The following is a 72,089-nucleotide window of genomic DNA, read 5'->3' as shown; positions in this document are numbered from 1 at the left end:
AGCTCTCGGCTTTGGAAAGGAAAATTGATGGACAAGGAGATCTGAATGGACAATAAGAATAGCTGTGAAATTAGAAGGCAGCTGTTTGCCCAAAGACCAAACAATCTTATCTCTTTTCGGCTTCCCAAAACAACAGACAGCTTGGCAAGGTTGCTCTGGAATCTAACTCCCCGGATGAATGCTGCAGGGAGACGCTCTTTCTTCCCTCCCCCCTCAACAGACACCTTGTGATTGTCGAGCGTTTGGGTTCCGGCCAAGGTCGTTTCCATGGCAATTGCTATGTCGCACCACAAATCTGCGGACTGAGACAACTTGTTTGGAATGCCAGCACGGCGAATCTCTAGGCACACGAACTTACACATACACACACTCATACGCTCATACATACAGATATTCATTCACCTCCCATTACCCCCATCCAACGCCTTTGCCGCTTCTTCCCGTCAGTCTGATAACGGGTCTGTGTTAGCGCTGTAATGGCTGCAGACCGGATGGCTGTTCGTCTGAACTGGATTACTCTCACCCTACTGCAAGTTGTGTGTTCCTGTATTGATTGTGCTCTATGCTGAGGTTTTTGTCTGTTCTCACACTGTACTCCCGTTCAGGAGCATAGTGTGAGGATTATTTTTTTCTCCTTTCTTTCCTCATGTTGTGCTGTATTCTTCTTCTCGATTGCATTTCGTTGCCTTGTACCTACATGTGCAATGACAATAAATTGAATCCAATCCAATCCAAAGTTAGACGAGAATAAATGACTTAAATGAGAGTTTAATGAGCCGTTTTCACTCAAAACCAGTCTAGAGTTCGGCACAGTCAATGTGACTGATTGTTTTATTGATAATCACACTCTGCTAGATCTGATTACCTTTCATCTCTTATTTATTCAAGGCATTTATTCAATGCAGTGGCTAAATTAATGAAAAATAAAGCATCGACAGGTGTTGACATTTCCCAACAGCACAGCAGTAATGACTTTATGAACTACTTTACTTCCAAGATCGATACTATCAGAGATAAAATTTTAATCAGCCGTCAGCTACAGTACCGCATCAGATAGTGCACTATAGATCCCCTGAGGAACAATTCTACTCATTCTCTACTATAGGAGAGGAAGAATTGTATAAACTTGTTAAATCATCTAAACCAACAACATGTATGTTAGACCCTATTCCATCTAAAATACTAAAAGAGCTGCTTCCAGAAGTCATAGATCCTGTTTTGGCTATTATTAATTCATAATTGTTATTAGGATATGTCCCCAAAACCTTCAAATTGGCTGTAATTAAGCCTCTCAAAAAGCTGGTTTCTCCCAAGGTTTTTTCTCCATTCTGTCACTGATGGAGTTTTGGTTCCTGTCGCCTCTGGCTTGCTTAGTTGGGGACACTTCATTTCCAGCGATATCGTTGACCTGATTGCACAGATACTATTTAAACTGAACTGAGCTGGACGATGACATCTCTGAATTCAATGATGAACTGCCTTTAACTGAAAATTGAATGTTAACTGTTGTCCTTTTGCATTATTGACACTATTTTCCTGTTTAATACTGTAAAGCAGCTTTTACACAATCTGTATTGTTAAAAGTGCTCTATAAATAAAGGTGACTTGACGGTCACTGTGTGTGAACATCAGGACAGAATCCGTGTGTGTGTGTGTGTGTGTGTGTGTGTGATGATGAAGACCTTTCTCCGCTCCCGCCTCGTCCCGGCGCTCCACCAGCAGGAATCTCGGACTCTCGGGCAGAAACGGCAGGACACACAGCTGCAGCAGGGCAGGAAGTGCCAAGAAACCGAACAGGAAGTTCCATCTGCTTTCCTGCAAGAACACAGCAGACGTTCAGAGAGATGCACACAAGGTTCAGTCAGACACAGCTGATACGAGCAGAGGAAGAACCACGACCGGTTTGACCCATAACTCGAGTTTCAGGAGCCACATGTTCTTAAAAAATAAATAATAAAAAAAAAAAACTTACAGTAATGCATCCAAGGTTTACAAATGAGGATTTGTATGTTCTGTATATTTATATTTTATTATTTTTATTGATTTATATTTCAATTCACCACATGAAAGCAGAAATACACAATAAAGCCTGATGTTTCAAGAACTGCATGGTCTTTTTAACCAATATTGTTTATGACTTTTCCAGTCATTCCTGATCTACCTGATAAAGATTAGCATTTATATTTTTAACTCACATTTTCTAACCAATAAAATATTACTGAGCTTGGCATAACTAGACAAATGTATATTCAAGATAAAAGCGCCCATGGTGTTTTAAGGGTTTGTTAATTTACATGCGTTTTCCAATCAGTCCTGCTTTACTGGATAAGGAATAAAGGACTTTTACTCACAATTTCTAGCCAATAAAGAATTCTTGGCATCACTACATCAATGTATATTCATTATAAAATTGCCCATGGCGTTTTCAGATTTGATGAATTTTCATGACTTTTCCAAGTCTTTAAAAATGAGGCTGGTTTTTCAAGACTGTGAATCCTGATTGTTCAGAGATTCAGAGATGTTGAAATAAGACCGATGCTGATTGTGTAGCAGCTTTATCTGATGTGAAAGCTAGTGGAGGAGAAGGAGCTTCCCCTTTGATCCACAGCATCATCTGCAGGAGGAACGCTCGCGGCTTCTCTGCTGTCTGGGGCTCTGACACCAGCCTGCTTTACGATTAGGAACATCATCTAAATCAGGAACGTCTTTAAGATCACGACCCGACAGAACAGCTGTCTGATCTCACACACCAATCACAGAGCTCCAGACCCACTCCAGACAACCTCCAATCTGTCTTATTTCACTATCATTCAGATTCTACTATAGGTTTTGTTAATATTTACATTTTATTTTGATATTACCTGCTTATTTGATTGCTAATTTTAGATACAATTTTAATAATTATGTGTTTGTCTTTTTTTATGCAGTGGTCACCAAAATGATTAGAACACTAGTATTTTCAGCAGCTAAAGATGGTTTTAAGTCAGTTATTTCTATATTTTGCTGTAGTCATCATCCAGTCTGTCTGGAATGACATGAAGAAACAGAACAAACTGAGACTAAATCCAGAAGAACTGTGTCTCCAAGACGCTTCAAGAAACCTCCTGCAAAGCTACAGAACTGTTAAAAGTTTTAGACATTTGTGTAAAAATGCTGTAAAATGAGGATGCTGTCAAAAATAAAGTCATAAATAGATTTTCTTTATCAATTAACTTTTATTAACCCAATTAAATCAACATTTATTGAGCTGAAAAGAACGCACGTCACGCCTCTGTTCATCAATCTGCTCTGGCTACCAATAGCTGCTATCATTAAATTCAAGGCATTAATGTTTGCCTACAGAACCACCACTGGCTCTGCACCCCTTTACCTAAATTCATTAATTCAGACTTATGTGCCTCTAGAAGCTTGCGTTCTTCAAGTGAACGACGCATTATTGTTCATCCCAAAGACACACAAAAACACTTTCACTGACTTTTTCATGAACTGTTCCCATCTGGTGGAATGACCTGCCCAACTCGATCCGAGCAGCCGAATCCTTACCATCTTCAAGAAACGGCTAAAAACTCATCTGTTCCATCTTTACTTGACCCTCTAACTCTAGCACTCTCTATTCTAATTTTATTTTATCTATATGTCTTTTTATTTAAAAAAAATGTAATAATAATAATAATAATAATAATAATAATAATATGCACGTTGTTGCTCTTTTGTTGGTTTTGATTGCTTCTTATGTCCTCATTTGTAAGTCGCTTTGGATAAAAGCGTCTGCTAAATGACTAAATAAATAAATAAAATAAAAAACATTTGGTGTGAGCATCCTTTGTATTTAAAGCAGCTTTTGTCCTCGGTGCAATGGTTTTAGTTTTAGTTAACTATAATAATTCTGCTTCAAACGATTTAAAATCAGACAAAACAAGCATCAAAATCAGCCGAAACTACTCAAAATCAAAATCTGTCTTATTTTAATTCATGTCTTTGAAGAAGCAGGATTCTCATGGTCTTGAAAAACCCAAATATATGAGGAATATAAAAATATAAAATATAAAAAAATATAAAAAGTGTAATTTCTAGACCTGGAAAAGCCTTACAAATAGCTAAAATCTTCAAAACTCCATAGGCATTTTTATAATGAATATGCATCTAATTATGCCAAGCTCTAAAATATTTTATCAGACTGAAACTGTGAGTAAAAAATATTTTTAAAAACCTTAATCTATAAAATCACAGATGACAGGAAAAATCATGTAGATTCAGTCTGGTTAAAAAGAGCAGGGACCCTGCAGATCATTCAGAGTGATCCGCTAAAAACATGCAAGTGTGAAGAGAAACACGGTTCAACTGATGGAGCTGCTGCTTTGACTGATACTTTTCAACACTGAATAAGATACAAATGTGTTTATGATTGGATGAATCTGTGAAGAATCAGAACTTTTGACAGACAGATTTGAATATTTGTCAGATTTTTTTTTTTTCAAAATCTTTCGTACCCCAAACTTTTGAATGGTAGCATATCATGGTCTCCAGAAAAAATATTAGTGTTTTTCAGCTGCTTCCACACAAAATCTGTCCTCGTCACACAGTTTCTGAAAGCTGTCACTCAAACAGCAGAAGCACAAACCAGATCTACAAAACCAGACACTAATTCTCAGCCTTTGACTCAAGTTTTCAGTTTCATAAAACACTTTTTGTAAAACACAACACACAGTTCTCTACGAAACACACAAATCTAACAGGAATTAATATTATGGCAAAGGTGTTTGCAAATGTTTGCTTTTGAGATGTGTTTGTGATATTTTCAATACAGTGCTTCATTTTGCAAGAGATGTGAGACATTTTGTGTGTAATTCTTGGAATTGTTTTGGCAAAGTTTTGAAAATGTGTGTAAGCAGCTGAAAAAAACTGTAAGCTGCACAAATCAGCATATTTAAATGATTTCTGCAGATCATGTAACACTGAAGACTGGAGTAATGATGCTGAAAATACAGCTGCAGATCACAGAAATACATTACAATTAAACACATTCACATAGAAAACAGATATTTTACAGTATAATAATATTTCCCTATTTTTCTTGTATTTTTGATAAGGTTGCAAAGGGGTGGAAAATTTCTGGTAAATTTCAAGAAACTTTCCAAAAATCCACGGAAGATTCCCAAAAATCCTGGAAAGTTTCCAAAATTTTTGTAATGTTTCCGAAATTTACTGGAAAATTTCCACCTTTTTGCAATTGTATCAAATAAATGCAGCCTTGCGGAGCAGAAGAGACTCACCTGTCCAAAGATCTCAGGCAGTCCGAGCACCTGCCCGATGAAAACACCCAGACAGATGAAGATGGCGTGAAACTGACCGATGGAGCCGCGCACCTGCCGAGGAGAAATCTCCCCCAGATACATGGGCAGCACGCTCAGAGCCACACCTGACAGATTTGAGATAGAAAATAAGTGTTTTTATTCTTATGAAGGCTTTGTGAATCCAGTCTCCATTTGCTCTCACTGGCGTCTATGAGAAACGATTGAGATATTAATGTGTGATTGTTTTGTACTGTGAGCTAATGAGCTGTGATGGGCTGATTATCTTTTGCAGCCAATCAGGACTGACCTGAATCCATGCCGATGATAAACCGACCAATGATGAGCATCTCGAAAGATCCAGCCATCTCTCCCAGAGCCAATAGGAGCGCAGCGATCAGAGCCAAAACGTTGTTGGCCAGAAGAGTTCCTTTCCTACACACACACACACATTATTATTAATCGCATGTTTCCTCAAAAAAAAAAATCATAATTTACTAACAGTGACAATGAATATGAGCTGAATGTGAATAAATGCTGACAGCGATAGACTAGAACCACAGTCAGACCCCTGAAATCTCCTCATGAACACCAAAACAAGAATCTCCAAACCTGAGGAACATCAACTGACGTACTGTAATATCTGCTGAGCCACATCCACACACCTGAAGACCACTGAGACAGGACGAAACACCTAGGAACCATACAATACACCCCAGCAACAGCACACTACACCCTAGCAAGCACACATTAAACCCTAGCAAACACACACTACACCCTAGCAACCACACATTAGAACCCTAGCAAACACACACTATCACCTAACAACCACACAATACAACCTAGAAACCACACACTACATTCTAGCGACCACACACTTCACCCTAGCAACCGCACACTACAACCTAGCAACCACACAATACACCCTAGCAACCACACACCACACCCTAGCAACAACACAATCAGAATCAGAATGAGCTTTATTGGCCAGGTATATTTACACATACAAGGAATTTGTTGTAGTGACAGAAGCTCCACAGTGAAACAGAGAGACAGCAACAGGACAGGACACAGATAATAAAAGAATATTATACAAATATACAAATAGGCAATGTACAAAACAGCAAAAACACATATATAATATAGACAATTATGTGTGTAGAGTTATGATATGTGCAGATTTGAAATGAAAAAAATAAGTGTGGTGAATGGATAATGTATTAGTTGTGTGTTCCACGTTTATTATTGAGTGTTCATGAGATGGATTGCCTGAGGGAAGAAACTGTTCCTGTGTCTGGTCGTTCTGGTGCTCAGAGCTCTGTAGCGTCGACCAGACGGTAACAGTTCAAAGAGGGAGTGTGCTGGATGTGAGGGGTCAAGAGTGATTTTACCAGCCCTTTTGCTCACTCTGGATAAGTACAGTTCTTGGAGAGTGGGGAGGGTTGTACCAATGATTCGCTCAGCAGTCCGGACTACCCTCTGTAGTCTTCTGAGGTCAGATTTGGTAGCTGAGCTGAACCAGACAGTTATTGAAGTGCAGAGGATGGATTCGATGATGGCAGAGTAGAACTGTTTCAGTAAGTCCTGTGGCAGGTTGAACTTCCTCAGCTGGAGAAGAAAGTACAGCCTCTGCTGGGCCTTTTTAACAATGGACTCAATGTGATTGTACCACTTCAGGTCCTGGGAGATAGTGGTGTCCAGGAATCTGAATGACTCCACTGCAGTCACAGTGCTGTTCATGATGGTGAGTGGGGGGAGAGCAGGGGGGTTTCTCCTGAAGTCCACGATCATCTCCACAGTTTTGAGCGTTGTTAAGCTCCAGGTTGTTAAGACTACACCATACAGCCAGCTCCTTAACCTCCTGTCTGTAAGCAGACTCGTCACCGTCCTGGATGAGGCCGATCAGTGTGGTGTCGCCTGCAAACTTCAGGAGCTTGACAGAGGGGTCTTTAGATGTGCAGTCGTTGGTGTAGAGGGAGAAGAGCAGTGGGGAGAGAATGCAGCCCTGAGGAGCTCCAGTGCTGATGGTGCGGGTGCTGGATGAGAATTTTCCCAACCTCACTAGCTGCAGCCTGTCTGTCTGTCAGGAAGCTGGTGATCCACTGACAGACGGAGGTGGGTACAGAGAGCTGAGTTAGTTTATTCTGAAGGGTGTCCGTCACGATGGTGTTAAAAGCGGAGCTGAAGTCTACGAACAGGATCCTCACATAAGTCCCTGGTATGTCCAGATGCTGCAGGGTGAAGTGCAGTCCCATGTTGACAGCATCATCCACGGACCTGTTTGCTCTGTAGGCAAACTGCAGGGGGTCCAGTAAGGGTCCAGTGGTGTCCTTCAGATAAGCCAAAACCAGTCTTTCAAATGATTTCATGACCACAGATGTTAGAGCCACAGGTCTGTAGTCATTAAGTCCAGTCATTTTGGGTTTCTTTGGGACGGGGATGATGGTGGAGCGTTTGAAGTAGGAGGGGACTTCACACAGCTCCAGTGATCTGTTGAAGATCTGTGTGAAGATGGGGGTCAGCTGGTCAGCACAGGTTTTAAGGCAGGCTGGTGACACACCGTCTGGGGCTGGTGCCTTCCTTCTATTGTTCTTTTTGAAGACCTGGCGCACGTCATCTTCACTGATCTGAAGTGCATGTGTGGGGGGAGAGGGGGGTTGCTGGAGGTGTTAATGGTTGTGTGGAGAGGTGTTCAGGGCGGGTGTGGGGTGTCTTTTCAAACCTGCAGTAGAACTCATTCAGATCGTCTGCCAGTTGTTGATTCTCCACAGTGCGGGGGGATGGTGTCTTGCAGGGCTGGACTGGGACAAAAAAAATCGGCCCTGGCATTTTGGCCCAGACCGGCCCACTACATACGATCAAAATACCCTAACGAAGTATTATTACTTCGTTACAATACACCACTGTGTGTGTTTGTGTGTGTGTGAGAGAGAGAGAGAGAGAGAGCCCAAAAGGGGAGTTGTTTAAAGATGTGATTGGGTCAGCCCAATGTCGATTAAGAAAATAACCAATGGGCTGCTGATTAAATGTCTCATGGGCCGGTCTGTCTGGGGGGAAAAAAAATCCTAAACCGACTTTGACAAATACATTAAACAGCCGCAAAAACCACAGCGCTGTCAACTATTTAGGCAGAAAAACTATAGGCTGCTAAGAGTTTTATGGGCCGATCAGACAAATATGGTATGAGATGATGTATAGGCCCGGCCCAAAAAGTACGTCGGCCCAGCGGGAAAATGCCCGGTCTGCCAGATGGCCAGTCCGCCCCTGGTGTCTTGTAGCTGGTGATATCTTTCATACCTTTCCACACTGAAGCAGGATCACTGGAAGATATTTTTTTCCTTAGATTGTCAGAATAATTCTTCTTTGCCGCTCTGATCTCCTTTTCCAGTGTGTATTTGGCCTGTTTATACAAGACTCTGTCCCCATTCCTGTAAGCATCTTCTTTGGCCTGACGGAGCTGTCTGAGTTTTGCAGTGAACCATGGTTTGTCGTTGTTGTAAGTTAGTTGAGTCCTGGTAGGAATGTACATATCCTCACAGAAACTGATATAAGATGTTACAGTCTCTGTGAGCTCGTCCAGATCATTTGCAGCAGCTTCAAAAACAGTCCAGTCAGTGAGAGAGAAACAGGCTTGTAAATCCCGCTCTGTTTCATTAGTCCATCTTTTAACAGTTCTTAATGCAGGTTTAGCAGATTTGAGTTTCTGCCTGTAGGTTGGTATAAGATGAACCAAACAGTGATCAGAGAGTCCTAAAGCTGCTCGTGGAACCGAGTGATATGCGTCCTTTATCGCTGTGTAACAGTGATCCAATATATTACTGTCTCTGGTGGGACATGTGATGTGCTGTCTGTATTTTGGCAGTTCACGGGAGAGATTTGCTTTATTAAAGTCCCCAAGAATGATTAAAACCGAGTCCGGGTGTTGTTGCCCACTCTCTGTGATCAGATCAGTGAGTTTCTGTAAAGCTGAGCTCACACGTGCGTAGACACTCACGAGAATGAATGAACAAATCTCCCGCAGTGAATAGAATGTCTTGCAGTTAATGAAGAGTGTTTCTAGATCTGAACAGCACATCTTCTTTAACACAGTTACATCTGTACACCACCTCTCATTGATGTAAAAGCACGTCCTGCCGCTGCGCGATTTCCCCGTTGATTCTGCCTCGCGATCTGCTCTGATCAGCTGGAAGTTAGGCAGATATAGCACGCTGTCCGGTATGGTGTCGTTCAGCCAGGTTTCCGTGAAACACAGAGCAGCAGAGTTTGAAAAATCCCTGTTTGTCTGGGAGAACAGAAGGAGTTCGTCTGTTTTGTTGGGTAGAGAGCGGAGATACGCCAGATGGATGCTAGGCAACACCATACGAAATCTACACTGGCTCGCTTCCCTGTCTGCGTGTCCTGAAGCGTTTCAACAGAGTTACGGCTCCGCCAACAACAATGTCCAGCAAAACGTCCGAATAGTCAAAAACCGGTAAAAGATTTTGTGGTGTGTTCTGCCGAATGTTCAGCAGATCATCCCTGGTAAAACTGATCACGTTTGAGAAACAAAAAACAGGAAAAACAAACAAAAACAGTACAAACACTGAAGAGCAAAGCACAGTAGCTGCCATCTGCGGCACCATCTCAGATCAGATAGTCTAATACACCCTAACAACCACACAGTACACCCTAGCAACCACACAAGTCGTGGCCTAATGGTTAGAGAGTCGGACTCGTAATCCAAAGGTTGTGGGTTTGAGTCTCGGGCCGGCAGGGATTGTAGGTGGGGGAGTGAATGTCCAGCGCTCTCTCCACCCTCAATACCACGACTGAGGTGCCCTTGAGCAAGACACCGAACCCCCAACTGCTCCCCGGACGCCGCAGCATAAATGCTGCCCACTGCTCCGGGTGTGTGTTCACGGTGTGTGTGTGTTCACTGCTGTGTGTGTGTGTGTGTGTTCACTGCTGTGTGTGTGCACGTTGGATGGGTTAAATGCAGAGCACAAATTCCAAGTATGGGTCACCATACTTGGCCGTATGTCACTTCACTTTTCACTTTTCACTTTCACAATACACCCAAACAACCGCACACTACACCCTAACAAGCATGCACAGACACACAGACACATGCACACACACAGAGCAGTCAGTGGTTTTGACAGACTTTGTGCTGCTGTTGTTGTGAATTAGTCCGCCGCGCCGCACAGACACTGATGATCCCTGACAGCGACTGACCGCTCATCTGCTCTCAGCCGCCATCTCCATGACGACTGCGCTCCGCCACCACCTGTGCAGAGCTAATAATGATCACCGTAACCGTAAGCAATAATTAAAATAAACATGTCAGAATAAAACATGAAATATCTTACTAGTTCAGCTGCATTAAACAACATCAGAGAAACATCTGACTGTTGTTAAATTATTAAAATGTTAATTAAATCACAAAAATATAAAATTAAATTCTTAAAAGTCATTTTAAGAAAAAAACACTTGACAGAAAAACATGAAAAAAGTTGTGAAAAACATGCATTAAATTATTGAAATATTAAACTAATTAATATATTACAAATATTAAGGGAAAGGGAAGTGGTGTGTGGCCAAGTATGGTGACCCATACTGAGAATTTGTGCTCTGCATTTAACCCATCCAAGTGTACACTCAGTAGTGAACACACACCCGGAGCAGTGGGCAGCATTTATGCTGCGGCACCCGGGGAGCAGTTGGGGGTTTGGTGTCTTGCTCAAGGGTCTCACCTCAGTCGTGGTATTGAGGGTGGAGAGAGTGTTGGTTATTCACTCCCTCACCTACAATCCCTGCCGGACCTGAGACTCGAACCCACAACCTTCAGGTTACAAGTCCAGCTCTCTATCCACTAGGCCAGGACTGCCCCTTTACCCCTTTATAAATTAATATATATCAATAACCAACATCAGAGAATTCTGAACATGTGAATGAGCTGTTAAATGACTGAAATATTAATATTAAATCTCAGGGCGAGATTCAATATTTTTCAGTCAGTATTTGAGCAGGTAAAAGCGTTTAGGAACCTCTGCTCTGAAATGTAACAAATGGCCAGACGTTTGTTCTCTGGTTTTGTAGAATAAAAAGAGAGTTTAATGTGAACATACAGCAGGACTGATTGTGTTCATGTGAGTGTGTGTGTGTGTTTACATGAGTGAGTATGTGTGTGTGTGTGTGTGTGTGTTTGTGAGTGCGTGGTTATATGAGTGGGTGTGTGAGCACCAGTGTGAGTGAGTAAGTGTGTGTGTGTTTATATGAGTGAGTGTGTTTGTGTGTGTGTGTGTGTGTGCGCGTTTATATGAGTGTGTGTGTGAGCGTGAGTGTGTTTATATGAGTGTGTGTGTGTATATGAGTGTGTATATGAGTGTGTGTGTATGTGTGTGTGTTTATGAGTGAGAGTGTTTATGAGTGTGTATCGTTAAATGAGTGTGTGTGAGGATGTGTGTTTATATGAGTGAGTGTGAGTGTGTGTTTATAAGAGTGAGTGTGTTTATATGAGTGTGTGTTCAGTTGTTCTGTGGCTTCTCTCAGTAAATCTGCTCTGTGTCTGTGAGCTACAGTCGTGTCCGTCACCTGTCAGCAGATCCACTGATCCGCACGCTTGGGTTCAGCTGTGGCGTTCCCACTGTTAACTCTATAAGATCCAGAGTTTCTCACAGCTCTGGATTTAAACATGGACTACAAACATTCCGCAGGGATTTCAGTCCATGTCGACTAAATCACATGCTGCTATTTTGCACACATGCTGTTCCAGTCCGCTCCAAAGCTGATGTCATGTGTGTGTGTGTGTGTGCGAGAGAGGGAGTGAGAGAGTGTGTGTGTGTGTGTGTGTGTGTGTGTGTGCGAGAGAGGGAGTGAGAGAGTGTGTGTGTGTGTGTGTGTGTGTGTGTGAGAGAGGGAGTGAGAGAGTGTGTGTGTGTGAGAGAGAGTGAGTAAAGAGCCAGGCAGAAGATGAGGGCGCCACAACCTCAGATACCATCACTGACCCCAGCTCAAGAACACATGGGCACACCAGCACTCCTGCGTCTCCCAAGATAAAGGCTTCGAGAGATAACATCACTGAGCTGGAGCAGGACTTCTTCCAGTTTAAAGAGGAAACTAACAACAACCTTCATCAGCTCCTGAACGTGACCAGTGTGCAACAACTTCAACAACTCTGCTCTGCTGTAAGACACCTGGAGGAGGACAATCAAGAGCTGCGGCAGGAGCTGAGGAGGGTGAGAGAGGAACTGGCCACACACTGGAGAGACTGCTGGAGGAGACCAGAACACAGCTGCACACAATACAACAGCAGCAGTGTGTGAGCACACAACCCCACAGCAGCCCCACAACCACAACTCAACACCACACACAAACACCCAGCGCCTTCACAAACTCAGCTCAACAGCAGCGGTGTGTCAGCACACAATCTCAGAGCTCCTTCACTCCTGCAACCCGTCAGTCTCCTCAAGCCCATCAGAACCTCAAGAGGAAAGACAGCAGCAGCACTCAGATTCATCCACCGACTCCAACATCATCATCCACGAGCAATGGCAGAGAACAGAAGAGAAAAGACAACATCGTCATCCTCTGCGACTCCAACGGCCACCATCTTGACCCCAGACGACTGTTTCCGGGGAGATCCATGAAGTTCTGGTGTCCTACCTCACACTCTGCTTTAAGACTACTGCAAGAGGGTGTGTTAGGTGCCCCGTCACACATTATTATTCACAGCGGAACAAACGACCTCAGCATCAGAAAGGTGGACGTCACAAAATCTCTGTCCAACACGGTGAGAACAGCTAGCAGGAACTACCCCAGAGCCAAAGTCATCATCTCAAGCCTTCTACCTCACAGAGACGTACCACAAAGGATCATCATTGTGGAGATAGCTAACATCTGTGCTCCAATACCGAATGTTCACATAGCCAACCATCAGCAAGTCACACATCAGCATCTCTACGACCATATCCACATCCAGCGAGAGGGCATGAGACTGTTTGCAAAAACCAGAGGCATCAACCCTGAACAGCCCTCAGAAAACACATCTGGACCAGGAGGAGAGAGTTGAGCTTCCCAGCAGCCAGACGGACAGCTACACCTCTGTAGATCAGACTCCAGCGACCTTATCCAGATTAAACAACATGCTGAAACTTATATGTGATAATCTATTAGCTTAAGCACACAACGGGTCTATAGTCAAGAATGATCATTATTTCTTAATGACTTGTTTGTTTATTTATTAACTTATTTATTTTGCTTATTTATTTGTTTATTTTTTAAAATGTAACATTTGTAAAATGGATCCACTCACTGTATTTCTCTATATTCTCTATATTATCTTTTTAATTGATTAATCTATATATATTTACATGATTGTGTCATGAACTCGTACATTATTCTGGTAATTACAATAATACTCAATGCCATCGTTTAAATTAACATGTTATAACATTCAAGGGATGTTCTCTTCAGCTTTTGGGGAGAAAATGTCAAACTCTGATTTTGTTAATATTGTATATAGTTCAGATGTAATTATATTACTTGAGACATGTAGTCGTTCAGACTCAGAGAGCTACGTATAGCATCAATCAAACAGCCTAATGTTAAAAACAGAAGAGATTCAGGAGGAATCATCGTTTGGTTCAAAGACCACCTGTGGCAGTATATTCAGCCTGTGAAAAAGGGAAAAACACTTATTTGGATAAAACTTAAAGAGAGTTTGTGTTTAGATGAGGACCTGTACCTATGTGCCACATATATCCCCCCACATGAGTCGCCTTATTACAATGAAGACCTCTTCTCAAGCTTACAGTCAGAGATCATATACCTTCAGTCTCTATAGGCCCAGTTCTGTTAATGGGGATCTGAACGCTAGAACAGGGAGAGAAGCAGACTACATTAGTTCAGAGATAAATATATTAATAGTTCACATACGTACCAACAAAAACACTTTACTAAAGCACAACAGAATTATGACAACACCGTAAACAGACATGGAAAACAGGTCCTGCAGCTCTGCAAAAGCCTGGTCTATACATAGTTAACGGCAGAGTAAAGGCTGATTCTCTGTCGACTCACCTACTGCTCCTATCTGCAGCAGCACAGTGGATTACGCCATTACAGATCTAGACCAAAGTAAAATCAACTACTTCACAGTGATGCCACAGCTACTGTTATCAGACCACAGTCACATAGCCCTCAGTCTGAACAGGTCAGTGCATCTTCTGCCATCTTCAGAGCACCGTACCACCTCCGCTCCTAATTTATATGGAATAAAGACAGTCCTGCTCAATATGAAGCTGTGCTCCACAGCACTCATGTGGAGAACATGATAGACTCATTTCTACTGACTTCATTTGGTGAAGAGAAGAAAACAATCAATTTAGCAACAGAACAATTAATTATAAGTTTTTCTACAGTGATCAGAAAAGCCCTGAGAAAAAGAAAACATTACAGATGTAAAAAAGAAACTGCTAAAACTGGTTGGTTTGATAAAGAATGCCAAAAAATAAGAAAAGAATTTCGATCATTATCAAATAAAAAACACAGACACCCTGCAAACCAACAAACACGAGCCACATATCAACAAACCCTTAAAATATACAAGTCACTGCTAATACAGAAAAAAGCTGATCACATCAAAATAAAGCTTAACAAGATTGAGGAGGCAGTCGATCAAAATTTTTGGGAATTATGGAATAATTTAGATAAATTCAAAGCAGCTAAACACATTCCCATCCACGACCCAAACATCTGGACTGAACATTTCAGAAAACTCTATTCACAAAATGAACCAACCGCTACCCAAAAACATCTGACCTCCAGATCACATGACCTAGAATTCCCCACAAGAGAGCAGCTAAACCATTTAGACAAACCCATAGCATTACATGAACTAATAGGCCAAATTAAATCCCTGAAAAATAAAAAATCCTGTGGCTTGGATGGAATATCTAATGAGATGCTGAAACACTGCAGCTCCAAACTGAAAGATGCTATTCTGAAAATATTCAATCTCGTATAAAATCAGGACACTTTCCTGAAATTGGAAAGAAAATCTAATAACTCAAATTTTTAAACAAGATGAGAAATACGACCCCAACAATTCTCCTCGGAAAACTATTCAGCTCTATTATTAAAGACAGATTATTTCAGTTCATTCAAGAGCACAATTCTAAACAACTGTCAGATTGGATTTATGCCAAAACAGAGAACATCAGATCACATTTACACACTCATACACTCATACAGAAATACCTTCAGCAGACAAAACCAGGACAAATATTTGGCTGCTTCATTGATTTCCAAAAAGCCTTTGATTCGGTATGACACAATGGACTTTTCCTAAAACTTATCCAAAGTGGAATAGGAGGAAGGACATATGATATCATAAAGGACATATAGAACGGGAACAAATGCTGTCAAAATCAATGACAAACGAACTGATTATTTCAGTCAGACCAAAGGAGTCCTTCAAGGCTGCAGCCTCAGCCCGACTCTATTTAATATCTATATTCACGAACTGGCATCAGCACTTGATCAGTCCTCTTGTCCTGGTCTGACGAAAAACATGAATAATCCTGTCCTAATCTTGTTTGTGACCAGTTCAAGGTACGTGCTGCAATAATCATGCCTTCTGTTGATGGTATGTCAAGTTTGTATGTCTCAAAATGTGCATTTCTATCCACAAAACTTGCCAGAAGTCATGGTTTAAGGAGTTATTAAAAAAAAAAAAATCTTCCGGGGGTGCATGCCCTCGGACCCCCCGCGAGCGGCTTGGTAACAACCTCCGGCACGTAACAGCACCGCTGCTGGAAACATTTATAGGGGAAACACTGAGGAAGAATACATTCATGATTGGCAACAAAAAGTAACTCAAGTAAAGAAATTAACTTACTTCCACAGTATAAAAGCTGATTATAAATTAGCGCCATACCTGAGCAGTATTAAAGACCTTGTTCAGAGAAAGCTGCTGATGAAGTATCGTCTGAGTGAACACAGTCTGAGTGTGGAGACGGGCCGACACAAGCAGAGCTGGAGAGCCAGAGAGATCCGACTGTGTGTGTGTGTGTGTGTGTGTGTGTGTGAGAGAGAGAGACTGGGTTCTCACTGCACAGAGAGAGTGTGTGTGAGAGAGAGACTGTGTTCTCACTGCACAGAGAGAATGTGTGTGTGTGTGTGTGTGTGAGAGAGAGAGACTGTGTTCTCACTGCACAGAGAGAGTGTGTGTGTGTGTGTGTGTGTGTGTGAGAGAGACTGTGTTCTCACTGCACAGAGAGAGAGTGTGTGTGTGTGTGTGTGTGTGTGTGAGAGAGACTGTTCTCACTGCACAGAGAGAGTGTGTGTGTGTGTGTGTGTGTGTGAGAGAGACTGTGTTCTCACTGCACAGAGAGAGTGTGTGTGTGTGTGTGTGTGTGTGTGAGAGAGAGACTGTGTTCTCACTGCACAGAGAGTGTGTGTGTGTGTGTGTGTGTGTGTGTGAGAGAGAGAGACTGTGTTCTCACTGCACAGAGAGAGAGTGTGTGTGTGTGTGTGTGTGTGTGTGTGTGAGAGAGAGACTGTGTTCTCACTGCACAGAGAGAGAGTGTGTGTGTGTGTGTGTGTGTGTGTGTGAGAGAGAGAGACTGTGTTCTCACTGCACAGAGAGAGAGTGTGTGTGTGTGTGTGTGTGTGTGTGTGTGTGTGTGTGTGTGTGTGTGTGTGAGAGAGAGAGACTGTGTTCTCACTGCACAGACGGACTCAGAGGACGAGCTGCACTTCCTTACAGAGTGCAGCAAATATAAACACATCAGAGATGCCTATTTCAAACAAATAGCGCTAGTGTCACCTGAATTCCAGCAAACGAGCAACACAGAGAAACCCTGGTATATATTGGGAGAGAAGGAAAAGTGCATCCACCTGGCAGCGCAGTATGTGTCCTCCTGCCATCAAATCAGGGACAAAGGCTGAACCCTCTTTACCTTACAATAACTCTCTGTATTCTTTTAATCTATTTCTTTATTTATGTTTTCTTCGCTTTTCATTGTGATAAGTTGGACATGTATGTATGTTTATTTTCCCCCCCTTTTTTTTATTAATCTGTGTTTGTATAATATACTTATTGCTTTGGCAACATTGTGATATGTTACACAGTCATGCCAATAAAGCTCATTTGAATTAAATTGAATTGTGAGAGTGTGTGTGTGTGTGTGTGTGTGTGTGTGAGTGAGAGTGTGTGAGAGAGTGAGTGAGTGTGAGAACGAAAGTGTGTGTGTGATTTTGCTGTCTGTTTACTAGGGCATTACTATGCTGTTGCTAGGGTACTGTAGGTGGTTGCTAGGTAATTACTATTCTGTATGTACCTGTTTTCTTTGTCCAGCAGGTGAAAACAGTGTGTGTCTAATTACTGGAGTAGCAGCAAACTCTCCATGATCTGAGGAATCATTCATGTCTGAAGTACAAACACTGCAGGGTGACACACACACACACACACACAAACTAGGAAGCGTGTTAGTTAAAACACGATCACGTTCGTCTATAAATCAAATAAAGCCCAGAATCTCAGTGTCAGATGAGCTTCAGGTCGTGACTGACGGGTCAAAACACTCAATACACATTGATCAGATCCACTACAGACTCTCGCTCGCACACATTAAACATGCATGTGAAGCCTCATGTGTCATTTACGGGAGAATTTCCTCCTCCAGTGCGATGAGACGTTATATAGCGGTTCAGGGTGAGGGGGTGAGCCAGAGGTTACAGGTTCAAATCCTGCTATAGAGAATCAGAGGTGATTTTCTGAAACCCAGACTGATGTTCACTCCAGAGAGATTTATGAGTGATGAGGAGCTTCAGAATGATAATTATTCACTTTCACAAACAAACATGCTCTGTGGTTAAAGGTTCAGACCAAAATCAATTAAAAAAAGCTGCTGAACATCCACTCCTCTACGGAAGACAGACAGCCATACGGGAAACCACAGCAAATAACAAAAATATTTACAGGTAAAATCAGCTTCACTGGGGTTTTACTGCAGACAGACAGACAGACAGACAGACAGACAGGTATAATGCTGTGGATGTGGAGTGTGTGCACTGATCATCAGAACTAAACTGCACTCGTTTCTGCTGCAGCTGATCTTCTGTCCAGATGCAGATAAATATTTTCCCCTGGGAAATAATGTGTGTTGAAACGGCTCCATCCAGGAACAGCTTCCTGTTAAACGCCCTTCAGAGAGTGTGTGTGTGTGTGTGTGTGTGTCACCTCCTAATGCAGTGTGACCAGCGTTCTGATGAGCCCAGCACAACATACGTGTAACAAACACACAGCAGTCATAAACACCACGACACATCAACGCTGTCTCAATACACATACAGTCCAGCCACAATCACATGACCTGACAGATGTTCGAATGTTAACAAGAACCAAATCAGACCGACTGACTGTAAATTAACTCATGAAGATATCAATGTTCTGCCTGAACGAGAGCGGATCACCGCTGCTGACTGACTCGAATCTACCCATGTGATGCATGTGATTCTGCTCCAGTTAAGATGTCTTATAAGTACACCTAAGGTGGCAGGAAATGACTAACCATAACCTACCGACACAAGCTCAACATCACACACAACATGAAAATTACTCATTTCCTTATTTACATATCATTTGCATATATTTACGTAATAGTTCTGATCACACAGAAGAGGTCTGACCATCAGTGAAAACTAAACATGAATGAAGAGCAAAACCACGACGGAAGTAAAGCAGCTCCAGACCGGTCTGTCTGTGTTGAATTGTTTTGCTGTAATTATCTGGCTGAAGTATAATCTGTGCTGGAGTCTCACCTGCCCAAGGCTTTGATGAGGAAGGAGACCGTCAGCGCCCCCACCAGACCACCGATGGCAAAGATGGACACCGTGATGGACCAGAGCAGAGTGACCGTTCCTTCTCCAATGGGCTCATTATAGCGATCGATCCACGTCTTATTGAAGAATGTCTTTATGTACTGCAGAGAGAGAGACAGACGGTTCAACATGACCTCTGTGTACAAGACACTCACGTGACCTCTGACACGCTATACGCTACATGACACACGCTACATGCGTCACACCACACACTACACGGTTCACACTACACACTTCACGCTAAACACTACACACTACATGCGTCACACCACACACTACACGGTTCACACTACACACATCACACTACACACATCACACTACACACTACATGCGTCACACTACACACATCACACTACACACTACATGCGTCACACCACAAACTACACGGTTCACACTACACACTTCACGCTAAACACTACACACTACACACATCACACTACACACATCACACTACACACTACATGCGTCACACTACACACTACACGGTTCACACTACACACTTCACACTAAACACTACATGCGTCACACCACACACTACACGGTTCACACTACACACTTCACGCTAAACACTACACGCATCACACTACACGCATCACGCTATACACTTCACACGACACGCGTCACACTACACACTACATGCGTCACACTACACGGGTCACGCTACACACTTCACGCTAAACACTACACACGTCACACTACACGCATCACGCTATACACTACACGCGTCACACTACACACTACACGCGTCACACTACACACTACACGCTACACACTTCACGCTAAACACTACACACTACACGCATCACGCTATACACTACACGCATCACCCTACACACTACACAGTTCACGCTAAACACTACACGTGTCACGCTACACACTTCACGCTAAACACTACACACGTCACACTACACGCATCACGCTATACACTACACGCGTCACACTACACACTACACGCGTCACACTACACACTACACGCTACACACTTCACGCTAAACACTACACACTACACGCATCACGCTATACACTACACGCATCACCCTACACACTACACACTTCACGCTAAACACTATACACATCACACTACACACATCACACTACACGCATCACGCTATACACTTCACACGACACGCGTCACACTACACACTACATGCGTCACACTACACACTACACGGGTCACGCTACACACTTCACGCTAAACACTACACACGTCACACTACACGCATCACGCTATACACTACACGCGTCACACTACACACTACACGCGTCACACTACACACTACACGCTACACACTTCACGCTAAACACTACACACTACACGCATCACGCTATACACTACACGCATCACCCTACACACTACACAGTTCACGCTAAACACTACACGTGTCACACTACACACTACATGCGTCACACTACACACTTCACGCTAAACACTTCACACTACATGCGTCACACTACACACTACACGCATCACGCTATACACTACATGCATCACGCTGTACACTACACACTACACGCGTCACCCTACACACTACACGGTTCACACTACACACCACGCGTCACACTACACACTTCACGCGTCACACTACATGCATCACGCTATACACTACACGCGTCACACTACACACTACATGCATCACGCTATACACTACACGCGTCACACTACACACTACATGCATCACGCTATACACTACACGCGTCACACTACACACTACATGCATCACGCTATACACTACACGCGTCACCCTACACACTACACAGTTCACGCTAAACACTACACGCGTCACACTACACACTACATGCGTCACGCTATACACTACACACTTCACGCGTCACACTACATGCATCACGCTATACACTACACGCGTCACACTACACACTACATGCATCACGCTAAACACTACACGCGTCACCCTACACACTACACAGTTCACGCTAAACACTACACGCGTCACACTACACACTACATGCGTCACGCTACACACTACATGCGTCACACTAAACACTTCACGCTAAACACTTCACACTACACGTGTCACACTACACACTACATGCGTCACGCTTTACACTACACACTTCACACTAAACACTTCACACTACATGCGTCACACTACACGCGTCACACTACACACTACACACTACACGCGTCACACTACACACTACATGCGTCACGCTTTACACTACACACTTCACGCTAAACACTTCACACTACATGCATCACACTACACACTACATGCGTCACACTACACACTACACGCGACACACTACACACGTCACGCTATACACTACACGCATCACGCTATACACTACACACTTCACGCTAAACACTTCACACTACATGTGTCACACTACACGCGTCACACTACATGTGTCACGCTAAACACTTCACACGTCACACAACACGCATCACGTTACACACGTCACACACACACAACATGCTACATGCTTCATGCTACACAGGGCACTTGTGCGACTAACTTTCTCAGTTGGTAGCATGAGCACATCATTTGGTCGCAATGTTTTATTTATTTATTTATTAACACGACTAATCGATGCATGCAGATTAACCTTTATCATAGTTTATAGTTATATGGCAACAAAAGTGTTCAACATTCAACCAGTTCTTTTTCATCAGCATTATTTGTGATGTAAATTTTGTGAACAGGAATTCCTTTTTTTTGCTTTCACTTTCACTTTCAAATTCACGATCTTGGTGTCACGCTTTACAAGAAAAGATAATTGTCTGTTTTGGTTATATCTACACCTTTCACTTTTTAAGACTAAAACAAAAGATGGATTCATTGTTATTCTTAATTAAAAAGCACAACAATAAAACAGTATGTTACAAAGACAAACTAGCGTACATAACATTTATTAACAAAGAACGAACAAGACGGGGCATGACATAGGACACATCACATGCCGTATTATATACCGACTAATCAATTACAGAGTGTTTAGAAAACACTGAGGAATCAAATAATAATAATTAAAAAATTAAGGAAAGCCTCCATAGCGTAACGTGAGGTAAACAGCAAAGATAACAAGCTTTTCAAAACAAAATAGACAGACAGACAGACAGACAGACAGACAGACAGACAGACAGATAGACAGATAGATAGATAGATAGATAGATAGATAGATAGATAGATAGATAGATAGACAGATAGACAGACAGACAGACAGACAGACAGACAGACAGACAGACAGACAGATAGATAGATGGCGTAGTGGGTGGTGAGGTTTGATTGGTTTTAGAGGGTGGTGAGCTCTGATTGGCTGAGGATTGTTGACACTCACTGAGTTCAAAGCAAACGTGTGTCAGAGCAAACACAGCTGGAGCATCTCTGAACTCAAACATGCCACAGGGAGTCACTGCCAACAGGCAGCTTTACCTCAAGCACTGCATTACAATCATCTGTGTGTGTGTGTGTGTGTGTGTGAGAGAGAGTGTGAGTGTGTGTGTGTGAGAGAGAGAGTGTGAGTGTGTGTGTGTGTGAGAGAGAGTGTGAGTGTGTGTGTGTGTAAGTGTGTGATCTTTATTAGTTTCCATCACAGTGTCACTCAGAGCTGGACTTACGCTGGCCGGAGCATTGACCACAGACAGGTTATATCCGTACAGGAAGGACGATCCTATGGATCCGAAGAACGCGGCGCTGAACAGACAGACGGTCAGACGCTGATGGGAAGAGAAACACACGTTAGTCACACACACACACACACACACACACGGGGGTATATCGGTGGCTGATGTCACGCTGGTGTTTTTAGCGGTGTGTGGTCAGTGTGTCTGATCTCAGGATCTCCAGAGATCATGAGTGGATCATGCTGAGGAGCATGTGTCACATGATCACATGACCTGGACCTGTCTCACGTTCTCGTAATGCGGATCATCTCTCTCTCTCACACACACACACACACACACACACACAGTGGTGAACCTCCACGTCCATCTGGGACACGCAGGATTTAACGGATCCGCTGCTTCCGCATTAGTCTGGTTGAACGTTTTATGAATATTCATAACAGAGCTCCTCTGGATCACAGATTCAATCATTATGTCAAACCAGAACTGGTGATTAGTGACTAGTAAGCCGTCACGTGACGACCTTGTTGAAATGTGGCTGAAAAAAATGTTGCTTTAAGGTGCTTGCATACTGAGTGCAAAATATTTGTATGTTTTTTTTGTTCTTTTCGTATTCGTCGTCCTTTCCTATCAAAATGTTTGATAAGGATGTGAAAATGCAGAAAATTTAACCTGATCTGATTTTGTTATGACAGACAAAAGCAGGCAGTGTGTAACCGTGATGGACACAACGTGAGGTCGTATTTATTTTTAACGTGTGAAAATGTTCGACAGAATTTTGGACGCAGTGTGCGAAGACCTTTAATGTTAAAAAATGTTCAATGTGTATAAATAAATGCTGATGAAAAATCTATATGAAAATATGTTGTTGCAAAATTAATGTTGTTTTGACTTGCAAAATCAAAACATAATTCAGCAGTGTTGATTATTGTTGGATAGTTCGTCCAAAAATGAAAATTCTGTCATCATTTATTCACCCTGCATGAGTATCCATCTTCATCTTTTCCCATTCACTTCCATAACATTTTTTTCCACACTGTGGAAGTCAATGGCTACCGTCGACCGTTTGGTTACCAGCATTCTTCAAAATATCTTCTTTTGTGTTCAGCAGAAGAAAGAAAGTTTGGAAGGACGCAAGGGTTTGACAAAACTGACAGATTTTCATTTTGAGGTGAACTGTCCCTTTAACTAGCTGTAAACAAGCGACTGTCTGGAAGAATGATGACTTATATTCTTTAAAGAAAGATTCACCAGAGTAAAAATAGAATTTAATGGATGACGCCGAGAACATGAGGCCTTGGCCTGTGTGAGATCAATAACACGCATGATGATACTGCAGCACGTGTGTGTGTGTGTGTGTGTGTGTCTGTCTGTGTGTGTGTGTGTGTGTCTGTGTGTGTGTGTGTGTGTATGTGTGTCTGTGTCTGTGTGTGTCTGTGTCTGTGTGTGTGTCTGTGTCTGTGTGTGTCTGTGTGTGTGTCTGTGTGTGTGTCTGTGTGTGTGTCTGTGTGTGTGTGTGTGTGTGTGTGTGTGTGTGTCTGTGCACTTGTTTATGTTACACTGTAAGGACCAAATGTCTCCACAAGAAAAACCTGCAATTTTTGACACTGTGGGGACCGGCTTGCGGTTTCTGCTGAGCTGTGAGAGAACAGATGAGGGACGGATCATCTATATTACATATTTAGTGTTTCAGGAACAGAAGGAAAGTATGTCAAGGTTGTTGGAATGCAATCTAAATCAAACCACGCACACACACACTCACACACACACACACACACACACACACCTGTTTAGGTGGGGTTTTGAGGTCACTGCTGTCTTTGCGTGGCTTTTCCTCCGGTTTGGTCTTTTCCTCCATCTCACACAATCAGACCCCTGAAACACACACACAGTAAACATGAAGCACATTCTGTCCTGCAGAGTTTCACTCAAACCCATGATCTCTAGACGGTCACAGGTGAGTTCAACTCTGCAGGACTGGGGACACCTTGAGGAACGTAGCGTGTGATGCACTCTTTTACAGATTTCCACATTTTCTGTGCTGGTTTGGTTGTGAATGTGTGTAATTGTGCAGGATGAATTATATTCTGTGAGAGAATCATCTCACACACACACACACACACACACACCATGACAAACAGACGGACACACAGCGACTCCTGCTGGAGGACCACACACTACTTACAGTATACTTACACATTCTAACTTCTTTAAATTTACTGAACTGTTGTAGTGTATAATAGATTTTTATTGTTTCTAAATAAAGTCTCTTCTGTTCACCAAGGATGCATTTATTTGATCAGAAACACAGTAAAAACAGTGGAATATTATTATGATGTAAAATATCTGTTTTCTATGTGAATATGTGTTAAAGTGTAATGTATTTCTGTGATCTGCAGCTGTATTTCCAGCATCATTACTCCAGTCTTCAGTGTCACATGATCTTCAGAAATCATAATAATATACTGATTTACTGCTCAACAAACATTTCTGATTATTATCAATGTTGAACACAGTTGTGCTGCTCAATATTTTTGTGGACACCGTGATGCATTTTATTTCTCAGGATTCACAGATGAATGGAATGTTGGAAAATGGAATGGAATGGGAAAAAGTATTTAATTTAAACTTTTGTAACATTATTAATGTCTTTACTGTCACTTTTCATCAATTTAATGCATCCTTAATAAATAAAAGTATTAATTTCTTAAAAAACAAAAACAAAAAAACACTTTGAATTGTAGTGTATAGGCTATATACCATAAGATATTGAATGTGAACTGACAGAATGCCAGACTTCTGCATTTATCAGCTCAGATCAGATATTAAATGAAACTTTGACTCGTGATCTCAGAATCAGAAACCGATCACTAGCGGCACGTCTCTCATCTCTCTGACCAATCAGATCTCAAGAGCAAAGGTCAGCATGAGTCCGTCAGACGTATTTGTAAAGCACTTTTCACAAAAACACATGCTTTCAAAGCAGCTTTACAGAAAGTCATGCTGTTGATATAATAAATAATGCCTCTGTGCTTCAACACTGATCTGGGCAATTCATAACAACGATGGACGGGTTTAGAAGGAGCTGTATTGTTATAATGTATTTATTTTGGGCAGCAGATATATATGTGACCCTGGACCACAAAACCAGTCATAAGGGTCAATTGTACTGAAATTGAGATTTATGCATAATCTAAAACCTGAATAAATAATCTCTCCATTGATGTATGGTTTGTTATGATAGGACAATATTTGTCTGAGATACAACTATTTGAAAATCTGGAATCTGAGGGTGCAAAAAAATCTAAATATTGAGAAAATCTCCTTTAAAGTTGTTCAAATGAAGTTCTTAGCAATGCATATTACTAATCAAAAATGAAGTTTTTATATATTTACAGTAGGAAATTTACTAAATATCTTCATGGAACATGATCTTAATATCCTAATGATTTTTGTCATAAAAGAGAAATGTATAATTTTGATCCATACAATGTATTGTTGTCTATTGCTACAGATATACCTGATACCTTTTTATGGCAAAAAGGATATTAAGTAAAGATCGTGTTCCATGAAGATATTTAGTAAATTTCCTACCATAAATATATCAAAATTTAATTTTAATTATTGAGTAATATGTATTGCTAAGAACTTCATTTGAACAACTTTAAAGGAGATTTTTTGCTCCCTCAGATTCCAGATTTTCAAATATTGTCCGATCATAACAAACCATACATCAATGGAAAGATTATTTATTCTGCTTTCAGGTGACTCATTCATATATATACACTTATTTAAAATTACTTTTAAAATCTTTTTGCAATGTATGTATATTTGTTTTACTAATAAATACCTATATTTTCAGATAACTGTGATTAACTGAAGAAATAACTGAAAGAGTAACTGATCATCAAAACTTTGTTTTTAAAACATAATGAAACTTTGTATTACTAGCACTTTTCATGTTAATATATTCTTAAAATTAATCACAAAAGCATCTGCCAAATGAATAAATAAATGTAAATATATAAAGAAAATAATGTTGAATATTTATGGATAAAAGTGTATACTAAATTAATAAACAAATGTAAATATTTTACAAAAATACAGTTTTTTTTATTTATGGGTAAAAGCATATAATAAATGAATAAATAATAAATGTTAACATACTTTAAAAAAAATGTCCCTTTTTATTTATAGGTAAAAGCATCTACTATATAAATAAATGTGAATAATATGTTTTTTTAATTATGGATAAAAGTGTCTACAAAAGTAAATATAACCTGTTTTATTCATGGATAAATGTATTTGCTAAATGAAAATGTTATAAAAAAATGCTTTCTTCTTATTTATGGATAATGAATAACGAACTGCTATTTGAAGAAATGAATGTAAATATATAAAAGTATAATGTTTTCTGTTGGTTTCCGCTCTGCCTCCAAACCCAGAGTGCTGATAAAAACAGAGAAAACACAGCTTTCCAGCTCAATATAAACTACACCACTGGGCTCATTCTCATCCACACGCTTCATGTTCATCTTCATTCTGAAATATTATTATCAAAGGCAAAAACACACACACATGTGTCAATCAAACGTGAGTCAGCATGTGCTCCTTCAGGAATTGATTATTAATGTGTCCAGTGACTCTGAGACTCCAGTAACACCCGCTCTTTATAGAATATGAGGAAATATAATCAAAACAATCATATGCAAATATTCAATTCATTCCAGCTCTTGTGTGATTATTACTTTCAACATGACACAACTCCCTATAAAACACACACACTCTGGTCAGAAGTTATATTCTCTAATGCATTATACAGCATGATCCATTAAAACACATCCACACTTACAGTAACACTAATAATATTAATGCACTGAAGCTGAATAAATCACTGCATCAACACTGATATCCTGCGTGTGTCAAACATTCACTCAAATCAGCTCATAACACACTGATATACATGATTAGGACACACACACACACACACACTCGCTCTCTCTGAAACACACACACACACACACACACTCACTCTCTCTCTCTCTGAAACACACACACACACACACACACACACACACTCGCTCTCTCTCTCTCTGAAACACACACACACACTCGCTCTCTCTCTCTCTGAAACACACACACACACACACTCGCTCTCTCTCTCTCTCTCTCTGAAACACACACACACACACACACACTCGCTCTCTCTCTCTCTCTCTGAAACACACACACACACACACACACACACACTCGCTCTCTCTCTCTCTGAAACACACACACACACACTCGCTCTCTCTCTCTCTGAAACACACACACACACACACACACACACACACACACTCTCTCTCTCTCTCTCTGAAACACACACACACACACTCGCTCTCTCTCTCTCTGAAACACACACACACACACACACACACACACACACTCTCTCTCTCTCTCTCTGAAACACACACACACACACACTCGCTCTCTCTCTCTCTCTCTCTCTGAAACACACACACACACACACTCGCTCTCTCTCTCTCTGAAACACACACACACACACTCGCTCTCTCTCTCTCTCTCTCTCTGAAACACACACACACACACACACACTCGCTCTCTCTCTCTCTGAAACACACTCGCTCTCTCTCTCTCTCTCTCTGAAACACACACACACACACTCGCTCTCTCTCTCTCTGAAACACACACACACACACACACACTCGCTCTCTCTCTCTCTCTCTGAAACACACACACACACTCGCTCTCTCTCTCTCTCTCTCTCTGAAACACACACACACACACACTCGCTCTCTCTCTCTCTGAAACACACACACACACACACTCGCTCTCTCTCTCTCTGAAACACACACACACACACTCGCTCTCTCTCTCTCTCTCTCTCTGAAACACACACACACACACACTCGCTCTCTCTCTCTCTGAAACACACACACACACACTCGCTCTCTCTCTCTCTCTCTCTCTGAAACACACACACACACACACACACTCGCTCTCTCTCTCTCTGAAACACACTCGCTCTCTCTCTCTCTCTCTCTGAAACACACACACACACTCGCTCTCTCTCTCTCTGAAACACACACACACACACTCGCTCTCTCTCTCTCTGAAACACACACACACACACACACACTCTCTCTCTCTCTCTCTCTCTCTCTGAAACACACACACACCTGGTGTTTTTATCTCTCTGTAAACAGCAGAATCGATCAGAAGAAGCAGGAACTCACCACACGTCTGTCTCTCTCTCTCTCTCTCTCCGTCTGTGTGTGTGTGTGTGTGTGTGTGTGTGTGTGTGTGATTTGTAAATCTGCTGTCTGTCTCTCACATGAGTCTCGTTATGATAATGCACTTCATATTTGTCCTGAACTGCATTCAGCGCTCAGATATCCTCATCCTGCACACAGAGAACAGAACTCATCATCTTCAGTTTAAACTTTCAGGATTCTGTAAACACTCTAAACACTAATGAATTACAGATAATAATTGGCATTGATCATGTTCCACTCTTTGGAGCATCTCAAATCATCTCAGGTTTTCAGTTTGAGTTTTTATGAAGTTTTATTAGAGACTGAAGCAGTGTTTAATCTGATTAATCTACAGATTTCCATCTGTTCTGCTTCACATCGTCTCTTCCTTCAGTCTAGAGCTCAGAACACATCTAAGAGTTTATTCTATCACACTTGATCTCTTTCCTTCTGTAGAGTTCAATCTTTAAAGAGTTTTATTAACTAAAGTTTTATTCCTCTCTGTATTCTCAAGGTTTGTTCTTATATCATTCACACTGATTTATACCACATTTACTCCTAAAAACATGCTGAAAGTGTGTTTGTTTTCTGTCTGTTGACAGTATTTTCTGATTTATGGAGTGATACAAAGAAGAGAAATACAAACCTTTAACTCTAATATGACGACAAAATCAGACTAGAATTATGACCCTGACTTTATCCAGTGTTTAGAGTTATGTTCTAGAAATTAATGCAGACTTAATTAGTTAATATCTCATTTGCATATTTAAATAAGATTTCAGAAACAAAAGTGTGTTTGATGAAGGCAGTGTTCTTCTGTGGTGTCCTGGCGCCCTCTGCTGGTCAGCTTCACTTCCGGTCAAACACCAAACTCTCGCGCTGGAAGTAATTATTAATCAGTCTGTCGCTAATGAAGCGCGAGTAATCGAGTCTTACCGTCAACAATCCTCTCAGCTGCGTCATAATGTCCCGTTCAGCTCTTCTTCAGTTCTGAGTAAACATGTTTGCTTCTCAGAGACGTGTAACTTGTGTCAGAGAGCTGTTAATTATAATCAATACTCTTTCGTTTCGATCTTAATGATGCCGGACTGTTAGAGAAAGTTAATCAGTGTCTCCGCGCGACCTGTCGAGCGCACTTTTCGCGCGCTTTAGTTCCGCTGCAGGTGAATACGCGTCACGATGACGTCACCGAGGCCGCTCTGCACCAGCGCGTGGAACAGAGTTTAATTGTGTTGTGCTTAATGAGTTTACACTTTCAGATCAGAACTATGGCTCTTCATTAAAGGCACACTGTTTCTGTAAATGATCAAATAGTTTCGGTACATGCAGCATGACACCGGTGGGCGTGGCCACGCCTCCAAGCAGCACTGCGTCATGATAAAGGTAGAAAACAAGACTTTTATTTGTAAATTATAAGGTTGCTTACTAAATGTAAACAAATATTATGACAGTTGCAGTTTTATTCAATACTAACACCAACAGGGAATAAAATGTGAAGAATACTTTATTAAATTGTTAGTTTTCTTGCAAGGTGTTTAAATATTGCTGCTGGCCCACTTTGGCTGAATGCGTTAGATAAAGTGGGACAGAGGAATTCAGGTAAAGTGGGCCGACCTTTAACCTTTAGTACTTTATACCCAAATTCGTTAAATAAATTGATTTTCACTGGTAATCTTATTGTCGATGTTCATTTCTGAGACGGAGTCAGGCGTTCAATCAGAGAATAGAAGCACCGATCCTCGAGGCTATGCAAGACAGCGCTGAGAACATCGAGAAGAAACCCAAGACTTCTGCATCATGAAAAAGTGCTTCTGGAATTCATTCAGTCGTGTTTGACAATCACCAAACCATTGTAAGTTCCACACATTCGGCCCAAAGAAGGTTTCCGATGGTGGATGAAGGGTTCCTGCGTGTTCGGTCTTTCCAGTGTGCACAGTTCTTCAATTTAACTTAAACTCTAATCTGACTCCATTTTATCATTTAATCTGACTCCATTTTAGCTTGAAATACAAATTGATTGCTTGTCTATTTCTAATTAGTATTATTCTGATATTTGATTATTCTAGTTAACTCTTGACTTTATATTTACTCGTTCATTCGGTTGCTCATGTCTTTAACAAGGATGCAACGTAATCTACTAGAGTCAATAATTACAGAGTAAAACAGAATAAGGTCAAATGTAACAATTTATTCTCAGTCAGGTAAATACTGTATGTATTATCTCAATTCCACAGTAATTCAAAGAGATCAAATCATAGCAATACAAAACATCGAATTCTCAAAGATAAATCTGAGTAAAGAATGCATACCTGACTTTATAGAAATACATAGTGTGAGCATTGAGACCCACACTACGGGCTTCTGGCTACAGAGATCGCCCTGATCCTTTTGCCACATTCTCCTTAAGTACCTCAGACCAAGACCAACACCCCTGAAATGTAGGCAGGAACTCACAATTTGAATTTGCTTTGATCAAGCCGAGTTAGCACCTTTTTGGGACAGAAGGTAATTTGCATGAAAACCACTAGGTGCTGATCCGCCCTCTACAGTATGCAAAATATCTCTGAACTCTTAGGATCTGTATTCCCTTTTAGTTTACTTCTTATAAGAATGAGACCATTGTACCAGTCGCCCTGAGACAATTCAAATGATACCAAACATGACTGTAAATAACACTTGCATTAATGTAGAATATTACATTCTTCTATTGACCATTCTGAGTGAGCTGAAGGGAGAGATGGGTGATGGGAAGGAATGAAAAGGAGTTTATGCATATTTCAGAGAGGCGTTTTCCCGCATTCTCTCTCAGTGGGATGTGGAGACAGATGTCTGTATGTTAATGCACTGTGTGTGTGTTGTCCATCTCAGGAGTTCAAAGTGTCTGAGGTTCTGTAATCCTTACACCATGAAAACACACTTCATTCTTCTGCGATTCATTTATTTTCATTAAATTTTTAATTTTCTACTATAAAAAAAATAGATAAATAAATGGGTGCAAAAGTCTGGAAATGCAAATATTTTTCCATACTCTTGCCCTCTTTTTTCCACACTTTGCAGAAATCTTAAAGTTATGTTGCTTTTCAAGGATCTTGATTTAAGAGCTGTGCTGAAAAACAAGACCAAAGTACTCCTTGTTTGCAGTGTAGTGTATTTGCAGGTGAAACGGTGTGTTCTTCTCAGCTTCACCTGTGTTTGTGAATCGCAAACCAGACAGGAGAAGAAAGTGCATAAAAAGGGTTTTATTATCATTATTAATATAATTATGAATCAATGAAAAAAACGAATCAGACATCCAATCAAAAACATAGTAAATAAACATCATGAGAGGGTTAGAAGAGAGCAAAATACTGTCTCACACACACACACACACACACACACACAGGTTCTGTGATTGGTTTCTGACGATTATTGCTCCCTAAAGTCCCTCCTCAAGAAGGAAGAGTAGCTCATGGCCAATCAGGGCTCAGGAACACCCCGTGAACTCTGACCCCTGCGTCTGGAATGTCACATGACAGATTCTGGTCACATATGTGTGTGTGCGTGCGTGTGTGTGTGCGTGTGCGTGTGCGTGTGTGTGTGTGTGTGGAAGATCAAGTGCTTGATGCTACTCAGTTTCCAGCGGTGATCTAAGGACAGAGAACAGAGGAAGAGCGAGAGAAAGACAGCGAAGGTGATCCTGTTGGGTTCAGATCTTCAGAGTCCACTGTTTGATGCAGGCGTCGTGGGACGTGGTGACGAGTGTGTTTGCGTTGAGCCAGGCCAGACCGCTGACGTGATGCAGCCGGTGGGTGTCTGCACACACACACACACACACACACACACACACACAGAGTCAGAGATCAGGAGTGCTGCTCACCGAGGCACGCTGAGACGCTCGCGATCATTACCTGGTATTTTGATCCTCTTGTCGGGGTTGTTTACGGTCCACACGTACACCATCATGTCCATCCCACCGGTGGCGAAGTGCTCGTTATCAGGTGACCAGGACAGACAGACCACCTTCGCATGATGACCGTAGAACTCGCTCTTCTCCTGGAACACAACCACATGAGTCAAACTACAGCTTTCTGTCTAATATGTGTCCCTGCAGCACAAAAGCAGTCATGAGTAGCACAGGTATATCTGTAGCAATAGCCAACAATACATTGTATGGATCAAAATTATACATTTCTCTTTTATGACAAAAATCATTAGGATATTAAGATCATGTTCCATGAAGATATTTAGTAAATTTCCTACTGTAAATATATCAAAACTTCATTTTTGATTAGTAATATGCATTGCTAAGAACTTCATTTGAACAACTTTAAAGGAGATTTTCTCAATATTTAGATTTTTTTGCTCCCTCAGATTCCAGATTTTCAAATAGTTGTATCTCAGACAAATATTGTCCTATCATAACAAACCATACATCAATGGAGAGATTATTTATTCAGCTTCAGATGATGTATAAACCTCACAAAATGTACCCTTATGACTGGTTTTGTGCTCCAGGGTCACATATAGAAATCACAATTCTGAACTAAAAATGTGAGAAAATATTATTGCGGCAGTTTATTTAAAAGCGTTTAATTTGAATGAATTATTAAATATATATGTATTCAAAATATTATGCGTAGAGTACACAAATTTTTTTTATATTAAAATGATAAAAAAGTGGTTTGAAAGAATGTTTCAATGACAAATAGATTTTTTAATAGTCTTGTCGCCATCTACTGGAGAAACATTGCAATCACAAGCATCTGTGTTTATATCCAAACTATAAACTTTCATCCCAGTATTTCTGAGATGATATGAATGACTTCATTTTCATCTTTGAAGAACCAGGATTTGATTTTTAAATGATCCTCATCTATTAAATCAGGAATGACTGGAATAAGCATGTAAATTAAGAGAATCCTAAAACACAACATGCACTTTTGTAATGAATATATTTTCAGTTAAAAATCTTTATCCGTAAAAATAAAGGTGACTGGAAAAGCCATGTAAATAAATAAAATCTGAAAACTCCATAGACGTTTTTATAATTAATATATTTCTATAGTTAAGCCATGCTCTAAAATATTTTACCAAATAGAAATGGTAAAAATAAAATACATTTAAAAGTCTTTATCCATAAAATCATGTACGAGTATAAAAGTCATGGACTGGTTTAAGAGAACAGGAACCCTGGAGAACATTCAGCTCTTAGAAGTTCTAGAATCATAAAATGCATATATATATTTTTATTTGAATTATGATTATTTTAGTCAATAATTTAATTCTCTGGACATTCCTAGTTTATGCATATTAAGAAACGAAGCTGTGATAATATCAGAGGAAGCGGAGGAATGTGATTCTGAACAGTGAGGGGAGAAGTGCTGCAGGAGCGTGATGAAGATCTGAGAGGAAGAGGAGTTTACCGTGTATCCATCAGCCACCGTGAACACAGAGATGACCTTCTTCTCATCCGTCACGGCCAGAAACGCTCCGTCCTGAGAGTACGACATGTCCGTCACCGGCCCCTGCACCTCCAGCACCTTCCCATCATCCCTCAGAGTGTTCCCCTGAACCGAGTACAGACGCACCTTCCCATCCTGCACACACACACACACACACACACACAGAATCAGTCTGAGCTTCAGTGGTTATGCTAATAGCCAGGGTCTGATTGGTGACTTACAGCTCCGCCCACAGCCACAGCTCCGCCCCCAGGGTGAACTGCTGCGGACTCGGGTTCGTATCCCAGAGAGTCCAGCGTGAAGAGCTTCTTCTTGTCCTTCAGCAGCACCAGCTGCAAACAACAAACACTCAGCACTGCTGCTGCAACTCCATAATTATGATATATTAGTGCGGTCAAATGATTAATCGGGATTTATCACATTCATAATAAAGGTTTGTTTACATAATAAATACACACACATTGTGTATATATATATAAATACAAACACATGCATGTATACATTTAAGAAAATGTTATGTTTATATATTAAAAATATTTATATATAATATAAAATGTATATACACATGTAAATGTGTATTTATATATACACAAAAATAAACAGTACATATGTAAACAAAAACGTTTATTATGGATGAGCTTAATTGCTTGACAGCACCAATATAAATATGGTGTGAGAGACAGTATGTGTGTGTGAGAAAGAGTGACTGTGTGAGTGTGTGAGAGAGAGAGAGAGAATTATTTTCTATAAGCTTTACTAAATTTTCTATGTTGTTTTAATGCTTTGGCAATACAAAATGTATGTTTTTGTCATGCCAATAAAGCTTTCTGAATTGAATTGAATTGAGAGAGAGAGAGAGAGAGTTTCTGTACCTGTCCGATGCACACAGTGACAGCAAGACCTCCTGGACCCACACTGACACACTTGGGCTGCATGTCCATCTTCACTACATCAGACGCACTGACACACACACACACACACACACACACACACACACACACACACACAGAGCAGGTGAGCTTCAGCAGGTGTCTGGTCACAGGTGTGTGTGTGCGCGTGTGTGCGGCTCACCTGTACTCTCTCTTGCTCAGGTCGGTGTAGCGGACCGTGTCGTCCATGCTGCAGGTCACCAGACGCTCGGACTCGTCCACAGTCATCCTGGACACCAGGTTTGAGTGTCCTTTACCCAGGAACTCCTCGTTCTCGCCGCTCGCTGCGTCCCAGTAATGTGCAGCTCAGGTCAAGGACACACTCTCCACAAATCACATCTCTGACATACTCTAACAGTAATCAGACCATGTTTTATGTGTTTTTGAGCTGGTTTTGGCCTCTCGTGATCAGCTGATCAGTAAGTTTTCAGAAACTAACTTAAACACTACGTATGCCACCTGAACTGATTTCCAGGTGATTTTTTAGCAAAATAAGGACATTTGTAGATGTATATATTATCTTTTATATCAGTTTTCACAAATCACAAAAAAGACATGAAGAAACAGAACAAACTGAGACCGACTAAATTCAGAAGAACTCTGTCTGTGTTTCTTCATGTCATTCCAGACAGACTGAAGATGATCAGATCAGATCTCAAATCTCACTGGATTATTACAATTAATGGCTAAATGAATGTTTGGAAATGGAAACTGATATTTCCTTCTGACACTCTACAGCAAAAGATAGAAATAACTGAGTTCAAACCATCTTTAGCTGCTGATATACTAGTGTTCTTATTCTGGCCAGCGCTGTATAATAATAACAACTCATATTTTGGCTGCACGCTCAGCTCTAACTGCTCTCTCCTGTACTACATCAAGCGTTTTGTTTGTTTATTGCAGTGAGTGACATATTTAATAATGTCAGCGTCGTCATGACTGAAGGATATTAATGTGTCCGTCGTGGCTGGCCGAGTAGATGCTGGGCCGGCCGTCTGCCTTGTGGACCGTCAGACACTGGATGGATTTGGTGTGTCCCTGAGTAATAACACAGTAATAACAGCATTACTGAGCTGATCTCAGAGCAGCCGGCGCGAGCGGCAGGCGCGTCTCACCTTGATGGTGCGCAGCGGCCGGTCAGGGTTGTTCCTGTCCAGGAAGTTGATGTATCCAGACAGAGAGACGCTGAGCAGGTGGTTCTTCTGCCACAAGCAGCCCAGCTGCTGGTCCAGAACATCTGAGCCCAGGTTAAAGGTGCTGACCGCTGTCCCGCTGCCCACGTCCCACAGCCTGACCGTCTTATCCCCTGACGCCGAGATCAGCTGCGTGCTGTCAGGACTCCAGCTCACCTGAGGAAGAGGAGGAGTCAGCATCATCATCATCATCATCATCATGTGTCACTCTGATGAACACTCACAGCGTAGATGCCTCCATCATGAGCCTTCTCTCCTCCCAGAGATCCCAGCTTCTCTCCAGTTTTACCATCATACAGGAAAATCTGAACAGGAGACAGAAACAGGGGTGAACAATGCAAAATAAAACCTCAATTAATGTTTGAAAAAAAAAAAAAAAAAAAAAAGTAAATATCAATACTGAAAATTTACCTTTGTACTAAAATATATATATATATATATATATATATATATAGTACAAGTGACTTCAGAAGAAGTTCCTGTCAGATGAACAAACGTGAACGAATCCATTTAATGACGAGGATAATGCCTCACCTGTCCGTCGGCTCCGGCCGATGCGTAACGATTCCCGTCCGGAGAAAACCGCACACAGTTCACGAAGCGGCTGTGATCCTGCACACAAACATCTCATTCATTCTGGGCTTCACAGTAAGAGGCTAAAGATGTGAATAAAGAACTAATGTGAGCGCAGCGGATGCAGGGAGTGAGGACAGACAGATAGAGATCGCTCCGGATAGGAGCGGCCCGTCTCTATATAAACACATCTGATTACAGCAGCGCTCGGCTGGGTTGCTAGGGCACGGCTGTGTGGTTGCTAGGGTGATTTATGACTGTAATATGGTCTGTCTGATCAGACCTAATATCTGTAGCGGTCAAGTCGTTATGATCAGATCAGCACAAACACGTTCATTAACATCATCCCTGCAGGTGAGGAGAGGGAACCCCTGGCCTGAAGCATACTTCGGTTATGCATATGTTTTGTGTTTGTTTTTTAGCTGCTCCACAAGTTGCTCTCAGGCTGCTGCTGCAGTCGAAAGCATAACTAACTACTAGAGATGCAAGAACACACAGTTCATGAGCGTTCATGAGACATATTTAATCACTCATAACTTCTGGAGAGAAATAGCGCAGATGCCGGAGGAGGAGGAATCTTTCTCAAATGGAGGCTACTTCAACAACAGTCCATGCGTCCGGCTGAAGGAATACGCTAGTGCTTGCGTGAGAACGGCTGTGTATTGAGTGATGTATAGAACGCATGCGCTTACGCTAATGGTGCATTTGAACTTGAAGGGCGGCCCCTCCAGGAAGGTGGTGCAGTTGTCGTCGCTGCCGGTCACCAGACGATACGGCCGCGTCTGCTTGATGTCCACGCTGTTGATGATCTTACTGTGACCCACGATCTCTCCGACCGACGAGCCCGAGTCCCAGAGGAACACCGCACCAAACCTGCACACAAACACACATCAGCAGTGCTGGGGAAGCGCCTTTCAAAACTGATGCATTACAATAGAGTCAGCAGCAAAGACAATGAGTAATAGAATGGGACTAAATACATAAATGATATTTGTAACATATTAAAGCAGCCTGCGGCTGTCACTCACTTCTCTCGCCCCTCCCCCACCACGGCGATCCTCTTGCTGTCCTCGGTCCAGGAGATGTCCTTGATCTTTCCTCCGAAGGGCTGGTACTCGTACTTCAGCAGGTGCTCCTTCTGCGTCGTGTCCCAGATCCGGATCTTCCCGGACACATCTGCTCAGAGAGACACACACTCAAGAACGACACACACACACACACACACACACACAGAGCTCAGAGCCGGCACTCACCGCCCGACGCGATGTAGAAACCGCTGGGAGCGTATTTGGCCACGATAACCTGATGAGGATGCTCGGTGTAGACGTCTGCGATCGCTGGGTTCTGCAGGAGAGAGAGGGCTTAAATCTGAGAAAATACACCAAAGAAACAACAAGCTGTTGTGTGTGAAAACATGCTGGATGCCGTGTTTGTATACACAGTAATATGCTAATTTGCATGTACAAGACATGATAGTATTGTACAACTGCAATAGAATTTAACTATTAAATTTGCAGCACCTTGATAAATTGAATAAAAACACAGTAAAGCAAAGCCACAACTGATGTGTAGAAGTAGCGATAAACATTTAGCTCATGTAGAAATAGTTTGGTGCGTCTGTCATGTCAGTAAGATCATATGTACATGCTGTGTGTAGAATTAAGAATTACAGTGTCAGAATTATGAGTGAGAAGCTGAATTTTCTGTATTGATGGTAAAACCACAATGACTTAAACCCAAGTCGGAAATACGAAACATTTCTGTACAGAAGAATTACAGTAAGTGTTAAAACTACAACTATTTAATCAGTTTTGGTTCGGCATCTCACCTCGATGTTCCTGATTATCACGCTCTTGCCGTTGGTGTACAGGAAGTGGTTTCCTTTGGGGTCTCCGCCCAGCACCTTGGCCACGCCCCTCTCCATATTAGGAAGGCTGGCGAACACGCTCTCTGCGGGACGAGAAAGAGTTCATTCTAGGGTTCAGAAGAAAAGTACTGAAGTAGCTGCCTGAACATTTTTCAGTAGAGCTAACAAATAACGTACAATTCAAACAAATCTAAGCGATAATTTAAACTTCAGTTTGTTTGTTTAATAGGAAGAAACTTGTAATTATTTTCCCAATGATAAAGCATCAGATGTGTTCATTTAACAACATTAATCAAGTATTTAGTTAACTTGACAAAGGAAAATGACAAGAAACAAAAGTTTTGTAATGCTTAATATTTTAAACATCCCAATTAATTCATGTTTGTTCCTCTTTTGTAAGTTGCTTTGCTTAAAAGCCTCTGCTAAATGCATAAATGTAAATTAAACATTACCTTTAGGGATTTAAGAGAGTTTATTTTTTCAGAACACAAAATATTAAGAAAAAAAAGATACGAATGTCATTAGGTATCCATACATACACAAGCATGTCAACTTATTCTATTAACCCTAAACCTACCCTACTGAGAGTCAGTAGACCCACAAAATCATATTAATCATTTAGAAAATACTCATTTAATTTCTCAAACACACGCATGTCTGCCATTGGTCAGCTAACAGATAGTCCCGCCCCCAACGCACGCCATTGGCTGAATCAGTGTCAGACTGATAATGAGCTGAAACTCACTGTTTGGATCACAATCACAGTTTCACACAAAAACTGATTTTAAAGACTTTTGACAGATTTAGTCACTATTGCGCACATACTATTATAAAAAACACACACTTTAAGCATTCACAAATACCTCCCGCTTCTGGACAGGAATAATGGTATTACCATGGTATCTGTTTAAGTACCATGATGTGCTTCAGTAAATGATCCGAGCAGAGTGAACCAACCAGGCCATTAACACACACACACACACACACACACACACACACACACACACACACACACAACCAGGCCATTAACACACACACACACACACACACACACACACACACACACACAACCAGGCCATTAACACACACACACACACAGCGAGCAAGTAAACACACACTGCTGCTGCTGCTGTCATCACAATGAAAATCAACCAGCTCGAACCACTATAGCGACACACACACACACACACACACACACACACACTGAACACAGTTACTGCGCGTGTATACAGTAACACACACACACACACACACTGAACACAGTTACTGCGCGTGTGTATACAGTAACACACACAGGCCCGTGACTTACTGAGCTCGTAGGACATGTCGGCTGGTGAGTGAATGAGCGTTTGTGAGCAACGGATCCGGTTCTGGTCGCTTCTGTCACCGGCGGATCGCGGAGCGCTGAACGCGGAAGAGGCGGCGGCTTGAGGACGGCTCGGCTTTGCCCATATATAGTCAAGACCGTTCGCGCTCGATCAGACCTGCGCGCACACGCCCGGCCGGAAGTGACGTGGCCCGGGAGAACACGAGCGATGATGGTGTTTATGATTAGGCTTGTTTGAGATGCGCCTTGCCTGTAATTTAGTGGAGAGTAGCGGCTGCAGTGAGGGGAGGAGTGAAATAAGTGCAGGCAAGCCGGACACTTCCTGAATCTCGTTGTGTTGTTGGACTGCAAACGTCAGCAATGGAAGAGATCGCGTTCTTTATCGCACTTTGTGGATGCCTTTTATAATCAAAGCCATAATGAGAAATGTGGAGCACACAGATGCTGCACTAAATTTACACTGTTATCCCTAATTATGGGTTAAACATTTCAGAGTGGGATATGGCACAGCTGATTAACCTAATCATGTGTATCCTACTTAAGGGACAGTTTACCCAAAAAAAAGAAAATCTTTGGGTGAACTATCCCTTTTTTACATGAAACACATTCCATATAAATATATTACACAATTGTTTGTCACCTTAATGTAAATTTGAATTTCATGTTTAATGATTAGGAAAAGTGTGTACAGCAAATTATTATTCAAAATTAATATGAAACAAAAACACATTTTAAATGAAGAAACTAGCATGCATGTGTGGCTTTGTTTCCTGCACTCCTGAAATAAGACCTACCCAGATAAAGATCTCAGATAAAACACACAAACATGAGGCCTAATTGCAAAACCGTCACATTAGATGTAGCTATGCATGCATGTATTGATGGATTGACTCATTTATTTAATGGAATAATGTTGTACAAAAATGTAAATGTACAAAATTAACACCAGCATACAATACATAAAGAGAAAATTACAACAAACAGGACTTCAAACCAAGAAAATAAAAATAAAAGGGTAAATAAATAAAGCACATGTCCTATACTAATAAATTACTATAGAAAAAGTAAATAGTATTAGGCTATAGGTAATGGACTTACTTTACTTACTTACTTTTTACTTTTGTCATTTAGCAGACGCTTTTGTCCAAAGCGACTTACAAATAAGAAAAAGTAACTAAAACTAAAAAGTTACAACTCTATAAATACTATCTACCCACATATTTAAGAAAATAAAGAAATTAAATAAAATTGACACATGCATATAACAACAACATTTCAATAATAAACATATCAATGAAAAAAATTAAATAAAAAGCTACTACTATCCCTTGCCGGTGTCCCTGCCCGGTGGAGTCGCACGGTAGAGTCGATGGTCTTTACACTCTTTGGTCTTCACACTAAGAGGGCTTCACACTTCTTAGGATTAAGGGGAAGAAATATCAGATGGCATTCGCAGCCAATGAGCATTAAGCTGTGTCGTCAGCCAGTCGTTTCCCATGATGCTTTTGATCAGTCGCTGGAGAGCAACTGCGCTCGGCTGCAGAATATATATATATTTACTTTGTAAAATGTACAAATTACAAAACATAAAATGTACTTTTTACTTTTATTAAGTATATTTATTAATTTGTTTATTTTAAAAATATTTTTGTTTATTGCATTTATATATATATCACCTTTGTGTGTTTTTTGCATTAAGAAATATATATCTGATTATATATCTGATTGTGTTTACTGTACTGCTGTAAAGTGTAGTTTGTAGGATGCAGTGCAAGTAGCTTTTATTTTATTACTGTCATTAATACTAATAAATATGATTAAAACTACAGAAAGTATTGGAATGAGTATTATTGGTAATATATTTAATTTTATTAAGTATATTCATTGATTATTTTAAAGCTAGTTTTGATTCCAGCAGTGGTTTTGTGTTGTAACTCAGCATCATGTGTATCTGGATACTAGACTCTGAATAAACAATCACAGCATTCAGAAAACTCATATTTCAGAATCATATCTCATGGCAACTCTGTCCTGCTGTGCTTGTGTCTCTTCAGCTTCTATCAGTAACTTAATACAAATCAGTATCTCATGGTCCATGGTTTGATGTGTTTGGTTCTGGCAGCCATAAGTGACATATAATGTACATTCAGATGATCATTATTGTAAAATAACCCATCTGGGGGATATAAGAGTCCTGGACCCAGTGTTGGGGGTCACACATTACAAGTAACACAAGTTATATCATCAGATTACTTTTTTAAAGTAACTAGTAAAGTAACGCATTACTTTTTTAATTTCCAAGAAAATATCTGAGATACTTTTTCAAAAGAGTAACGCCAGTTCCTGTGTTTTGCGCTGCGTGAACATGTTACTGTAGCTCTAGACTAAATATGAATGTGCATTAATTCATCTCACTCACAAAAAACTGATTTAGTATTCATCAAAATGAATTAAAACAGTGAAATGCAAACTCAGAATATGATGCAAACCTGCAATAATTAAACATGTTAAACAACACAAATGTATCTAATCCTATTTTATTAACCAATATCTTTGCTGCTGACCTTTGATGACCAGTTCAACCATACTAATAAGCAAAAATGACTTTAGATAAACTAACAATTGTGCTTCATTGTGTTGTTTTATTGCAGAAGAGTGTTGATCCTTCTTCTCCTGCGTTCTACTGCACAGACGTGAGTTTACTCCTCCTTCAGCCTGAGGTCTATTCATTACACTTTTTGGTGTGAAAGGACTTTTATATTTGCTATAATTAGAACTTCTTACATTAAAAACAAAATCAAGCCCTGCTCATATTTAAAAAGTAACGCGAAAACAACGTAACGCATTACTTTCCATAAAAAGTAACTAAAGTAATGTAATTAGTTACTTTTTTAGGGAGTAACGCAATATTGTAATGCATTACTTTTAAAGTAACTTTCCCCAACACTGCTCACACTGTGCATGCCGACTGTCCTGTGTGATGAAGCACCATCGCTGAAATAATGAATAACCCGCTGATATCATCACATATAAATGACATAATGAAGAGTTAGTGCTGCTACAGCCTTCAGAACTGAATCATCAGTATAATAAGCACTTTCTACGAGCATTTCTAGACTGCTTCTAATAGATTTGCAGCTTTACTCTGCAGAGACGGCACTGAAGTGCTTTAATGCTGCTCACAGCTTATACTGTAACACCAGAGAAGACACAGCTGGTCTGTTTAAATCTGGGATTCTTTATATTTTACAGTTGTGTCTGTAATGTGTCATTATTTATATATTTCATCAACTAATTGATGATGGAATCAACTTTTTTTTATTTTTTTATTACAAATGGGTGTGGCCAATATACCATACATACATTTATTACCCATAACCATCATATAATACCAGCAGAATGTGTGTAAACTGTACTGTGTGTGAATAGAAGCGGACAGTAGACTGTAACAACATTAGTCTCGCTGCTGTCTGTTCTTCACCAGCGCCATCTTGGCTCAAGTTATATAAGAGGAAGCGTGTATAGTGCGGGGGAATTTACTGACTAAGACACAGCATCAGACGAATCAACCGACTAAAACAAGCGGTATTCTACTCAAACAAACGCTCTGAGCTCCATATTCTATCGTTAATCAGCGTCAGAGCGAGAAATCAGATGTTTTTGAGTCGCTGCGCGTATGAAATGCGGGTGCCCGCGTGAGCTGTAGAGCTCTACTGCAGCCAGCAGCCAATCAGAGCCGCGCGTCGCGTCACGTGTTCCGCGCGCCCGCACCCTCGCGCGCGCTCTGCTGCGCGGTCACAGCGGCACATAGGAAACAATGCAAGCGACCCTTGTGAGAAAATAGTGAAGAATGGACGAATTAAACGCATCAGTCGCTCTTTTGAGAGGAGGACGCTTTTGAGGCGAGGTTAGTGTTTTAACGCGTGCTGTTTTCGCCCGGAACGCGCGTCGTAGCGGCGCGCGCGGGGCTCGGATCACGCAACACTTGAGAAATGCGTGGATGCTCTTCTTATTTATATCGCCTCGGGAAATGAGGAATTACTGTGTGCTGTGCATCCAGCCAGAACCACAGTCTGCTGCTGATGAGAGAGCAGTAGATGCATTTCTGCAGTTATGACCTAATAAACTACTGCTTCTTCTGTAAAGCCATTCTAGAGAACATAAGTATCCAACAAAAAGCTCAGTGTTTTATTGCATTTACTGTAGTAATCTAATATAAAGTGATTGTAGTTTGAACGTTGCAGTACAAGTAGCTTTTGTTTTTATTACTGTCATTAATACCAGCATCTTTACTAATAAATATGATTAAAACTATTAAGTATTGATGTTAGTGTTTGTGATTTTAATCATAAGCCAAATGAAGAACATTAACTGTATTCTTACATTGCATAAAACATTTATTATTGTTCTTGCATTTGATTTTATAGGCAAATGTTTTGCCAAATGTTGGGTTCACACTAAATTTGTATATGCATTTTTTTTCTTTAAGTAATAATGGTTAAGCGCACGGGCTAGTCACTGGTGAACAGTTTTGAATATCAAAGACTCATTTGATCAGTATTGTTCAGAATGGTCTTATGACTGTTTGACCCAAATTTTGTGAAAACCAGAAAAAAATTGTAAGCCAAATAAATTAATCAAACTTAGAATAAACATGAAATAAAAAATGCATCTTTCAGATGTGATGAATGCAGTTATTAGTCGGTTGCAGTTTGGTTGTTAAAAGGTTGTTAGTGGTTGCATTTCCAAGTCTTTATCATATTCTGGTCTCTATGTGGTTCACTTTCAAGATACCTTGAAAAAGGCAACAATGGTTATAATAAACTTCTTTACAAACTCTTTTCCCCCAACTTTCTCCTTCATAAAGTCTCATCTTTAATGCTCCGTTAAATTCACTTCCAAGATGCACTAGTGATTTGAACATCATGATTTATCGTTAACAGTGTTTCTGTTGGTTACGTTACAAAGAATTTATAGAAGCAAAGGTCATAAATTAGAATTTTTGCAAAACAACCAAAGAAGAGAGTGTTCTTTGTGAATCAGTTTTTTATTACTACTTTCTGTATTGTATTCCTTTCTAATTTCCTGAAACGCTCTTTTTTTCTCACCCATTGTGCAGATATAAACTAACGGTGTGCTGAGCCCAAAGGAAGGGATTCTCACCAGTGAAAAAACAGCTAATGTGGATCACGTATTCTTTGATTTTTGGACCGTACGACTGTTAACTTGATGTCCTGACCATGCATTCACAACAAAGTTTCATGTCATTTATGAACAGCAAGGCCAATGCTATACCTAGAAAAGACATTGATCGCCTGTGCTGTGCAAAATGCCGCTTTTCCACCAAAGACACTGACCTGTTCGAGAGGCATGTGTCCCATCATCAGGAGGTAACTTTCTCCTGCGCGCTCTGCAGCCATGTCTCCTATTCTAAAACGGAGTCTCAGAAACACGTCGTCGCGCACACCGGCTCGTACCCGTACAGGTGTAGCTTCTGCTCGTACGGAGCCGTGCGGAGAGATTACATGGTGAAGCATATCCTTCGTATACACAAGAGAAATGCGGAAGAAGGCTTCATAACTGACTTCACTGTATCCACTACAGATACAGAAGGTCCATCTGTTCCTGACACTCTCAGGATTTCAGACTGGCCTGAAAGGAGCGACCAGTGTGCGATTCACAATTTCCATGTTGAACACCCCAGTGGAAGTCAACCCAGCCAATCATCTGTTATCGGTAAAACAGTGAACCAAACCAGGAGTAATCGTGCCCGGATGACCTACAGTTTCACGTCGCCGTGTACGACCAACACAGCAACTGTCGTTCCAGTTTCTAAGACTCCTTTCACCAGTGCCGTTCCCAGCTGCGCTCCAAGTGCGAGTCACTCATTAGGCAACACGCCGCAAGTGGTTCTAAGATCACGGGAGGCAAACGGCAACCTACTGAACTCTCAACTCAGTGCTGATGGGAACAACAAGGTTTCAGTTTCGGAAAAGCTTACTCCGAAACCCTCATTCCCAAGAGTCCATGTTGGTTCTACAGAACCAGTACAGCAAAGCCCAAGGGTTAGTGTTTCGGAGAAGGCTATGGCTGCAAAAACCTTTCCCAGAGTCCAGGTCCGAGCACCTGTTGAATTGAACACCCCGCTCAGAGCACTGCTTAATACGCCCTTATCTAAGAGGAATATCCAGATGGATCAGAGGTCTAGTCAGTCCACAACAGGGACTAACGTTGGGACGCAGAAACCAGTTGTACTTCCAAGCGGTACAATAAAAAGTCCACTGCACTCCAGTGCAGAAAAGAGCAATCAGTTAAGAATGAACTCTAGAGCACCTGTAGGATCATCAGCAGAGTCGTCAAGCCCGTTATCCAGTGTCCAAGTGGAACTGTTGGCACCTTTGAACCAGCCAATTCAACACAATAAGCCTTTGACCGTGTCCTGTCCAGAGGAGATCAATATTCCTGCCGGGTGTTTGGTGGAACTGGTCGAGGTGAAAAACGTCAACGGGACTCGAGAGTTGGAGCTACGGTTGATCCCACCCAATGGTACCCCGCAAGATCGGAAGAGCAACGTGGATGAACCTTCATCAGCCACAACTGGAGGTAAACTGTCCTTCAAATGCCAAGTTGCCAAAGGGTGTCCAGTCAGCCCGTCCACATCTTCATCATCTCACAAAGTCAAACAGCAGCGGCCTTCAATGTGCACCAATGTTCAGACTATCACAAAAACTGTTCAATCAGCACACAAACCACAGTGTTTTTCAGAGATGCCAGCCAAGAGCAAGCGCCACCTGAAGACCAAGGATCCAAAGATCATCACGCTCGAAGGTCCGGAATTGAGTTCTGAAAGCCTTCCCGTGATCTCATCAGTTTTCTCTCTTTGTCCTACGCCTACGTCGACTCAAAGCATCTCAAAGTCCTCGCCAGAAACACAACGCTGGATGGTGGCAATGAAAGAGCCGAAGGACGAGGTGAAGAGTGCAGAGCAATCGCTGGTCTGTAGTATTCTGATTAAAAAAGAGGACACTGAGGAGAAACCCAAAGGTGCTTCTTCGGGTCTCAAAGAAACAAAGACAGAGGATGAGACTAGTAAAGGCTCTGCAATACCTAAGACTCATGGTCAAGTAAAAACTTCAAAGAAAACCCTAAACAAACAAGCTCCAAATTTGACTCAACCATTGGTTTTGCTAAACCAGAGCGTCGTTCCATCAGACAAAGATGACATTTCACATCAAGACAAGGGAAATTCTGAACACGAGTCTGGCCAACAACACCATTCCTGTGTTTCCAACATGTATCCAAAAGTAGCTTTGTTCAGGATTCCCAGTTCTCTGTTGGAACCCACCAAGAAGCTTCCGGAAGTGCCAACTCGAGAGGAGAGTTTGACGGCGCGACCGGTTCTCTGCTGCACGCTCAGCGAGCAGAATGTCTCCGGAAGTCCTGAAGTGGCCATCAAGCTGATACTAAAGAGAAACCTTTGTGAAAGAGAAGAGAAGCACCAAGACTCACCACCACGTAAAAAACACAAGAAAGAAAAGAGAAAAGCCAAGAAACGCAGGTCATCGTCAGCTGGGATGGGCATTCCTCGATTCTCAACCGAACGTCATCGAGAACTGAGCTTAACTCCTCTGAAAGCGAATCAGCGCATCAAGCTTCCCGGGCCGAATCAGCCGGTTGTGGTTCTGAACCACCCCAATCCTTCAGTTCAGAGGATCAGTGTTGGTGTCCAGACTCTGAAGAACTATAAGTGGATTCGCTCAGTGGATCACGAACAGGAACAACCGGCGAGGAAACAGCCTTCATTCAAGATGAAACTCAAGAAAGTCCATGGACAGAAGTATCAGGTAATCGAGTTCGTTCTAAAGGGAGTCTCGGAGAAACCGCTTTCGTAAAAACCAGCCACATTCCCTTGTAGATATTTCACGTATTGATTTTTTATTATTTAAAAAACCCATGTGACGGAAGTTTTACGGTAATAAAGCTGGCCGGTGGACAATGGTAATTCAATGCCAATAAACATTTCGTCAAATACGTTGATTAGACTGGCCAAGTATTAGCTGTTCTACATGTTATATATATATAACTTTTTTCAACATTACTTACCCAGTCCTGACAATGGCCCGCTTGACAGCAGCAATGACAAACATGCTCATATATATGTATAATATGGAAAGAGAGATTTAAAAAAAAATGTAAATCTGAACGGCCAATATGTAGAAGATATTCGGTCAGAGGTTTCCAACAACACTAATGTCTGTTTTAGGATGTTGCGTGTTATTTTTCATGACTGTACAGGATCATTTCGAACAGACGTCACGTCTTGCGTTGTGAAAATCACCTGAAGTACTTTCACTGAAATCATTTCATTTACTGTCATTTTTAATCATGCACGTAAGCATCAGTGTTAAGTGAGTCTTTTCTGATTTTTGTGCACATGGTCTTTGTTGGGTGAGGCTTTGTCATTTGTGTAATTCAAACGTATGGCATACACTAAAAGTGTTTCTGCAAACAAACAAAAAGGTTTGCATATACGGACTCAGTATTTCACTGTAAACTACAGCACACATGTACACTCACTGTCTAAAGTCTGTACAGCAAACAACTTCTTTTGGTAAAGTGTAAACAGTCGAGACGGTTTGACGTGTTTATTGTAAATCTACCTCAAATGATCAAACCAGTAGCCGACTGTTTTCTTTTATTACTGCTGATGTTCTGTAAAGTTACAGCATAGCTTTTGATTTTCAGGGCATCTGCTCATTTGTAAACTAAACGTGTGTCATGAGTGTATTTCAAACTATAATCTGTATATAGTTCTGAAGCTTAAGAACTAAGCATAACATCTATTTTTAAATTATTCATAAAGGCCAAAAAATATTAAGTGTGACTAAATAAAACTTATAAGTGGATTAAAATTTAATGGAAAAATGGTTCTTGTGTGTCTGCATTCACTCTACACGTGTGTTAAAATGTCAAAAATATTGAATCCTTTAGATATTTGACTGCTATACACAGCCACATTATTAAATGACTGATTGTTCTTCTTTCTATCAGACGAGCTCTTTGGCTTGTTTTTTTGAGTCTGTACCAGGCAAACGTCACTAAAAATGTCTTATAAGGTTAAAATGTCAGTTAAATGTCCTGGAGATGTTGGGTTTGTCTGTATTTGCTCTTATTTTAACAGCTCTGTCAGGTCCTGCTTTGTGATTGGGTACATCAGCACACACTGCTTCCTCTGATTGGCTGCCGCAGAAGATTTCCGCCCGTCCACGAGAACGATGGGAAAAATGGAGTGGAACCTGACGATGTCAGTGACCGAGTCAAACCTCTGGAAGACAAAGAGATGATGATGATGATGATGAAGACGTACCATTATAACACTGCGCTCTGTGGCTGTGTGACTCACATCATTGGTTCTCAGACCTGTTCCCAGAGTATATTTGCTGGTTTCATCACTGAAGCGGATCTGAATGTTAAACACTCGTTTGTCGTAAAACACAGCGAGGACCAAGGGCTCATAGGTAGTGTTCTTCGAGCAGTCGCGCACTAGAAAGGCTCCTTCCTGTGGACAGAAGTCATCAAGATCTGTATCTAAATAATATATATATTCATGCACAGTCCTTATGTTTGTTTTCTGATTTTGCGATAATCTGCTAAACTGAATTTGTGTCTCTGAAGTGTAAGAAATGTGATGATGCTGGATTGAAGGTGTGTTTTACCCGGTTGACCAGGTGAAGAGCGTGTTCAGCGTCCACGCGACTAGCTGCACCAACATACCAGTTCTGATCGGCCAATCCCTGCAGGACACGTCAAATGGAAATTAGCTGTGTATTTTCTAAATGCATGATCTTCTTTTGAACAGTCTGTTCAGTCATACACTAAGTTTGGAATAATTACGACTTCTTAATGTTTCTGAAAGAGTCTCTTCTGTTCATCAAAGCTGCATTTATTTGATCAAAATTACTATAAAAACAGTGGAATATTATTAGAATGTAAAACAGCTGTTTTCTATGTGAATATGTGTTAAACTGTAATGTATTTCTGTGATCTGCAGCTGTATTTTCTGCATCGTTACTGCAGTCTTCAGTGTCACATGATCTTCAGAAATCATAATAATATACTGATTTACTGCTCAACAAACATTTCTGATTATTATCAATGTTGAACACAGTTGTGCTGCACAATATTTTTGTGGAAACTGTGATACATTTTATTTCTCAGGATTCACAGATGAACAGAAAGTTCAAAAGAACAGCATTTATTTGAAATGCAAATCTATAATAACATTATAAATGTCTTCACTGTCACTTTTGATCAATTTAATGCATCTTTGATTAATAAAAAGTATTATTCTATTGTTTTTCATCCCAAATATTAGAATAGTAGTGTATCACAGTTTTCACAAAAATCAGCTTTGGTCACCGTGTAAGGCTTTGAGATCCTCAAACACTTTGATCTTCTGAGATACGGACAGTATACACAGTGCATTAACACACAGACAAGAGTTTTCACATCTCACTGAGAGAAGTCTGTTCTCACTCAATAACACAATATAATGTTCTAGATGAATGCATACTCAGTCATGTTTGGTATTTGAATAGTCTCAGGGCGACTGGTACAGTGGTCTCATTTTTACAGTTCGTATACTAAAAGGTCAAACAGGTCCTAAGAGTTTAGAGATATTTTGTTCATTGTATAACGTCAGCCGTTTCTCAGTGTCTTTCATGCAAATTAGCATCTGTCTCAAAAGGTGTAAACTCGCACATTATTTTTCTTTATTACATAAAAAAGTAAATTTTTTTCCAAAATGGAGTAAATTTCAGATTGTTTGTTTTGTTGCCATTCCAATTGTTGGCAATTTTCATGGCGAGAAAGATTATGGCTGAATTGTATCATATTTTTATAATTATTTTATAATTATCCATTTGCCTTAACTCTGTTAAAAATGGCAAATTTCAGATAAATGTTCATGTCATACATTTTGGTTGCATTTGTGAGTCAATAAAAAGGTAAGTGCTTGTGTAAAATAGGTATATAATATCATAATATCAATAGATCGATCAATGTACTCCTGTATCGTAATCGTATCAGAATTAGGAGGTATCAGCAAATATTGTATGAGGTATGAGAATCGATATCATATCTTATCATGGTGAAACGTCCAATTTACACCCCTATTAAGTACATACTAGATTATCTGAGGTGCTTGATTTTGAAGGGGGGGTCGGGGGGTGGTAGACAGAATACTAAGAATAATAATTACGACCAAACACGTAGGAAACTTTTATCCAGCATTGGATACCTTCGTTGGGCCAATACAGGAATAAATTACATTTTACAATAAATTACAATAGAAAAGTTATTTAAATTGTAATAATGCCTTGGTGAGTAGAAGAGATTTCTTTCAAAAACATTTTAAAATCTTAATTATTCCAAACTTTTGACATGAAGCATGTTCTATTTTTTTGACAATATAAAATCCAAATCAAATTGTCATAACTGGATCTATTTCTCCAGAGACTCTCCAATCCTTCAGTCCACCTAAACGCAAGCTCACATTTAGACCCGCCTCAATATATGAGTGCCACGCCCACATTTCAACATCCAATCAACAATCGGCAGACAGAACTAAATTTTCAATAATCTGTTACTTGTGTTTCATCTCAGCTTTAAACACTGCTGATTTGAGTTGAGCCTCAGTGTAATGATGACTGAAGCGTAGCCAGCGCAGTACTGATGCTGATGATGTACCTGCGCAGGTTTGCTGTGGTTGGTGAAGCTGCTGTTGGTCTCTCCTTTAGCAGGAGGCCATTCATGATGCTGCAGTTTCCCCGCGTGTGAATCTGAAACGAATCCAGAGAGTTCTTCAGATCTGGTGAATCAGAGCCGCTTCAGCTGTGATTCAGTGACTCGATTCTTACCAAACGAGCTCGTCTCGCTCTCACAGTAACTGCAGGATCAAACAAACACAATTACACACATCATTCCTCTAATTAATGATGTTAAAGCACAGAGTGTTTGACTGCGGTCAGTACCTGTCCAAATCCTGAGAGTCCAGATCCAGAGAAAACCTGTGAGATGTGTGACCTGCGTAACAGGTATATTATATTATTACACTTTCAAGTATATTACATTACATTATATTATATTACAAACCCGATTCCAAAAAAGTTGGGACATTGTACAAATTACGAATAAAAAAGGAATGCAATAATTTACAAATCTCATAAACTTATATTTTATTCACAATAGAATATAGATAACATATAAAATGTGAAAGTGAGACATTTTTAAATGTCATGCCAAATATTGGCTCATTTTGGATTTCATGAGAGCTACACATTCCAAAAAAGTTGGGACAGGTAGCAATAAGAGGCCGGAAAAGTTAAATGTACATATAAGGAACAGCTGGAGGACCAATTTGCAACTTATTAGGTCAATTGGCAACATGATTGGGTATAAAAAGAGCCTCTCAGAGTGGCAGTGTCTCTCAGAAGTCAAGATGGCAAGAGGATCACCAATTCCCCCAATGCTGCGGCGAAAAATAGTGGAGCAATATCAGAAAGGAGTTTCTCAGAGAAAAATTGTAAAGAGTTTGAAGTTATCATCATCTACAGTGCATGATATCATTCAAAGATTCAGAGAATCTGGAACAATCTCTGTGCGTAAGGGTCAAGGCCGGAAAACCATACTGGATGCCCGTGATCTTCGGGCCCTTAGACGGCACTGCATCACATACAGGAATGCTACTGTAATGGAAATCACAACATGGGCTCAGGAATACTTCCAGAAAACATTGTCGGTGAACACAATCCACCGTGCCATTCGCCGTTGCCGGCTAAAACTCTATAGGTCAAAAAAGAAGCCACATCTAAACATGATCCAGAAGCGCAGGCGTTTTCTCTGGGCCAAGGCTTATTTAAAATGGACTGTGGCAAAGTGGAAAACTGTTCTGTGGTCAGACGAATCAAAATTTGAAGTTCTTTTTGGAAAACTGGGACGCCATGTCATCCGGACTAAAGAGGACAAGGACAACCCAAGTTGTTATCAGCGCTCAGTTCAGAAGCCTGCATCTCTGATGGTATGGGGTTGCATGAGTGCGTGTGGCATGGGCAGCTTACACATCTGGAAAGGCACCATCAATGTTGAAAGGTATATCCAAGTTCTAGAACAACATATGCTCCCATCCAGACGTTGTCTCTTTCAGGGAAGACCTTGCATTTTCCAACATGACAATGCCAGACCACATCAATTACAACATCATGGCTGCGTAGAAGGAGGATCTGGGTACTGAAATGGCCAGCCTGCAGTCCAGATCTTTCACCCATAGAAAACATTTGGCGCATCATAAAGAGGAAGATGCGACAAAGAAGACCTAAGACAGTTGAGCAACTAGAAGCCTGTATTAGACAAGAATGGGACAACATTCCTATTCCTAAACTTGAGCAACTCGTCTCCTCAGTCCCCAGACGTTTGCAGACTGTTATAAAAAGAAGAGGGGATGCCACACAGTGGTAAACATGGCCTTGTCCCAACTTTTTTGAGATGTGTTGATGCCATGAAATTTAAAATAAACTTATTTTTCCCTTAAAATGATACATTTTCTCAGTTTAAACATTTGATATGTCATCTATGTTGTATTCTGAATAAAATATTGAAATTTGAAACTTCCACATCATTGCATTCTGTTTTTATTCACAATTTGTACAGTGTCCCAACTTTTTTGGAATCGGGTTTATGTATTATATGAGGCAACATAACTTACTTGCAGATGATGATGTTTTAACCTGAGAATGAAATGGGATTATTATTTATGTGAATTATCTGATTTATGTTTGGGTTTGAATACACAAAACCACCAGACATGATGCTTTAATAGTGATTTTTGTCAGTTTCATTATATTTGGAACATCTATTTGGTTAAATTTGTTTACTGGCAGGTCTCCACTGTGACAACATGCCCTGCTATAGAGGTCAACACTGTTAACTGTATGTTTCTCTGCTGTGATGTTCAGTTGTTTGCATCTGTCTCTCAGCCTGATTTCAGTTCTCTTCACAGCTCTTCCCCTTTGACCTAGATGTCAAATATCTCTCTCATACAGTCCCAGCCATGTGTGGTGTGTCTGTAACTGATTCAAGGTTAACAGGCCTTGGCAAGTCTAAGAGAGTCATAGAAAACTGTTTATCAATCGCATGACTTCACTGTTTGAAATAGGTTATTAGGTGAGGAAGATGAATCAGATGTGTACATGTTGGTAAATGGAAGTAGAAGGTCTTATTATAATCTGTTCTTTTATCCAATTCTGAAGGTCTTTGTTCAATGATAAATGAATATACATGATAAAAAAAGGACATGAATCAAAAGTGAGTCATTCAGTCTAATGGCATCAAAACAGCAGGAATAACACGTGACAACTTGCCCCACTCTCCTCCACATGTACTGTTTTTATTTCTAGTTAGTGCTCTATGATGAATAGCATGGTACCAGAACGAGTTATTAGTAAAAATTAAATGATTAAAACCCTACTAAACTACTAACCCTGTATTGATCAAGTTTGTTCATTTGACTTTGACTGATTGACTTTATTTTTAAATGACTGTAAAACATGGAGTTTATGAATGAATTTGAGTTACAGCAAAGAAATGGACTTACATTCTCTTGCTCACTCGGACTGGGTCTGAGAATAAAAACAGACACAAATCAGACAGTTTACGTGTGTGTGTGTGTGTGTGTGAGTGTGTGTGAGAGAGTTTTGAAGAGTAGTTATTAAGATTTGAGTGTAATGGTCTCATATTGTTAGCTGTGTTGTATCACCCTCCACATCTAGTTAAAGATTTTATTTTTGAATTTATGGAGTGAATGGGGTACATCACTACAAATTATGACCATTTTACATTGGTTGGTGATTTTAATGTTCATGTTTGCTGCCCATCGAACTCCCTTTCAATGGAGTTTTTAAGTCTTACTGAGTTACTTTTAACTGAGTGCAGTGTATAAATGAGTCCACTTTGGACCTCATGATATAATACACCCTCTGTCACAGTACTGTTCTCGAAGGAGACGCGCACGACGCAGGAGGTGTCAAATACACAGGCTTTAATTATAATACACAAAGTAAATACCAGGAATCTTGGAGCAGGGTAGCACAAATCATAGACAAAGCTAAACATGACGGCGAACGGACAAAGACTCAGGGAGACTTACAAACAAGAACCAAACAAAGGGAACTAATGAGAAGATTAATTAACACAGGTGGAGACTAATGAACTAATCAGGGAACAACGGAAAACTAGGTCAAGATTGGATGAACAGAAACGCAGGGAAATCAGAACCAGAACAGAACATAAACGTGACACCGTCATGTTTAATCGAGTCTGTTGGCCCTGCTTTACTTTCCTTATTGACCAAATGTTTATTAACTGGTTCTGTTCCTGCGTGCCTGAAATTGAGCTCTGTTACTCCTTTGCTCAAAAAGCCTTCCTTAGACACATTTACCCACCTATTTCTGTGGTTCTGTAAATGTTGTGCCGTCAACTTAAGTCTTTAAGTAATTCTTTAGTCTTGTTTTAACCCTTTTCAGAGACTGAGTCAGCTCTGCTGAGAGTGTTAAATGATATCTTAGTTGCTACCGATGCAGTTGACTGTGATTTTAGTTCTCTGCTGCCTTTGACACTATAGCCCACCTGTTGCTCTTATCTAGATTAGAATCCTGTGTGTGGCGTTAAAAGATTCAGTCTTGAATTGGTTTAAATCCTATCTAACCGAGAGATATTTTTCAGTCTCCTCTTGAATCTGGAATTCCTCAGGGCTCTATTCTAGCACCTTTGCTTTTTCTCTCTCTACATGCTTCCTTTAGGTTCGATTCTGAGAATGAATGGCATGTCTTTCCACTTTTATGTAGATGATACCCAGATCTATCTGCAATAAAATGGCCCTTCTGCAATACAATCTTTATTTTCATGCCTTGATGAGGTAAAACTCTGGTTTGCAAGTAACTTTAAATGATTCAAAAGACTGAGGATATAGTTTTAAATAGTCTAACAATTTTGAGTTTAACTCTTTCCCGACCAAACACAGAATTTTACACTCGGCGGCGCTATTATGCATCTCCTGAATAAGTCCAGAATCTCTCGATCAAAAACACAGGTGAGGAAGATGCAGAAACAAGCGATCTCATATGTAAGCTGATGCATGTGAAAAATAATACGATCATCAACAATAAACGGTATATATACTGTATGAAAACTGCCTAATGTTAGCGAGTGAAATGAAATGTGAAAGGAACTGGCAAAGGACTGTGAAGCGTTGATGAAAGCGATCTACTGCAGCTATGCTTTGATCATCGTACTGAATATGATCCAGATGTAGTATTTAATAAAAACGTGATTTTCTCAGCTTTCTGTGTTTTTATTATTATTATTTTTTGATGCATTGCCTGTTCAGATATTCACACAACAAAATATTCTGGGGACCATGAAAGTTTAGTGAAAATTATCAAAACTTCTGGCAACTTTTTTCAAAAACGCTGGCGTGGAAAGAGTTAATAACTCTATGGAAAGCCTATCAGCTTTTAACACCAAGATTCAGAACCACAGTGTTCTTCTTTACAGTCAGCTCACTTTAGATAGACATGTTTCCTCTGTTGTTGCTTATAGCTTTTTTCAGCTCCCCTTACTTTCTAAAATTAAACTCAAATTAATTTCCTGCCTGAAAAATCTCGTGAGAAAGGTAGTGAGGACATTGTTAAAATAGTCCATGTGACATCAGGGGTTCAACTGTAATTTTACCAAGCTACGAGAATACTTTTTGTGTGCAAAGAAAACAAAAATAACGATTATGTTTTTGTGTCATTTCCTCTTTTGACTATGTGAGCTTGTGCATCGCTTTGGTCAGTCCTGTGACTGTTTTTAAATGTGCTTTATAAATAAAAGACTTGTTTCTGCAGATGTGTGTGTGTGTGAGTGTGTGTGTGTGTGTGTGCATGTTTATGTGGTTTATGAGGACACAAATGTGTATAATGACATGGGTATGACAGAGGTATTACAATATGAAGGTGGTTTATGAGGACACTGCCTATGTCCCCGTAATTCAAAAGGCTTAAAAAACATACTAAATGGTGTTTTTTTGAAAATCTAAAAATGCACAAAGTCTCCTGTGAGGGCTAAGTTTAGGTGTAGGGTTGGTGTAGGGCAATAGCACACACAGTTTGTTCAGTATAAAAACCATTACGCCTATGGAGAGTCCCCATAAACCACAAAAACCAACATGTGTGTGTGTGTGTGAGTGTGTGTGTGTGTGTGTGTGTGTGTGTGTGTGTGTGTGTGTGAGTGTGTATGTGTGTGTGTGTGTGTGTGTGTGAGAGTGTGTGTGTGTGAGTGTGTGTGTGTGTGTGTGTGTGTGAGTGTGTGTGTGTGTGTGTGTGTGTGTGAGTGTGTGTGTGTGTGTGAGTGTGTGTGAGAGAGACTCTCACTGTGTCCATGCTGGTCTGCTGTTGTGTGATCTGGTTTGCGGTGACGCTGGTTCTGGTTCTGGTGGTGGTCTGGATGGAGGAGACTCATCAAACTGGTTTGGAGAGTCAGTGATGGTCTGTACTGGTATAGGTGGTAAACTCAGGTGATCTCTGGGTAATGATCTCACTGGCCTGAAACCGCAGCACACAATCACTACACTGAACACAGGTGTGTTTCTCACAAGTGTGTGTTTCAGTATGATGTCTGTCTGCAGTGTTTGCTGTGATTGATTACCTCTGTGGGACGGTGAGAGCCTGTCATGAAGAGATTCACACACATGATCATCAGCACAAAAACACAAACTCATTCAGTGCAGAAAGTGATTCAGAATGAGACTTACAGTAAGAAATGAAAACCGGACCACAGACTCACAGGAATTATTAGCTGTATTATATTTCTTTAACATTACTACTATTCAAATCAAAAGTTTGGCATCAGCATGATTTTGAAATGTTCTTGAACAAGTCTCTTCTGCTGACCGAAGCTGTATATATTTAATTAAAAATACAGTAAAAACAGTGATCAGTTTAATGTGTTAAGTCTTACTGAGCCCACACTTACGAATGGTAGTGTATTTATTAATAAAAAGAAGTCAGGTGTTTTCTTTACCCTGTCAGCAGATCCCATCAACTCCAATCGGCCATCTGCACACACACACACACACACACACACACGCGCGCACACACAGATACACAATTCAACACAAGCGTCTTATTGCTTTTATAACGTATTGCATATATTTTCATTAAAATATTGTCTTATGTATCAGATATGGCCAGACAGACAGTACCGGAGGAGCTCTTGGGCAGTCTCCCGGGTTTGAGGTTTCTGTTGACGCTGGGTCCTTTACGTCCTGTGAGGTTGTTACAAATTACAAACAGCTTACTTGTTCAACAAATGTATCAACTGTAATTTGTACTTTGAAAACTAACCAAGTAACAAAAACCACAGTTTCAGTTGGAGAAGAACCAGAGGAGACAGAATCCAACTCTAGTTTAAACGAGTATGAAGTTATTTTATCATTCAACCTCTGGAGAGAAAAGGTGCAGACACTGAACAAGTGCACATGTGTCGAGCATCTGTTACACTGATTATACAGATAAAGGCTAGTATGCTAGAGTCCACACCAAACAGGATACTTTGGGCTTCACAAATGTGCAGTGTGTTCATTAAGGTTTGTAGGGACCTTACCATATTTAATGTTTGGATTCAATGGGCTGTACTATCTAACAATACACAAAACAGTTTTCAAAGTTGAACATTGACATGATCTTTCCATTCTATCTGCCACAGCCTTGTTTTCATCCATTTTGACCTGGTCTATAAGTTCTTGTCTTTAGTGCTTTCAAGCGATTAATCACGTCCAAAATAAAAGTTTTTGTTTACATAATATGTGTGTGTACTGTGTATATTTATTATGCATATATAAATACAAACACATGAATGTATATAATTAAGAAAAAAATTATTTGTATATTGACTATATTTATATATATTATAAATTATATAAATATATTCATGTAAATATTTACAAAATATATACTGTATGTGTGTGTGTGTGTGTGTGTGTGTGTGTATTTATATTTACATAAATATACACAGTACACACATTATGTAAAGAAAAACTTTTATTTTGGATGCGATTAATCGTTTGACAGCACCATTTGTCTTATTTAAGAGTAAAACAAATGTAAAATTCATATAAATACACAAAATATAATTTCTCAAAATACAAATGGCAAAAAACTCAAAAAAACTATTTTAAATACATTTTCACTGAAACACTGCCATCTCTGACAGCAGGTGTGTGTTGTGGATCCTGCTTTTGATTCTCAGTGTGTGTGTGTTTGTGTTGTGTTGTGTTGTTGTGCTCACCTGGTTTAACACGCAGTGGACGAGGAGGAGCGTGCACAACATCCTGCAGACACAAACACACACCTGACTCACCTCACCTCACCTCACACAACACTAAACACAATCACAGAGACCAACAAACACACTTACTCCTGCACCGATGCACCCTTTAGGAGCTCGTTCAGCACGACAGCTGTCTGTAACACACACACACACACACACACACAAATGAATGAATATTCAAATGTGCTGAAGGCTGCACATCATTAATGAAACACTCGTCATGTGTTTGAGTTGCACTGACTGATCTGTGCCACTAGATAGAGACATCAGACAGACCTGAGGATTTCAGCTCAAACTAAGCACTGCAAAAAAAAAGATGTTCTTCCTCAGTGTTTTGTCTAATTGTCCATTACAGATATCTAGGAATCCCTAAATCAAGAAACATTTACTTGAGTAGGTCAATGGCATTAGATATTACATCTTTAACAAATATCAGCCAAATGTGGCCAGAAAAATAAATTGTTTATTTCTCTGACCTCATTTGTTATTGTTTTAAACTGAATATTCATGTTATTTTTTCATATACTTAGTATCCTATGTTATTTTGCTTCTCAAGTAAATGCATCTTCATTTAAGTATGCTTAGATATTTTTACAGACCAAAATAAAAACTGCTGAAGAAAGTCATTTTTGCTGTGTGCCCTTGAAGTCATTGACCATAACTGATGACCATAACAAAACTCACGGAGTTACTGAACTGATCTGAATAACGAAGAGCTGCTTTACAGCTGAATCTGAATACACATTAACTGTTATTTTCCTGTTCCTTACGGTGAAGCTGCTTTGAATCAGTCTGTATTGTATAAATAAATCTGACTTGACTCTCCGAGCAGTAATATGTGATGTTCTGTATGACCTAGTGATCTAATCATTTAAAATCTTTGACATCAAAGTCAAATCTTGAATGTTTCATAGGTTTGTCTCTGCATGTATTTCACACACAAACACATTCTCGTGTCTCATGAGTCGTCAGTGACTCTGTGATTCATACACACCTTCATCCAGGTGTGTGTGTGCAGGTCTGATCCGCTCGCGTCTGTTCCTGTCATCCTGAGAAACCAACACACACACACACATTACATCACATTCACTCCAGACCAATCACAGACAGAGCTGATGATGAAATCACTCACCATCATTAACGGAGATGCCTCGTCATCGTCACACACACAAACTCCTCCTGCGACACACAACACACTCCCTGTGCTTCAGTAACTCAGAGCATTGCTTAACATCACTGTATTCTGATGAAGGCAGCTCAAGCGTGTTGAGATTGGGCATTTCTAACCTCTCGAGACGTAGAGCTGAATGGGAAAGTTATCACTGCGTCGTCCTGTAACTAATGATGAACGCACAGTTTGCAGAGAGGTCTGACTTAAAGAGTTAGTTCACCCAAAAATGAACTTTTGTCATCGTTTGCACTCCCACAAGCTGTTTCAAACCTGTAATAATTCCTTTCTTTTGTTGAACATAATAGAAAATACTTTGAAGTATGTGGGTAACCAAACAGTTTCTGGTCCCCAATGACTCTGATAGTGTTTCTGAAGTTACTGAGGACCAGCAGCTGTTTAGTGACCCACATTCTGCAAAGTATCTTCTTTTGTGTTCAACAGAAGAAAGAACTTGCAGGTTTTGAACAACCTGGGTAAATTATGACAGAATTTTCATTTTTGGGTGAACCATACCTTTAAAGTGACAAACACATCTGTGCTTCTAAAGGCATAACTCTAGTGTTTTATTAAGATTTGGATACTCTGTTAGAGCTTGATAGACATAATTATTATATTTTTAGACATTATTAGAAAGAAGAATTAATAGATTATAATTAATGTTAGACCCTATTTATTCATTAATCATTTATATTAATCATAAATATATGCATAATAAATAAGCATATGTCATATACAATTTGACATTTTAAAAAGTTTAAAAAATGCTAAATTATTTAGATTTAATGTAGTCCTAATTTAAGCAAATGAATAAAAACAATAAAGAAAGAAAGACTAATAAGAATAAATGATTTAGATATATGAGCATGGTGTATTGTTGAGCTATTAGTTCCTCGCTGATCATTTGTGTCTTAGTTTGTAGTATTTTTGGGTCATGAATGGTGTCCCTTATTGTGGCTCGGTGAAGGTGGCAACCCTATCCCTACTGACTTCAAATCTAACAATCAAATAACTCCTGAATCACCAGTGCATTGGCAAGATTGAAGTATGGAAAAGCTTACATTCAGCAGATGGAAATATTGCCATTGCATTGATTTAGTGAAGAAAAGATGATCTGAAGATATTACATGCTTCTCATCCACATCACTCTCATCCTGATATAAACTATTACTAGAATTACACATCTTTTAGAAAACAAAACATTATGAACGTATGAGATTTCTTTTGATAAAATCCATTAATATAATCATATATGTGTAACAGAAATGATAGCTAAGCTACACAATGAGAATACAACACTTCTTCTATCAGTCACCGCTGAGTGTTGGTAACTTCTGACTGAGATCTAATGTGTTTTTTGGTGAAATGAGGCAGAAATATATTGTTAGTAACATTTCAGAATTTATTTAGGGGAAGATGCAGAGGTGGACAGTAATGAAGTACAGTCTGTACACTTGTTGAGTATCTGTACTTTACTTGAGGGCTATTTTTTCTGGAAACTTATGACTTGAAAGACAAATATCATCCTTTTACTCCACTACATTTCTATCAAGGTCTTCGAAGTAGAAATTCGTTACTATGTAGCAGCTTTGAAAGCCAGAGGGTGATTTGTTCTTTTCTAAAATGTGATTTTGTGAGAGTTTATCAGTAATCCGTCTTGTAGTGAAGTGAAGTGATTTCCCAGCGGTTTTTGAACACTGACCTGTTGCAAATGCGATATTTATTTACAACAATTCAATAACAGGAAGTTAATATTATGGTATATATTAGACACAATATTGTCTGATTTTGCAAAATGATGTGAATGAAAATATTAGCTCTAAAGCCACAGAAGAAGTGTTGTGCGTCTCCTAATAAAGCACAATACTGTAGGAGTTGGACTAGAAGCAGCGCTGACCCTTCTGTGTACAACATCAAAGCCATTAGAGAGCAGTTTTCACATCTTTGTTTTGATGGCAAATAAATCTGTTGCTGTTAGCTTTTTTGTTAAAGCAGTGTTGCTGTAGTAAAGTTACACAGCTTTTTTTATTCTTAGTCTATATTTGAAGTAATTTCACTGTTCACTCGGTTCAAATGTGGAGGAATGGCTACAGTTTTTTTGGGTGAACTCACTTGTTTCATTCCTATAGTTTTTTAACATTCTAAAAGCTCTTTATTCCACAGACAGCACAAGATAAGTGTATTCTGCAGTCATACCCTAATCCCAGACTAAAATGTAAGTGTGAGCTATTTCAACTGAAATAAACTTGCACTGACTGATCCTAAAATAAAAATAATAAAAAGGAAATTTACTTTTGGTACTTAAGTACTTCTGTACTTTTACTTAAGTAAAAATCTGTCTTTACAACTTTAAAGTAAGTCTGTGCTTTCACTCAAGTAACTGTCCGTCTGTGAGAAGATACACAATTACAGCTTCTGTGGGGCATGAAGGAAAAGTGATGTAACTAATTACTGTTGCCAGAAAGTAATAAGTAACTAATAATATTACTTTTGAAAGGAGTAACTAGTAATGCGTTATAAATGGCATTTCTGAGTACGGAGCTGAACTTGACCTGATTCACATCACCAGCAGTTTAACAGAGAACTGCAGGAACTCAACTGGCTCTGTCGGCCGTATCAACTCCTGAGCTTCTCACACTCTTTCTACAAGCAAATATAGACTCAGTAATGAGATATCACAGTGTGCATTTCCTCTTTAGCTTATTGCAAATGATCTGAGAGCAACAGCCCTCCAGAAATGACAATCCAGTCCATATTCTCCTGTGAACGTCTGACACCGCTGGATGAACATGATTGATTTATTCAGCTCTATCGAGCCATGTCATAATCAAAGCAGATATTAAGCACTTGGTTTAGCGTCTCTCATGCATGGATGATGCTCAGAGGTGCACATGTCCACACTGCTAATTTTAGTTTGAAGCTCTTTATGGTTTCCTGTCGCCTCCTGCTGTTTCCTGTTTGTCAGATCCACAGCTGAAAACAGCTACAATTACTCCAACACTCTGATTGAACTATACTCATTCACTTTATATGTCACAAACAGATATTGATATTAAAATCAATACTCAAGTTCAAAAGTTTGTTTTTCCTTTTTATAGCATGCACTAAAATATATTTTATATAAAAGGTCTCTGAATTCACATGCATGTTCAAAAGTTCATTATTTTGCCATTACAGGTGTTAGTGAATGTGATCATGAGAGATTTTAACTGGAGTGTGAGTCATGTGACCTGGGGTGCGTTCACTCGTCTCTGATTGGGCCAGATATGCTGCACACTAAACAACACCTGAGCACATTTATACTGGTTACAGCTTCTTTCACAATCATTATGTAGAGCAGGCATCCTCAAATCTGGCCCACTCCTGCAGAGTTTAGCTCTAACCCTGATCAAACACCCCTGAGCTGCTAATCAGAGTCTTCAGGATCATTAGAGAATCACAGGGAGGTGAGTTTGATCAGGGCTGGAGATAAACTCTGCAGCAGATCGGACCTCCAGGGAAAGATCTGAGGAACCCTGATCTAGAGAATAACGCGTGCTTAATAAATCAGCGTCCCTACAGATTTAATTAAATATTTTAATATCGAATCAATCATGAATGTCTCTTAACTAAGTTGAAAAAACTTGCTGATTACGATATCGCTCCTATTATAAACGGAGCGTTTACACTGGAAACGATTATTATTATTCTAGACTGAAATATGACTTCATTGAAAGATATCCCAGCTAACAAAAATATGTTCTAAGAGCCTTTTGCACCATTACGTTAGGAAAAGCTTATTTCTGAATGTTCTGTGAACGTCCAAATCGTGCAGTAAACGTTTAAAAAAGTTATGTTTTTTTTGGTTATGTGAACATTAAAGACAGCATAAAGGGGAATGTTTGATTTTATTATTTTGCAAACATATTATGGGAATGTAACTCTTTTGAATGTTCTCTAACCCATCTTAGACAATGCCCAACTACAATGTTTCAAAAGGAAGTTCCATGAACAATACAGATTGCTTTTGTAACACTTAGAACGTTATTAAAGGCTGCGTTTCCCAAAAGCACCGTAAGCCCTTAAGTAGCTCGTAGACCCATTGCCACCAATGGTTTCTACGATCAGCTCTACGATCACAAAAGCTCACGATGCTTTCGGGAAACACAGCCCTGATCACTTTGATCAAACCTTCTATTAACGTTACTGGAAAAACCTTTGTTCATAACTTGCCAGAAAGTTCTCTTTCAGCTGGGATCATGTCTGAAATGATTTAGATGAATTTGTTTCTAGTTACGTAACTTCAAAACTATCTTGCGTTGATCTGAGCCTGGTTTAGCTAGTTTTCCTGCTAACATTGTGAGAACAGAACCGTTTGATCAGAACTGATCTACAGCTGCAGCAGTTCTTACTGTGATCAGTGAACGAGATTCATCTAATCCTGTCAATCACAGCGTAATGTGATCTCTCCACATCTACCGAGCGTTTGTGTTTGAGACCGGCGTCTGTTCAAATGCTTTATTAAGCTTTATGAGTGTTTTCACTCCAAATCGATCAATATTCACGTCTTAATTAAATGAGCGAGACACACTCATGACAGTTCACTCTTCAGAACAAGCTTCCAGCAGGGGGTTTTCACAGCAATGCCATAGAAGAACCATTTTTATTTCCCCGAAGAACCTTTGAGTGAACAGCTCTTAAAATAACCAGGATTTTCTTGCTGTGAAAAACCTTTTGATCAGTGGAGATGTTCCACGGACGTAAAAGGTTCTTCATGAACCATAAATGCTAATAAAGATCTTTATTTTTAAGAGTGTATGGAAGAGAATGTTCTATAGATGATTGAAATGTGCTTCACACTCATAGGAACTGCTCACTGAAAGTTTCTTCGGCTTATTTTATGGCATTGCTGCAAGAAACCCCTTTGAAAGCTTGATTTTAAGAGTGTGGCGCTGTAGGTACATACAGTGGATCATTTCCGCTCAATAACAGCTATAAATGATGTGATGAGAGATTTCGGATGTCGTCTAACGAGGGCTTCAGTGCTGGTTTACCGTGTTACCAAGAGACCAACAGAACAAAACTGGAACCAGATCCTGTTCTGTGGAACTGAAATCATTTATGATTGACATGATTTAGAGTAGCATGTTACCAGAACTCTTTAAGCAATAAAATCACAGAAATATGAATAAGTATGGGTGTACATGAAATATTATGCTGTTATGGGTTTTGGTGGAAATCAGGCATCTCTGCAAAGCATATATAATATTTGTATTTTTATACTGATATGAGAGCATATTATTGTGAAGGTTCATTAAACACTATTTTGCTACAAGGTACCATTTATATTCCTTCATAAATGAAGTGTTCTTATCTGATTCATCTGCAGAATGGACATGTCAGAATATGAAAGCTGAGAAATAAACACATATATTTCAGATGTTTGAGCAGAATATGATGCTCAGAGTTTGATGCAGCAGTCGAAGCGTTCTTACAGACTGACAGACAGCAGAGCCGCTCTGAATGACTGGAAATCATCTTACCTTCATCTCCAGAAGAGCAGGAAGGGTTCGCCGAGCTCCAGCGGAGTGTGTGTGTGTGTATGTGTGTGTGTGATTGACAGTTATTTTGTGGTAACGCCCCCTCAGAGAGTTCTCAACTTCCTGTGTGAGATTAACATCAGCCACCTCTGATCATCATCACATACACACGCGCTCTCGAAATGAGAATACAGGAAGTGATCACTTCCTATTGATCTATTTCTTGAAACACACACACACACACACACACACACACACACACACTCTCTCTCTCTCTCTCTCTCACACACACACACACACTCTCTCTCAATTCAATTCAATTCAATATTGCTTTATTGGCATGACTGTAGAAAATACAATATTGCCAAAGCTTGGAATATAATAACAATGAAAATATCAAAATAACATAAAACATTATAACAATATAAACTTAAATAAACATTTTAACAAATAAGAACTTGTGTGAACATTTCATACCACAGTGTTTAACATATAAACACACACAGGCTGAGGGTCACTGTGGTAGACATTAGGGAAACACACTGAGGTCAGACATAATACACATATTACACACGTTCTCTCTCACTCACACACACACACACACACACACACACACACACACACACACACTCTCTCTTTCTCTCTCTCTCACACACACACACACACACACAAACACACACTCTCTCTCTCTCACACACACACACACACACACACACACACACTCTCTCTCTCTCTCTCTCTCACACACACACACACACACACACAAACACACACACTCTGTCTCTCTCTCTCTCTCACACACACACAAACACACACTCTGTCTCTCTCTCTCTCACACACACACACACACACACACAACACACAACAAAAGTGATTCTCATCATTGCTTCTATAATTACTCTATATGTGGTTAAAGGGTAGAGATGCTGGTTGTGGTTCTGCTGGTAAATGATGTGAAACAAATGAGCCTGAACAATTGGACCACCATAAAGGTCAGTGTTTATTCTGAGTGTGTTTGAGCTCCTCGGACACAATTTGCATCATCCTGAAGTGCTGATGGAGAAGAGACATCTGGAAGACTCACTGTGTGTGTGTGCGTGTGAACAGAGAGTTATCATGTAACAGACACACATGGACAGTGTCGGATACATACAGGTTTTCCATGGCAATCTGCATTAATATATCATAAATTGCTCATGCAAAAAGGAATCCGTGCATTTGTGGATCAGGTGACACGCGTGCATTTATTGACATCTTGTTTGCATTAATCTTGTTCGGTTCATTTGGATTTTGAGACTTCATTTTCGCAGTTTGCAGCATTTCACGACGCCCACACACACAACTACCAATGAACAAAGCCCAGTGCAATTCATTAACGTTTTTAACGATTGAAAAATTCACAAATGTGCATCACTACACTGAAACAAATGCTTTTCAGCCCGTGTCTGCAGAGTTAAGAATTACATCAATGTGCAGCATTTTGTACAAATAGAGACTTATTTTTGAATACAAATGTTATAGTTTGTATTAAACTATCATAATTTGTGCATGCAGCGATTCAAATGTGCATTTGTAGATCAGCTTTGGTGAGCAGAAGAGACTTCTTTCAGAAACATGAAGAAAAGAGTGTTTAATGCTGAATCATGGGATAGCGGCTTTAGGAAATGTTTCCTGAACGATCCACGAGGACAAACATGAGCAGGAAAACCACATTCATCCAGAGCTGCTAATGTCACTGTGACAACACACACACACACACACACACACACACAGAAAGAACAGTAACATTTCAGACTAAACTAAGGAGCTTATGGACAGAGAATCATGTAAACATGCAGATGTGATTCATCTGGACCGATCGCTGGAAAACACCACATCACACACATGAACAATAAAACACCAAGAAACAACCTCTGAGATCAGACTCAGACACACAGATGATTTTAATGAAGAACTGTTTGAGTTGCTCAATCACTGACGAGAAAAACCACAAAGAATCAGCTGTACGGATCTTCTGATGTTCCTCTGGAAACTGTTCAGTTCTGCCAATAAAACACTGAATTAAACCGACTGTACTGCAGCAACGAAACAATGTTTTCATGGGCAGAGCTCACACACACACACACACACACACACTGATAACAGTGCACAAGTATGTGGTGTTCTCATGTTACACTTTTGCTCACGTTTCACAAACAGTTCAGAGAACGACGTGTTACACTCCTATAACAAATTAAACATTAGAATGATAACAGACGACAGAAAACTAAAGTCAGAAACTGGGAAATTCTCCAAGCTCCAGTCTCATAACACAAATATGATCAGAATGTTTAGACTAACACACACACACACACACACACACACCTAACTCTCTAAATGGGGACATTGCATAGACTTCTATAGTTTTTATACACAGCTAATTACGAATACTGTTTATATCTCTTATTTATTTTTTAACATCTGAGAACATTCCAAAAAAGAGGTTTTGCTCATTTCAGGTACAAACCAGGATCACAATTAACTAAAACTAAACTAAGACTAAAACCATAAAAAAAAAAAAAATCAATAACATTAAAAAAAGTAACTAAAATAAAATATTTTTTTTTATTTCGGCTAGTTTCCAAGGTATCATTTATCTATTTTTTTGCACTAAAAATACCTAAAAATTTATTAAAAGTATATAGACATATTTAAAATAATAATAATAAAAATTACAGGAACACACAACAAAATGACTAAAATGTAACTAAAATGAACATACATATAAAATACAGAAATAAACACCAATTCATAACATTTATATAAAAAAGTTTCTTGAGGCTAAAATAGCATTGGTACAAACACACAGCCAGCAAAAACTGACAGAATAACCAAACACCAGATCATAGCAAAAATATCTTTATTACGATTCCTTCATATAATTTTTTATAAACAATACACAGACTATGTTATGAAATTAATGATGAAGTTTGCTGTAATAGACTGATATAAAGACACATTCATAAACTTAGCAGCAGGAAAACCGTATTTTGATCATAACTGTCATTGATGTATATCACATGCATATGTCCATATATCATATATAAATTTAGTTAACATCTCTGAAAACAAACTCCACTCACATCCTGATCTTACTGTGAACGGTTCGACAAAAACTAGACTTCATAATCATGAAATCATAAAAAACGTAGAGTTCGTCACATTACGGGTGTTTCATGTTGAAATGTTCCAGTTACTTCAGGAGCGATTCGTTGTGTGTTTGCACTGTTGATTAGCAGCTTATTCGACTCTTCTCACTTCCAGTCGAACCTTCTTCCGACCATCTCGAAGAACTTCTGATTGGGTTCGTGAAAGAAGTCGTAGAGTTTGCGCAGGATTTGGGGTGCCACGCGCGGATGTTTGCGACCTTTAGAGCTGTGCAGGCATCGCTCGCGCCGGCGGTCGCGCAAACAGAAGAAACCCTTGGTCTGGTTGAAGTAGAAGTTGGAGGCGTTTATCTGTGGCTCCAGATGAAGGAACTCCTCCACCTTCTTCATCTCCGCAAGAGGGCTTCGAATCAGCGCATCTCCGTCCACGAGATGAACGCGACTCCTGGGAAACACGGAGAGCCAGCGTCGCATATGGACGTGATACAGACTGCGGTTCAAGGCTTTGTAGTCCAGGTTGAGCTCTCCGTCGCGCATCAGTAGCGTCTCGAGCGTCTGCTGCCGTTTGCGTTTCTCCAGACGGTTGTGGAAGACTTGCGTATAATCGGACAGCAGTCGCTCGGTCGGCTCGCGGACGATCAGCAGCAGTCGTGCGTCGGGATTCATCTGCCGGATTCGTTCGGGAACGTGAGCGGAGGTGAAGTACGCCGGGGTTTTCTCCACCGTCAGCTGACCCGGCCGGGCGAACGGCATCTGGGAGACGTACCAATCCACGCCGCGCCGGTAATGACTGTCCCAGTCGAAGAAGTGAACTTCGTTCTGAGCTGCGACGACATCGCTGTGGAGGTTTAGCATCTCGATTAAAGCTCGCGTGCCGCCCTTCCTCACGCCGATGATGATGATGTCGGGCAGATGGCGCGTGGAGTTGGCGGGCGGGTCATTATTGCGTGATGCGGGCGAGTCGAAGCGGGCGAACGAAGAGGTTTGAGTGAAGAAGAAGAGCAGTAGAGCGATGATAACAGCGGCCATCAAAACGAGTAACGTGAACGCTCACACACCTCTGGAATAAAACACAAACACAGCGTGCTTACATGTCAACAGCACACAGGACTTAGAGCAAGCTGTAACTGAAGGAGTTACGAAACGTGTGAAATCATCTGTCCCTGCAGCACAAAAGCAGTCATGAGTAGCACAGGTATATCTGTAGCAATAGCCAACAATACATTGTATGGATCAAAATTATACATTTCTCTTTTATGCCAAAAATCATTAGGATATTAAGATCATGTTCCATGAAGATATTTTGTAAAATTCCTACCGTAAATATATAAAAACTTCATTTCTGATTAGTAATATGCATTGCTAAGAACTTCATTTGAACAACTTTAAAGGAGATTTTCTCAATATTTAGATTTTTTTGCTCCCTCAGATTCCAGATTTTCAAATAGTTGTATCTCAGACAAATATTGTCCTATCATAACAAACCATACATCAATGGAAAGATTATTTATTCAGCTTTCAGAGGATGTATGAATCTCAATTTCACAAAATTGACCCTTATGACTGGTTTTGTGCTCCAGGGACACATATAGCTTACAAACAAAATAAAACATCAAACTGTAACTGTAGGAATTTTGTTTTTTGTTTTTATTAAACTGATTAATCATATGAAACTAAAATAAAACATCAACATGTGATTTTGAATTCTGCATCATATACAACCAAAACAAACTAAATAAACCCTGAGAGTCAAGACTCAAGTTAAAACATGCTCATTCAGCGATTAAATACTCCATAATCCACTGCTTTTCTCTGATATTTCTATATTTACACGACATGAATCTCTCGACTAACATTAATCACAAACACCTTTAAGATATTATTGATCTGAACTGTGTTTATAAATCCGCCGTTTGTATGATTCTCTTAAAAAGCGATATTTACACAATAATACGACAAATAACAAGGAAATGAATCGTTTAAAGTTAATCTCGTGATACAAAACACACACATTGTGTCCTAAACATCATCAAGAATGTAATCAATACAGCATCGCGGTCTTACCTGTCGATCAGATCCATGACGAGAAACTTGTTCTGAGGAGAAATCAAGCATCTGGAGGATCCTCGCGAACACACACACACACACACACACACACACACACTCTCTCTCTCTCTCTCTCTCTCTCTCACACACACACACACACACTCCAGAGAAAGTGGCCTCACGCGCTCACGTGCACGCGCTCTCTGAGAGTCCTGCACGAGTTTCACTCGCATGAACGTGCCGCGCCCACGCTGACGTCACCGCGATGCCCCGCCCCGTTCCGATGACGTCAGCGTGTCCATGTCTTAAAGATAATTGTAAACATTTTCGTGTTGATTTTTCATGATTGTTTAAGGAGGTACTGATCAGACACCGATAAGAATGTGAACGTGATTTCCTTGGAGTGCTTTCAATCTGATGCTATTTCTTAATGTACAGTAGCCTAATGTGCAAAAGTC

At 40.2% G+C, this 72,089-nt stretch overlaps 4 protein-coding genes across 6 annotated transcripts in view; all 4 read right to left on the bottom strand.

The window, feature by feature from the left end:
• LOC306853398 (solute carrier family 2, facilitated glucose transporter member 9-like) overlaps nucleotides 1–30,318 on the bottom strand; it is a 42,771-nt gene extending 12,453 nt beyond the window's left edge. Inside the window, exons 1-8 of one of the 2 annotated variants that reach the window (XM_079390767.1) lie at nucleotides 29,934–30,318; nucleotides 29,078–29,146; nucleotides 24,527–24,615; nucleotides 22,735–22,833; nucleotides 19,098–19,258; nucleotides 5,602–5,726; nucleotides 5,274–5,419; nucleotides 1,683–1,815 (exon numbers count right to left, since the gene is read on the bottom strand). In XM_079390767.1, the coding sequence (XP_079246893.1) occupies nucleotides 1,683–1,815; nucleotides 5,274–5,419; nucleotides 5,602–5,726; nucleotides 19,098–19,258; nucleotides 22,735–22,833; nucleotides 24,527–24,598 (736 nt within the window). In that variant the 5' untranslated portion in view covers nucleotides 24,599–24,615; nucleotides 29,078–29,146; nucleotides 29,934–30,318. Of the gene's footprint in view, nucleotides 1–1,682; nucleotides 1,816–5,273; nucleotides 5,420–5,601; nucleotides 5,727–19,097; nucleotides 19,259–22,734; nucleotides 22,834–24,526; nucleotides 24,616–28,979; nucleotides 29,147–29,933 lie in introns of both variants that reach the window. The other variant, XM_079390768.1, reaches the window with a different exon arrangement.
• Nucleotides 30,319–31,166: 848 nt separating this feature from the next.
• Nucleotides 31,167–40,448, bottom strand: LOC306853104 (WD repeat-containing protein 1-like). Its single transcript, XM_079390292.1, has 15 exons — nucleotides 40,310–40,448; nucleotides 38,962–39,083; nucleotides 38,387–38,477; nucleotides 38,162–38,309; nucleotides 37,826–38,006; nucleotides 37,095–37,172; nucleotides 36,785–36,865; nucleotides 36,483–36,716; nucleotides 36,318–36,405; nucleotides 35,510–35,666; nucleotides 35,311–35,398; nucleotides 34,660–34,770; nucleotides 34,400–34,573; nucleotides 32,885–33,029; nucleotides 31,167–32,789 (listed from the first exon to the last, which is right to left on the bottom strand). Exons 1-15 carry the CDS (start codon nucleotides 40,323–40,325, stop codon nucleotides 32,683–32,685), a joined length of 1,821 nt encoding a protein of 606 aa, XP_079246418.1. The 5' UTR covers nucleotides 40,326–40,448; the 3' UTR covers nucleotides 31,167–32,682.
• An 8,307-nt stretch (nucleotides 40,449–48,755) lies between these two features.
• Nucleotides 48,756–66,508, bottom strand: clnk (cytokine dependent hematopoietic cell linker). The gene is made up of 17 exons (XM_079390737.1): nucleotides 66,443–66,508; nucleotides 60,885–60,931; nucleotides 60,747–60,801; nucleotides 59,840–59,886; nucleotides 59,711–59,753; nucleotides 58,626–58,688; nucleotides 58,445–58,479; nucleotides 58,070–58,089; nucleotides 57,796–57,966; nucleotides 54,978–55,002; nucleotides 54,090–54,111; nucleotides 52,360–52,411; nucleotides 52,246–52,274; nucleotides 52,076–52,167; nucleotides 50,044–50,121; nucleotides 49,731–49,886; nucleotides 48,756–49,652 (listed from the first exon to the last, which is right to left on the bottom strand). The coding sequence occupies exons 2-17, from the start codon at nucleotides 60,888–60,890 to the stop codon at nucleotides 49,497–49,499; spliced, it is 1,050 nt and encodes a 349-aa protein (XP_079246863.1). The 5' UTR covers nucleotides 60,891–60,931; nucleotides 66,443–66,508; the 3' UTR covers nucleotides 48,756–49,496.
• A 2,814-nt stretch (nucleotides 66,509–69,322) lies between these two features.
• On the bottom strand, nucleotides 69,323–71,862 carry hs3st1 (heparan sulfate (glucosamine) 3-O-sulfotransferase 1). 2 transcript variants are annotated; one of them, XM_079390508.1, is made up of 2 exons: nucleotides 71,642–71,862; nucleotides 69,323–70,645 (listed from the first exon to the last, which is right to left on the bottom strand). In XM_079390508.1, the coding sequence occupies exon 2, from the start codon at nucleotides 70,612–70,614 to the stop codon at nucleotides 69,733–69,735; it is 882 nt and encodes a 293-aa protein (XP_079246634.1). In that variant the 5' UTR covers nucleotides 70,615–70,645; nucleotides 71,642–71,862; the 3' UTR covers nucleotides 69,323–69,732. The 2 variants fall into 2 exon arrangements, with proteins under 2 accessions (XP_079246634.1, XP_079246633.1); XM_079390507.1 differs by having other exon boundaries at nucleotides 71,650–71,845.
• Between the last annotated feature and the right edge of the window lie 227 nt (nucleotides 71,863–72,089).

The sequence above is a fragment of the Barbus barbus genome (assembly GCF_936440315.1).
Source record: "Barbus barbus genome assembly, chromosome: 33".
NCBI lineage: Eukaryota > Metazoa > Chordata > Actinopteri > Cypriniformes > Cyprinidae > Barbus > Barbus barbus.
The sequence above is the reverse complement of the archived record's forward strand: the minus strand, read 5'-3'. Positions and strand labels throughout refer to the sequence as shown.

What these genes read in the sequence shown, in the direction of transcription:
- LOC306853104 (XM_079390292.1), bottom strand. An exon ending in TCACTGTGTGCATCGGACAG is followed by an intron (nt 34,771 to 35,310) that starts GTACAGAAACTC and finishes TGTTGTTTGCAG; the next exon opens with CTGGTGCTGCTGAAGGACAA. An exon ending in CAAGAGGATCAAAATACCAG is followed by an intron (nt 32,790 to 32,884) that starts GTAATGATCGCG and finishes GTGTGTGTGCAG; the next exon opens with ACACCCACCGGCTGCATCAC.
- clnk (XM_079390737.1), bottom strand. An exon ending in TGATGGGATCTGCTGACAGG is followed by an intron (nt 58,090 to 58,444) that starts GTAAAGAAAACA and finishes TCTTCATGACAG; the next exon opens with GCTCTCACCGTCCCACAGAG. An exon ending in GAGCGAGACGAGCTCGTTTG is followed by an intron (nt 52,168 to 52,245) that starts GTAAGAATCGAG and finishes GATTCGTTTCAG; the next exon opens with ATTCACACGCGGGGAAACTG.
- hs3st1 (XM_079390508.1), bottom strand. Translation starts at nt 70,614, where the DNA reads ATGGCCGCTGTTATCATCGCTCTACTGCTCTTCTTCTTCACTCAAACC.